Source organism: Myiozetetes cayanensis, unplaced genomic scaffold (genome assembly GCF_022539395.1).
Source record: "Myiozetetes cayanensis isolate MyiCay16 unplaced genomic scaffold, myiCay2020 scf20-37, whole genome shotgun sequence".
Taxonomy (NCBI): Eukaryota; Metazoa; Chordata; class Aves; order Passeriformes; family Tyrannidae; genus Myiozetetes; species Myiozetetes cayanensis.
In genome coordinates this window covers 5,963,931-6,036,019 of record NW_026087412.1, presented here as the reverse complement: position 1 = coordinate 6,036,019, position 72,089 = coordinate 5,963,931, and the positions used below count along the sequence as shown (strand labels likewise).

At 42.3% G+C, this 72,089-nt stretch overlaps 1 long non-coding RNA gene across 1 annotated transcript; it reads right to left on the bottom strand.

Annotated features, from left to right (window-relative positions):
• Window positions 1-41,812: 41,812 nt before the first annotated feature.
• LOC126641107 (uncharacterized) lies at window positions 41,813-49,076 on the bottom strand. The gene is made up of 3 exons (XR_007629199.1): window positions 48,774-49,076; window positions 45,123-45,188; window positions 41,813-43,082 (listed from the first exon to the last, which is right to left on the bottom strand). It is a non-coding gene; the product is annotated as an uncharacterized LOC126641107 (long non-coding RNA).
• Between the last annotated feature and the right edge of the window lie 23,013 nt (window positions 49,077-72,089).

Sequence of the window (72,089 nt, the reverse complement as noted above, 5' to 3'; positions counted from 1 at the left end):
CAGCACTTTAAGGATCTTGAAAGTGCTACAACTACACTGTAGTTTCTTTGTTACAGCCCTGTATACATTTATACAAAAGAAAGATGAAAGGGGGGAGAGAATGGTTGATATGGGTTGTGAGAAGTTGGTGGAATTAGATGGCAAGGGGTCAGGTTACAGACAATGTAAGCTAAAATGCATCAAAGGATATGAAGCAAAGGACTAGATCAAAGTCTAAGAAGCCAAGTACAAGAATAAAAGAGTGATAATTGTAGGCAGCGAGAGAAAGCACTGGAATAGAAATGTGATAATGGTATGACCTCATGACTCAGTCTCCTCTTGTTTTTTTTGCCCAAGTCACCAGTTTCCTCACACGGGCTGGAGAGGGCAGGAGTGCGTGTGGCAGGAGAGAGCAGCGAGGGGAATAAGGGAGAGGAATTCCAGGGTTGATAACCTTCCTGGGCTTAAAGGAAAAACTCACTTTGTTTTTTGCAGTGTGCTTCATTTATACGTTTTCCACAGGATCACAGGGCTGTCCTCACATGGGTAGCATTGCTTTGCTGATGAGAGCTCAGCCCTTCATCGAAACGTCTGCATCTCTCATATGGACAACCAGAATCATTCTGATATCTGTTAACTGTATTTTACTTTGTATCTCAGTGAAAGAGCTTGCATAACCTTCTAGACAAAGATCTATACTTTTTCCATGTTTGAGACAAAAATCCCTGGCTGCCCTGGGCTGGAGTCTTGGGACAGCGAAGGCCATTAGTATTTTAACTGACCTGGTTCAGAAAGGTCCTTGTTTTCCAAACTAATTCTACTTCTCTGTGTGTTTCATTTCTTATATTTTCAGCTTTTACATAACACAAAAACTAAGACACATCTGTGAAGTGTTGCTTTTGAGCTCAGAAACCCAACAATATTTCCAATGTTTAAAGGTCACTATACATTATCCACAGGAGCTGGACTGGCAGGGAAAACTCAAGAATTTAGAGGACAAGGGAGAGTGGGAGAACAGATAGGACTGTGACAGTCTCAGATGTGATGTGTTTGTCACAAAGCATATAAGAAAATTCCAGGAGAGTTGGAATTCTCAGCATTGCATCTTCTCTGGCTCCCTGCAGGTGCTGATCAGGTCAACAGGTGATGCTCCTGAAGAGCAGGTCATATTTGGAGCCTGGGTTTGCCATTGGCTGACCCCAGCTCACCTGTGGAGCAGCAGCAGCAGTTTTTTAGCCAGAATTCCAGTGAACTGGAGCTGCTGACTAGCACTGTGGCTGAATGCCAAGCTCCCTTGCAGATATGCTGGTGCTGACATGGGCCAGAGAGGCACCTGTGAAGAGTGGCGTGCCATGTGCCGCTCTCTGCCCTCACTAAACTCTCCTGACCTGTGCTGATAAAACAGCTCAGAAAACACTGCCAGGTCTGATCATGGTTCAGCTGGGCCAGGCCTGGTACAACTGTTGTGAGTCATGGAAGATAAAGAGAGTAAACAGGTGGAACTTTTACCATGAAACTCGCTTAATGTCATCAGTGTTCAAAACCGAATACAGAGAAGCTGGAACCACAAGGCCTAAAAAGTCTTCTAAAGCTTGAAAGGGACATTGGCAGCTGCTCTACCCCCTCTTGGGTAGCCACACTGGCATCATCAATACCCAGATCCACCAAAGAATCATCCCATTGTGACTGAACCGTCCAATGGTCCCACTCTGAAGCCTTGGGATCATGCAAGAGTCTGGAAGAATCCACACAGAGATTGGAAGGAAGTGTGGCCTGCATGATGATGGGATATTGTCTTGCACATCAACAGAGAACCAGCCAGTAGGAAGGACAGAGTAAAATCCATTTGCATAATTTTTGGTTTAGGTGAATTTATGCTGTGAATTCTGACCCTTATAGATGTATTAGAAACACAAAACTTCGCTACCAGTGATGATAATAAAGCATTATTTTGATAATGTGTGTGTGACAACTCCCAGGCCCAAAGGGTGTAGAAGGATTAAGGAATAGTGGTTCAATGATATTTAAAGAACTCTGAAGGTATGCACAAGAAACTTGCCTGAAAGGTTTCATTTGATTGGGCAACTATTTGTTTTTAGACACCTGTAGAGGCCCTGCACCCAAAATTGATGTCATACAGTGTCTTGTGGTTGTCTACTCCAGAAATGAGGGTAAAAGAACCTTCCCTAAAACCAGTTCCTGTTTTTCTTCTCCATGTCCATTCTTTTTAGAGTTCTGTAAAACATGTGACTTTCATTGACTCATATCTTGATGAAACAGCAAATTCAGACAATCTTTCTCCAGAATGCTGCTAATTTCAGTCACTTAGCTTGGATTTAACATATCAGTTACATTCCAACATATCAATAGTTATCAATCCCTGACCCTAAGAGACAACAGAGGAGCACAGGATGACCCAGCAGCCACTGAGCAACTGCCAGCCTCCATCTGGCCAAGGAACATAACACACAAAGACATGGACACTCCTTGTTACTCAAAAAGATAAAGCAACAAGGCTCACAGCTGTAAGAGTGGGGTCAAAAGGACGAGGAAACCTTATGGTCTCTGACACAAGAGCCATAGGCTTTCCAAAGAGGAGGAGGGGAAGGTTCCTCAGACCCAAACCACCCTGGCCAGTTTCCTGAATCAGGAAGTCCTCATATTTTGTTGCATCCCACTAGTTTTGACATAAATCTGGAAATTTTGTACTCCTTTTTGCCCAGTTTTTTCCCACTGACACATTTGGGCAAGTATAAGAAACCACAAAGGGAGGAGGGCAGTCAATTGATGGGTGTTGGGTCTGCACAGGAGTGTGAAGCATTTGCAAGATCTTCCAAAAGCACCAAAACCAAAAAGTGTGCTATACATAAATCACATCACATGTTGTGTCTTTAAAGGGTAATCACAGAAAAGTTCTAGTTTGCTCATTGTAGGCTTACTAAGCAAGTGTCTAAACTCATGGAACAGTATGGCCAAAACCTTCAGTAAAATCCCTGTTGTGAGAAAATTGTCAGGTAGTTCTGATCAATCCAGAAAGTCAAATCAGATAGTGACAGGGGAAGTTTCCTTGGCTGAATGGAGCCAGAAGGTCAAACAGCTCCTGAAATTCCTCCAAAGTTGACTTATTTTCTCTATATTTTCAGTTATTTAAGTAATAACACAACTGTTTTAGTTCAGAAGAAAAATCTGCAGCCCACAGCTAGTTCAGGTTTTCAGCTGCAAGAGGAAAGCCAAGCCAGGGAGGGCACCTGCTGTGGGGACAGTCCTCCAGGCCCCCTGCAAAGGGGCTGGCAGGTGGTGAGCAGATGAGGCAAGAATTCTTCTTAGGAAGTCTTTGGAGGAGGGATGACAGCAAACTCCTAACAGCCCCAGACATCCACCAGCAACACCTTGGGGTCTGTGACCCAGAGATTTATAGCCTTCCTTTTTACACATTCTTCCTTTCTGCTGCATCTGCTGCAGTGACACAAACCCTGTGCTTGGAGACACAGCAGCAGCTGTGTTTTCATCACACACCCTGTCAGGCTTTTCAGTTGCCACTCTTGGTTTAGGGTCTTCTCTCTCCCCACTCACTCCCCTTCGCACCTGAGCATCCCCTTCAGCGAGGAACTCCCTCACAGGAGACTGGGAACCAACAGTCATAAATTTTGCGGATTGATTCAAGGTGTTCTTCATCTCCTCCTTCCTTCTCACTTTACCTTTCAGTTTTGGGGAGATTTGCTTTCATATCCTACTTTCCCATTCAGGCTGTAATAATGGCTCATCCTTGTGACACTGAATTTTAGACCTGAGCTTAGTCCAGTGTCAGAATTTCTAGCATTTTTCTAAACAGTAGAAAGCACAAGTTCCATAATGGTTTGTGACTATGAATTAAGTTCAATATAGCTGGCAGCTTTCTTAGGCAGATCTGCAGCAGAACTGACCTCATTGACTGAATGAATCACTTGTCCCCCAGGGGCAGGAATGTTTCTCCCAGGACAGGATTGAAGCTGCTTTCTTACAAAAGCACTATCAGTCCCAAGCAAGGAGTTGGAAGCTGCCTGAGCCACACACCTGTCTTGTAGATAGTTCCTAGGCCTGCCAGGCATTTACCATTCAAAAAATATACATTCTTCATCAACTTGAGCTGAACTTTGGCAAAGGGTGTAGGGGGAAGAAAGGAGAGGAGAGGAGGAGGGGAGGGACTCAAAGGGTTCAACTGGAAGTTTTTGTTCAATCCTTGACAGAAATAAATATCCAGCTGTGTCCATTTTGGCTCTTTAGTGCATTTGTTAAGCATGCCAAGGTTAGAATTTTTACCCCATATGTTTTCCAAGGATTGGATTATAAAGTAATAATTGATTACTTGTTTACAAGAGTATCCTTGCACCTTCAAGGGGGAGGATTAAGTACCTTGAAGAGAAGCAAAATGTGACATGAATCAGTCTGGTCCCAAAAGCAGATGGTCACTGTCCTGTCCCAAATTGTCCTGTAGGTGCCACCTGCACCTGCCACCATCATCCCAGAAGTATTTGCTCACTACATCAGGTCAGGAGAAATCAGGAAGTGATTGGATGTTTAAAACTAACAGCAAAGCAAATGTTCATGAGGCACAGGATACTCAGCCTGTTAATGGTCAAGGTTACACTCCAAACTGAGGTTGTGACACACTCCCCAGACTGGCACTGGACACAGCAGAGCAGACACATGGTGGGGCCCTTGGTCTGTGCTGATCACAATATCACTGGGGCTGGGGTAGGTGAGAAGCACAGAAAGAGAGCTCAGGAGAGCTTGATACATCCCAGCACTTCAGCATGTTTGCATCTTCAGACATATAAAAGGAACTCTTCATGTATTTCTAGCTAGAAACTGGCTTTATTTAGATATTTATACCTGAATTATGGTGAATAAATACATAAATAAGAGTCACCTTTTCCTGTGGCTATGGCTAAGGGATGCTGCATCCAAGACTTAAATATTTTTGCATGCCTGATCCATACCTCCCGTGTGCTAAGAAGCCTTTAAGCTCTTTTTAGCTGATGAGACATGAGCAGGTGGTCCAATTGTGAACAAAATGTCAGAATCCCTTCCCAGGTACAAAACCCCACTTAGAGAGACAGTCAAGCTATGCTGATAAACGTCAACTAGCCCCAGGCACCACCAACCCCCAAATCTCTGCTTTCAGTGCTAACATTAAGTCTAATTATGTTCATCCTAAATCTGCTTCCAGTCTGTTTTCATTACCTTCATTCACGTTACTTTGCTATCACTTGTCCCTGCTTGCTGGCCTGATCTATGATCAGATCAATTAGCAGATCTGATGCAGTGTGTCTGTATTCCTCACCAGCTTCCATGTGGCACTTCTTGCTTTCCTTGACCTGCAATGTGGCTGATACATTGCAGATGCAAATTTCTTATACTGGACAACAGCTCCGTGACTGTTTTCCAGAGCATCACCTAAAGCCTCTTCCTCTTTCACTGAGGTCAGCAAAGGCAATAAACATAAACCTTAATGTGTCACTAGTGGGGAGCTGTTCTTTACACCCCACAAACAAATAGCATGTGTGTTAGATGAGGCATGTAAATAAGGTACTTTTGTTGGATTTCCATGGGCTCTGATGGCTCTGATTTCCTGCATAAAAGCAAGCTTGTTTTTACCAAGATGCAACCTATCCAACTGACTGATGGAACAATCTGGAGAGAGCAGTGATGTAAACATGCTGTGGAGGGCAACTCTGCTTTCCCTAGCTTGGTCACATAGAGAGTGATAGGATAGCCTGGATAAGAGAAGGCCAGGGAGACTTTATAGTATCTGCCAGTACCTAAAGGGGCTACAAGAGAGCTGGAGAGGGACCACTGAGAAGGTCATGGAGTGACAGGTCAAGGGGAAATGGCTTTAAACTAACAGAGGGCAGGGTTAGATCAGGTATTAGGAAGAAGTTCTTTACTGTGGTTGTGGTGGGGCCCTGGCACAGGCTGCCCAGAGAAGCTGTGGCTGCCCCATCCCTGGAAGTGTTCAAGACCTGGTTGGACAGGACTTGGAGCAACTTGATAGTGGAAGATATCCCTGCCCATGGCAGGGGGTGGGAATGAGATGATCTTTGGGTCACTTCCTACCCAAACCATTCTCTGATTCTGTGGTAACAAAAGGCCTTTTCCATTTCCCTGTTTCACTTATTATAAGCTGGAAGGTAAGTGATGTCTGCAGGTTACTTTAGGGAATATTACATCCCAAGGGCCTGGATTTTCAGATGTACTGAGCATCTGAAGGCTCCAGCTGTTCACAGTGGGATGTGTTTCTGAAAACAACATTTACAATTTAGATCAACATTTTATATCTGCATGAATAAAACCCCTGAAGATCATCTCAGTGTTTCTGGAAGGGGTCTAGGCTCCTACAGCTACCCTTGTGCCCACTGAGTGTGGCAGGCTCAGCTCTGAAAGCAGACAAAAGGCCAATGACATCCCTAGGATAAGTGCACTGTTCCCAGTGTAGCTGCCAAAAGGATATATCTAGATCAGAAAAATGTTCTCCCTTCTTCAGAGAGTGGTTAAGATTCTGCAAATTAATGTAATGAATTGTGAGACTTTGAATAGAAGGTGTTACTGAACAGTGGGTCATTATGTCTGGGTGGATTTTATAGGCATTCCTACAGTACTCATGCTAAAGATAAGGAAAATTATATTTTGATCACATTCTCAAATGTATGTGTCATTTCTATGTGCTTTCACCCAGCTGGCAAAAGAGACAGATTTTTAAAGGATACTCAACAGAGTGTTACTATCCCAACATTACACACAAGTCTGTTCATGGAATCTTTTAAGTAGACTATTTACTGAAACAATAATTCTCAAACCTTTTTATATTTAATAAATAAATTTCTAGAATTTACCATTCATTCTCATCCTTTTAGTGACTTTGGTCAGCAAGATCAAGGATTAACCACCCTTCACAAAGATTTCTTCCATTTCTCAATTTTGAAACTGTCATTTAAATATGACATTAATATACCCATTCAGAAGCAAGGCTACACCCACAGAGATGGGTAACAATACAGGCTTTCACACATTTTTTGCTTTATAACATCAGTAGGATTACCAGCATCACTGGAAAAAGAATATTTCAACTGACAAAAGCAGAAAAGGGGAAAGTTCCTGAAAAACTAAAGACTCAGTAGCTCTCTTCCTTTGCTTGAGAACAGACATTAATTAAATCAAGGCTCTCCTTGGTCTGTGCAGTTGAAAGAAATGGGAAAAGCACTGCACTTTGGGTTCCTTGCAGAATAATAATTCCTAATGTTCCTAGTGACAAATGTAATAATTGCAAAACACCCTCATGAGCATTTGCTGGGACAAACACATGTGAGTACCTCTGTCACAACCAAGGACATGAGACATGTGAGGAGCAGTTATTTGCAGAGGTGCATAACATAAGCAGTAGATAATATAAGCAGTAGATATGATTCAAATGATTAGCACGCCAAGGTTTCTGCAGTCTGAACCCTCTACAGAGATTAAAAACCTTTGGATATCTGAGCAGCAGGTCAAATAACTGCGTATTTTAACTCTATTTCTGTGTAGGTTATTTGTGGTGAGTATTGCCTATCCATCTAAATTATGGGATTTGGTGTTTGGGGTTTTTTTAAGCTTTTCTATAGAAATAGGAATATGTCCTTCATTAACACTAAGTCATTAACACTAAGTCAAGTCAGTGCTTGTTGGGATAAGGGAGGCAGCCTTTTAGGAGAAAGAAGTATTTTAAATTCCTGTCTTCTTCAGTCACTTTCTGAGGTTCACACAGGCATTCTGCTCCTGCTGGTTTACTATTTCACACTTGGGCAAGAAGTGAATGCAAGGAATAAGTCTCAGCCCTAACCCTGAATGGCTGCACATTGCCACTGATGTGTGGATTCCCCCATTCTGCAAAGCTTAGCACTTCTCTGGGTTGGACCCTCACAAAGTCAGCAAAGAGGAGTGTCATTTGGGCTTACTTTTGTGAGAGGATTAATGCCTTAATCAAATGACTTGCTTGGAAGGAAAATTAGCAGATGCTGCAGCGTTTCAAGTGTCCTTCGAAACACCGGTAAAAATTCCTTATGCTCCCTGAGATCAGATACGTGTGTGACCGTCCCTATTCAGCCCGTGTTTGCAGTTTGCATATTTCTGTGTAAATGTGTGTCTTACAATTAGCTTGAGGATGTGCTTACAGTTGCTTTTACAAGTCCTCATTCTTGACAGTTTTACGGATGTTTGCACTAAGTAGCTTTTAGTGGCATACTGGTGAAACTAGGCACCTTGTTTTCCTTTCTTAAAGGCCCTTGGTTCTAATACCTACAAAGACTAATCCATTTGCCTCAGCTAATCCAGTCTAAAAGTACTCCAGTGCACTTGAAAGGATGTCCTGTGAGCAAAACATCTCACCTTGAGAATGGGGAAAAACTTGTTTTGGAGGTTGCTTCCCTCTGAAGCAGCAACTCCAATTGGCTAATCTATTTAGCAAAATTAATGAGAGGGCCATGGATTGAGTTTCATGGCAGACTAAAGCCCAGCTTTCTCAAAGAAAGGAATTCATTGTTGAACCTTTGATGGTCTAAAGGAGGAGAGGTGCATTCATATGTTTTGGGTAACTCCCTCATCATTACTAAGATAAAATAAAAAGGCTTTAAGGTTTCTTTCACCAATTGCCCCACAAGTTGGCAATTATATAGGATTACTAGTATCCCATAGACCTGAGCTACCAACAGCTATTTTATTCACTTGTGTGATGCATTTTACGGTAATAACAAAAGAGCCCTTCAGGCTATTTTGTGGTCCATACAGATTTTGAAGGAGGGAGAGCTCTTATTTTTGTTTGTGTTTTGAGTGGGGGTGATGGGCAAAAAGGGGTTTCTTCTGCCAAGAGATTAGTGTGAAAGAATGAAATGAAATGTTTTGGTCTTGTTCAGTTCTAGTCTAATCAAGCCTACTCTCAAATTAATGAGCTCTTACCGGGGGGAACATCTCTCGATGCTGGAAGGCAGCAGTAAAGCTATGCACTTCTATTTCGAAAAAATGTAAAGCAATATCCTTTTTGGCTTCAGATAAAACAGTGAAAGAAGCATTTTTCATCTTTTAAGGTTTGATTTAATGCTACACTGACTTGCAGGGTTTGTGTTTATTGGAGGCATTTTTCTAGAGAGCTGAACAAATTGCCAATAATTTGAGGGTTAGTATTCTGGTCTCTTTTGGCTCATGGTGAATGAAAAGTGTGGAACAAGGAAGTCTAGCAAGGGAAAATAAACTGCATTTATTTTGCATATAGGGCTTCCTAAACCACATTCAGGTCACACCAATCCATCTTCAGTCCCATCTTCTAATAGTCCTTCCTTGTTCTTTCCTGAATCTGTTCTGCACTGCCCGCTACAGAAGAGTCCTTCACCTCTGGAGGGGTGATTCCTCCACAAAGGGAAAAAACTTTATTTAAAATCTATCATGCCTCAATGGCTCACAAGACCACAGCTGAGGGACTCTCTTGGGGCTGGAATAAAGCACAGGCACAAGCCTGTAGTGCCTGAGGGCTATAGATCCTGGTGTTGTGGAACAACATCACATGGGATTCCTCTGTGTGCCAGCAGATTCGGGTCACACTGAGGTACTCCACGGTGCTAGGAGCAAATTCCTTACAGTTTCTACAAAAACAACCCCACAGTTTTACACCACCAAAATCCAAGGCTGGCAGGTCTCGTGCTTGCAGAGTAGGAAATGCCCATTGAAGTCTCTTGTGCAATTGTTGTTTCCCCGTTTGTGTGCCCATTATAGAACTTTCATGAATTATCTCAACACATGTTATTTTCTCACTTTATTTATCACAAAGAGTGGCTGGGGCTTGCTGAAACCATGTGTGGTTATTATTCTCTTGTAACCTTGTAATTTCAACAGTGTTTCCAGGTCTTATCTACTGCTCTCTATATCCAAGCATTCTACTGAACCAAGGTGTGTTCATATATTCCTTGAGTTTCCTATCATATTGCTGCTATAGTTTAACAATATTCCACAAGCGTCAGCTGATCTTTACAACAATCCTGAGAGATAAGGCCTAGAAGGATTAAGCCCAAACTTGTCATATTTTCTAGTGTGAATAACATAGGGGCTGATTAAATATACTGTACTTTGATAGGACAAAAGTAGAAATGTACAAATGCAAACGTCATAGTTCCAGGACTTGGTGAGATCCTAGTGGTTTGTTTGGTTTGGTTTGGTTTGGTTTGGTTTGGTTTTTACAGGTTAGACCCTTCTGTGTATCAGCAGAGTTTAGTAAAGGAGGAATTTACCATGAGTGAAGTGATAAGGAAAGGTTCCTCTAAGTCATTTGTCTAGCAGCACATCAGAGCTCCCTGGTAGAGTCCAGGTAAAGTCAGTTACTCTGGTCAGGGATTCAGGTCCCTCTGTGTCCTTCACCAAGGTCCCTGCCTCATTTACTGTGTATTCCAGCTCCTAGGACATGTGAGGCAATGGTCTGGCTAACAACAGTCTCCTTCAGCACAAACCATGATTCATTTCCTCAATACCATTCTCAAATACTGCTAGAGGCTGAAATGCCAGACACTACAATTCGGTTCTTCTAAGGTCTGCTAACAAAATACCCTTGGAGGATTTTTTTTTTCAATTTTTTTTTTTTTTTAAGAAAGAAACTATAAAAAGCAGGGCCTCCTGCTGGTGGAAACCTACTGAGTTTCACCTACCCAACCAGTAAGACTGGACTTTGAGAGATACAAGGTATAGATCTACCTTTTGAGCTAAGAGAGGAACTGATGTCAGAATATATGCAGCATTTTCCTCTCTGGGTGAGTCCTGATAGGGGATGAGGCAAATGAGTTGTTGACAGTCTGCAAGGTGGAAAACAGCAGTGGGAAAGCATCTCAAAAGCCTTTTAGCTCACCAAAGCTTTATCCTCTGCTGTTCCTGCTGCACACCAGCCTGCCTCTTGCTTCTCTTGGGTACCCACCAGCATCTTCATTTGTCTTCAGTGCTGTAGGGTTTGTTGAGTGAGAGAAAGACTCCTTGTTCCTCACTCCATATTGAATGGTCTTCATCAGCCTCAAAGAGCACTTCCAAATCCATGGTCTGACTGTTGAAGTCACTGTCTTCAAAATCAGCTGTGGTGTCCTCAGGAGTTTAACAGCTTGAGAATGTGCAGGCAGCAATGTTTTCAAAATGATTGTCAAAATTATTTCAGAAGTTCTCTTTTATAAAAGCTGTAACCTGGTCCCCAGGTGAGCTACCCAACTCATCTTCAAGCTCCTACTCCAAAGCAAAACAGCACTGCAAACTTATGGGTGAAATAGCTGCAACCACTGTTTTAAAGTTGTTCGTATTGGGTTTTATTCATCATGTCTCATGCCTTCAAAATAATGAAACCATTTTTGCTAGAACATTCCCCAAAATACTGAGGCAAAGGAATACACCCAGCATGGAAAATTTCCAGTAGAGACCATTGCAAGGCCTTGTTACCAACTCCTTGTAATTTTGCCAGACACTAACAGGAAGAGACAGGCTGCTGTAGTGATTGCTGCTGGTGTCAGCTCCATGTGGAATGACACCAGGAACCGATATTGTTGAGTGGTGCCACATGTACCGTCTGCTAAAGCTCAGAAAACAGAATTTTTTCTCAGTAAATGGTAATGCAACAGGCCACAGCTGTATTTTAAATGAGTGGTTTTACACTTGTAATGAGCTGTGAAGATGGGACTAAACAAGAGGATCTGTATGACAAAGTCACAAAGGGTTATTTCCCAGAAAGGGTTGCTCTGCTCCAGCAGCCTGGCTTCCTGCAGACCAAGGTCAACAAATAAAGCCTGAAAGCTTGAGGTGAGCTGTCTTCATCTTGGGCTACAAAGCAGGGACTGATCTCAGGCAAGGCATGTTGGTGAGAATCAGAACTGAAGTTTGCAGAAAATAAATAGGAGTGCAGCCAGACACACCCTGTGTCAGAAAGGGCTGAGATCAAGAACCAGTACAGCCCAACTGCAGGCCAGCAGGGAGGCGCAAACATTTGCAGGATGTGGCAAATCGAAATGTCTGTCAGGTAAAAGCCTCACCAAAATGCAGCAAGTGTTCTTTTTCAAATAAAACCTTCCCTTATTTATCTACCTCAGCCACATAAGCTTTTAATTAGATGATATGCATGGCTTCATAGACAGCTCCCTGAAACTGGAAAGCTCCAAGAAAGCTTTTCCAAAGTGAAAGCCATATCAAGTTGCCCCTGTTCACAGACTGCCCTTCCCTAGAGAAAGCAGAAAAACTGAGAGTTCAAAGCAGATGACAACAACCAACACACCTGAAATGGCTAAAGGGATCATTATTATTATTATTATTATTATTATTATTATTATTATTACTACTACTATGTCTTACGGCAGTCAAATTCATTTCAGCTTAGAGACTCCAAAGTCCAAAAAAAGAAAATCCAGCTGGAAGTACTGTCACATCTTCCTCCTAATCTACCTTCTCTTCAGATGCCATCTGACACATTCTGGTGCTTGCTTTCACGACAAATGTGAATCATTCGTACATAACAGTGTCACTCAGGCCAGCAAAACATCCCTGGCTCAGCTCTCCCTGTAGCCTTTTTATGAGCCTGTCTGTCACTCCACATAGTTGGCAATGACATGTGGACTACCACGGATCTGTTTCTGATCATATCTTCCAGTTACTCTGCAAATGAGAACTCCTAATATGGGGCTATCAGCAGACAAATTGCTTAAGCCTAACAATGCCACAAGAAGTGTAAACAACTGGAATCTGCTCCATTTGAGCAATGCACAATGCTTGCATTGTCTGCCCAAAAACAACAACTAGAGGGATCGTTTCTGGATTTTTAAGCCAGTCTGCTGCCAAAGCAGAATGGGAAAGCACACAAAAAAGGGAATGTTTTAATGCATCCACTGACACCACTTCAAACTGGAGCAGGATCACAGAAAACTCCAGTACTTGGAAAAATCAAATGCTTCGCCCTTGAAATTCTGCCCGTGAAGTAGTTTTGGGAAGACTGGGAGGACTGAGAACAACCAGTAAACAGAAAAACAAGTCACCCTTCAGAGTCTGGGTTTGTTGGCACAACCAAAAGACGGTGCAGCTTCACCCTGTGAAGGTTACCTTTCCTCCAGCTGCCACAGCTAAGAGGGGCAGAGAGGGCAGCAGTGCAGACTGGCAGTCCCAGCCTCAGCATCTTTGCTCTTGGCTCTCTCTCACAGCACTGGTGCTTCCCTGGCCATAGCATTTTTCCTAGATTAAGTGTGTAGACTTCTCCATTTTTTTTTCTTCTGTCTCTGTTCATCTCAAAACACGGGCAAAGAAAATTGGCTGGCTCTCAGGTGACAAGCTGTGAAGTTCCATCCTCTCTCCTGTCCAAATTATTTAAGTGAGAAGAAGGGGACACGCATTGAAGGAACCAGTTGGAAGCCTCTGATATCCAGCTCTGAGGACTGAGAAAGGCATACTAATATTAAGTCACTTAGATGACACTAGCAGAAAATTCATTTGATGCAAGCTGGCCAGGATATCTGGACTTGTCTTTCACCACAGAGCCCTCATTTGTGTGCTGTCTTTCCCTGTGGTGCTGTTCTTTTCTCCACTAGAAACAAGGGGAAAACTGAAGGTGTGGAGAAGACTTGCAGGTTGAGATCCTTTCAAGATAAGTTCTCCTTTTTTTTTTTTTTTTTGCTCCATGGAGAGGCTGCCTATTTCTTTACTTTTGAGGAAGATTGATATCGTTCAGTAAGCACAGAACTCTAAAGCAGAGAGACATCCACAGTCAAAGGAGCTTGAAAGACTCACCAAGATCCAGAAGAAAAGCACCTTGAGGCTCTTTGGACATTACTGGCCACCTATTTGGGCCTTTCTTATTTTGGTTTGGTTTTTCATTTGTTTGGGTTTTTTTCTTCACTGACAAAATGATGAAAGTCTTGTCACATCAACTTACTTGTCACATCAACTTAGACACTAATCCGCATCTCCTGTTTATAAAACCTTCCTGTTGCCACGTAGTTGCTGATTAACTATAACACAGTTTTCATGCAGCAAACCTCAAGAGAAAAACATGTTGAAGAGAAGGAAATGGACTGGTGCATTCTCTGAAATTTCAGCCACCAGATTTTGAATCTGGAAAAGGAAAGCTTTCCATAAAATACCAACAGAGGCATTTGAAGTGAAACAAAGCCAGTGAAGTTAGAACCCAAAAGACTGCAGGACTCAGGGGAGGAGGTGGGGGGGAAAGGATTTTCTTAATGAATAATACATTGTTTACTTTTGGGGGATTTTTTCACCACTGATAACTTTGCTCCTGAGCAAAAAGAAACAGGAAATGTCATTGCACAGAGATTTGGGGATTCCAGAAATTATATCATTCCTTTTCAGAAGAAAATTAATTTTCTTTCACATGGAAAACTTTTGATTTCGTAGAAATTAAAAGTTGTGTTTCACTCATGGCTCTTTAATACTTAATATATAACGTAGTATCAATTTTTAAAAACAAATTACACAAGTTCAAAAGAAAATAATATATCTGAAGTTTTTTTCAAGTATGGAGCTAATTTAGGATGTTTCAACATTATTGGAACTTTTTCATCACTTTTTTTAAAATGAAATTTCCCCAAAAGCAACATGAGCTCACAAACTGCTTTTTTAGTATTATTATTATTTTAGCGCTACTGCATTTTACTGATGGGGGAAAAAAACCCTTTCCATCAAAGTTTTTTTCCAACAAACACTATTCCTGAGTCAAGTAGGAGCGTGTCTGAAAATCCCTCAGATGGAAGATTTATTATGTATCACTGGGGAAAAAAAAGCTTTTCAGGGTCAAATTCTGATACAAGCTGGTTTGTGCAAATATCCTGAGCTCCAACCAGTGAAAATGAGGCCCTTTCAATGTACTTTGTGCTCCTAAAAGGGAAGAATACCCAGTAAAAAGGATCAGAAACATTAGTGTGTGTATGTACATGTGTACATGTGTATGTGTGGGTGCACAGAAACTCTGATACTGCTCTTGGCACTCAAGAACAGCTTTCTAGATCGTTTTAGAAATATAGATGTTCATTGTGATGACCCATAACCATATGATTTTAGAGTATTTTTATTGGCTTCCAATTCTTTAATATTTTTTAAAACTTTTTTTTTTAATAGGTAATTTTATAATCTACAACCAGATACATAGACTAAATTCTGATACTACTAAGCAAGACTCCATTTGGAGCTTCCCCACAGATCTTGTTTAAGGAAAATACTCACTTTATGTGAGTTTGTCACACTTAAGTGCAACGATTTGTGGGTTGCAGAAGTGCCCAAACCAGCAAAAGGGTTAAGGAAGTTGTGGCAGAAACAAACCAGCGTGTTTCTTGAGTGTGATCAATTGTCCTCACTACAACAACTTGTATTTTTAGGAAGATGGTAAATAGAAAGATGGCTGTGTTGCCAAGCTTCAGAAACCCACTCAGCCCGAAGGTTGTCTGAGAATGTTAGTCTGAGAACACGGCTTTGCAGACAAAAACACTGCGATGTGTATCAAAATACTGCAAAGGGGTAACTGCTCTGCCAAAATGAAAGCCAGCCCAGAGAGATGTGAAGCACAACAAGCCAGGGTGATTCAGTCCATTCCTATAAACAAGATGCAATGGAAAGAGGTTGCATAATTAACCCGCTGCCCTAATGAACAGTATTTAATATGCCATCTATTTAAAATTAAACCGCTGTCAAGAGCAGCGTTTTTATTTCTCATTTTAATTCTGTTCAAAGCAAATAAAGCCGTGTCTGCGGTATTGCCCCAGGCAATGACATTAACTGTTCCAAATGTGGGGTTTTGCAGCCTGATTTACAGTGTTGTGGAATGACCAACATTATTATTGCTGTTTGAGTGACCTGGTGAGAAACACCCGGCGCTCATCTGGAGCGGGAGCGACAACGACTGAACGCTCTCCTTGGGCCACCTGGATCCTGTTAAGTGCAGGCATAAATCAAAGCAACCTTCACATGACAGAGGCTTGTCCAGGCTGAGACTGGGTCAGACCCACTCCTTCCAGCAAACTAAAACTGAACTGTAAAAAGCTGCTGTGCTGTTATGTGCTTTGTAGTAGCTCCTGGAGTCATTTCACCGTGAAAGTGCAGGGAGTCACAGTCCAGAAGAGTCAAACTTGTCTTCCTTCCTTGTGCTTTTGTCTCATCTGCACCTGCAGTCCAAATTTCATGCCCGAGTTAGGCCTTGAGCAAAGGCTTGGCTGGCACTTCAGATATAAGATTGACACTACCACAGAGGACAAACAATTTGCCCATTCTCACCCCACAGACTGGTGGCAAAGGCAAGGACAGGATTTAGGGCTCCAGAGTCATCAGTTATTAGGCTCTGCCCTGGCCCCCAGTGCCTGCAGGCAGCTCAGTGTCACCAGTTAGAGAGACCTGAGCTTTTCAGATGAGACTGATACTGAGGGGAAGATTCCTGCTGGTGGTAGAAGTTTAAAACAGCACCTCTCTATATGGACGAAAGCTTTTATTTCAAGAACCCTTTGACAACTTTTAGTCTTCCCTAAGCTATCCAAGATAGACTGCAACGAACACTCATATGGAATGCATATTTCATTTAGAATAGTAAATATTTATTCTTCTAGAGGTCCAGAGCTCAGCAGCACTGGATAATTGAAGTTATTCCTGACACCACCACAGGTTTATTTCAGCTCTGACATGCAAGACCACCCTTCCATATTTACCCTCCATTGTGGCCACTGTGAGTGCAGAATGCCAATCACTCTGGACCACGTGGAGCTTGTGGTAGCGTTTGTGTTGTGGTGACAGCTGTCCTCTGCAGTCAGGGAAAAGATTCTCTAAGGTGGTCTCTAAGAAAGGTAGACTTTGTGGTAGGTGGAAGTATGCTTGGCCTTTTTTGTATTCAAATGGACAGAAATGGGATTGAATTTGTGTATAAAAATGCAAAGTGAAAGGTAGGAGCAACAGGTGAAACTACTGAAAATAAAGAAGATGTAAATGCCCATTAACGCATTTTGTATCTTTGCTTTTGGTTGAAAAGGCTAAGAATTATCTGCAAAAATCCATTAAAAAAAAAAATCCATCTCCTGCTGTGGAATTCTGCTTTATTTTTTACTGTCTCCTATGAAGTCCTTATCACCAGAGTATAAACCATTTCACTTCTGAAACATCATAAAATTGCTGCCATTAAAACCCTGGTAATTAAAGCTTGTTTGAGACCACAGAGTTTGTAAGCTGCAAGAGAAAATTCCTAAAGCCGCCTTTTACAGAGTTTTGATTAGAAAGTCTTTCCAGATACGGGCAGATGAAATGTTCTAGACAATCTCAAGGCAATCTTAATTCATGTAACATTGATTTACTGAGGAGCTCATTGCTCAAAATAGGCTTTGATGGCAATATCTTATCTCCTCAAATCTGATAAACTCTGAGGACAGATGTATTGCTACAATTAACATAAATACACACTGCAGAAAGCAAGGAGGAAAATAACAAGACTAAGAAAACAGGCCCTCCTTAATGCCACCTCCTGTGCACTGTGCACTGCATAGCCAGGCTCCACACTAATTGTAGGATTCACAAGTAAGTTCCAAGGAAAGAAATTTATACTTGGGAGGCTCCTCAACATGTCTGAGCACTTTCCAGAGGTGATTTTTACACCCTAATTAACATCTGTCACCAGTCTTTTCCCTCATCTCTTCTTGGGGAAGAAAGCTCTGCTTGTGGCCTTGTGTTTGGCGAGGCCAGGGGCAAACTGGAATCCTAAGATTGGATTTCTGAATTGCTGGATCAGAGTGAGTTTTATATTTATACTTTAAAAGTCCAGGCATTTGGAAAAGAGATCTCTGAACTTCTTTGCTGTGCAAGTGACCGAGCACTGCAACAGGCTGCCCAGAGAGGTCATGGAGTCTCCTTTTCCCAAGGTATCCAAAAGCTTTCTGGACACAGTCCTGAGTTACTGTGGTCTAGGGATTCTTGCTTGAGCAGGGAGCTGGACTAGATGACCCCCAGTGGTCCCTTCCACTCCTACCCATTCTGTGATGACACTGCATTCCTGCAGAGGTTCATGCCACCCTGTTAGACCATCTCAAAGAAAACTCTTGTCCTGCAGAGGCAGCTTTGGTAGACAAGGTGTCCCATGGTGTGGGAATTGTCACTCTTGGTTTTCATGTGAGCATTCCAAGCACAGGATATCGGTCTAAGGTTTGGGCTCAGGGGTAAGATGAGGGAAAAGTGAGGCACTGAGAACAGTGCCAGTCAAGACTTGAGGGTTGTTTAGCAAAGCTGGTTGAAACCTGGAATTTCCCTTTGATGCCAGGGATATTGCAATCTTCTAATTTTATTTTTTTTTTCATACTTAACCAGAAAAAGAACAAGAAAGGTAGAAATTTCCTATGAAATGAAAATCCTGCATGATTTTGCCCAGATAGCACCAGAACATCCTATTTGCACAGATTTGTTTCAACGTGCCTGCAGTCCTCACAATGCTTCACGTCCATGGAATTGTTTAGAGTTTTAGAGAAACACAAATTCAACGGGAATTTTTGAGTGAAAACATGGTCTTTTGTTTTAATCGAAACGGTGGTTCTCAGTAACTTCCTCCCGGAAAAACAATCGGTTTCCTGCCCAAACATAGCTTTCCTTCATGGAATAAGTACACTTTGTTGGAAGATGTCCACAATCTCCAGTCCATTTCCAGTTAAGCCCGTGCAGAGAAGTACTGCAAGTGCTTACATGTTTGCAGGAGCCACGCGGTGGACATATCATTACAGTTCCAACTTGTTTAATCTTTTGTCTAAATATAAACAGATGAGTGAATATCAGTAATTTCCTCTGTCCCTCTCTCTGTAGGGGGTTTATCTGCGTGAGGGAAGGCTTTAGGATTAGGGCCAGTCATTGGGGCTGTTTCCAGGCTATCTGCTCGGGAAGGCTCATGAGCTGTTCGGAGATAACACCCTGTTCATACTTGGCCTGATCAGCCATGCTCCAAAGGGCATCCCACATCAAACCCAGTGCTGATTTAAGGAAACAACAACTCAGCTGTTCTGTGCCTGCTCTGCTGCTTGTGGTGCAAAATGGGAATTTTCCAATAAGGCTGAACTGACTGAAAGGGCCTTTTTCTTCCATTTGGATGTTTGGACCAACCTCCAATGTCTTTTAATTCCCTGATGATTTGGGACCTGCCAGTGAGAAGAAAGTACCTTTTTCCCATAGACATGACTACCCCAATAAAACTGGAAATTGTGGGTGGCTTCTTCAAGAGAGATCTCCTGGAATTTTGGGTCAGTTTACAGGAGCTTTCACTCTTATTGGCCATGATCACTGCCCTTATCTTTTTCTATAAGTGTTAGCAATGTTTTGCTTTTCATCAGAAATGTCTTCTTTTACTCCCTCTTGATCTCTGGTGGGTCACTCGCCTACCAAATATTCAGCAAAAGGGGTGAGCATTCACCCTGATGAACTCGGAACCACATTTCTTCCCAGTCCTAACACTCTCCTCATATGACCCCAGTTTCTTCTTTCGCTGTCCAAGTCCTATAGCTAAAAAAAACAACTCCATCACAGTGGCTGGCTGACACAACCAGATAAAGACGACACAGCTCAGAAGGGAAACTTGGAAGGGAAGTCCTGAAGTTTGATTGCACTACCCAGGGAACTAAACTTTATCCAAATAAAAGGCACCCTTCAAAAAAAAATGGTTTCTATGGGATCCTGTTACCCCATAGGGATTAAGACCTGTGCTTAAGAGGTGCAGGTCTCCGGTTAGGTAATGCCATAATTTAGGAGTTTGCTGAGCTACAGCTATTTGCAGTTGTTAGACTGAAATGTCCTTTTCATCTCTGCAATCTCATTCAGTCCCTTAGCATTGTGGGGATGCAGGCAAATCCCTATAAATAACTGAAACTTTCCGTGTCAGCTGGTACAAATAGCAGTCACTTCGAACAATCTGACCTTTCTTGGAGATTCTGACCAATCTGCAGTGGAATCTGGCTGATATCTTTCAGGATTTTCCACAGTTAAGGTATATTTAAAAATTGCTGGCTGCTTGTGTGCACTCCAAATGCTTTCTGGCTTGTTTAATCTGGCTGTGACACTTTGTTCTGTGGTTAAAAAATGAAAGTAACGTCCCAGCTAATGATTTTTGATGAAACCCATTATTCTCACAGCTATTTTTAAACACCTTGCAAGGCAAATCAATCTAGCACACCTACAAGACTAATATTTTAATAAACTAACAGAGACAGTGGGCTAAAGCCATGGTATTTTTTCCTCTGAGCTCTTGCTTTTAAATGAAACCCTGTGAGGTTACCTTGCAAAACCTAGCAAATAAATAGCTGTTGCTGTCTCCTGAAGTTTGTCTTCAGCTTTAAATGGAAAACAAAATAGAAAATGGCTTCAGCTTCATAATTAGCAAAAGCTGATGAAGGATGTTCCTGCCAAAGGTATTAAATGATTATGAGATTTCCCCTTCTTCCACACACCTGTTAAATGGAAACTGATAATGCCTCTGTCTTATTAATATCTTATGAGGAAAGTCAGAGGAGATGTATCCTTGATCAAGAGATATCCATTTAATGCTTACTGCTGTAGTTCATTCCGGAACAGAGAATGAATCTTGCCTCTGTGAGAAACTGAAGATATTGACATAGTCATTGTAACCAGAAAAATAATCAGAAAAGGCTTTAAAACACAGAAAATAATCTAGACCGTGGCTTGCTTCCTAGCTTTGCTAGAAGCTGCACTGAAATTTCCAGCAGATTTTTCGTATCTGGCATCCTCCCATTCATTCACGCTGTGTCTGAGAGCTTTACCCCAGCTGCCCCACTTGTCAGAAGCAGAGCAAAAAGGATCACGGTTTTCACCCAGTGGAAGAAACAGCTCAGAGAGGTAAATGTTGGGAAAAAATCAGACTGTTTCCAGAGTGCGGCCCTACCTGACAGAAGCAGGAGTGGCTCTACTGAGCTCACCAGGGTTGTGAGGTTTCTTAAGCCACTTTGCTCTCCCTTGTGAGCACAGTGCACTGCAGCTATGTACATGAGAGAAGATGCTCAAGAGCACAAATCCCCATTCTGTAGGATCTGGGGATTTTGTATCTTTATATATTTTATATCTGATTTTATATCTGGTCTGAGACTGCAAGATGAATTTCGTATCATGTCCTTGTATCAAATCTTAAGTTGCCCACAAGTAAGCAAAGCACTGTGAGGGTGAAAGGGTATTTTGCCTATTTACTGTTGCAGAGTAAAGCTGGAGCTGATGAAATTATTGCCATACTATAAAGTCTGCAAAAGCATATTTTCTTCAAACTATGAGATGCTGATGTGAAATTTGAGAGGCCTTTCACCAGTTTAAAAATGCAATAGATTTGAAGGACATCAATGAGGAGGGACTGAAGGGAAAACAAATCAGCTGGAATACTTTAACACCTCCCTGCATTTGTTTCACTTCTTCCCAAAATGAGCTGGCAAACTCTCCCACATCTTCTGGGAAAAACTCAGAGTATCCCCATGGACAGTCCACAGCCACCATGGACATTTATTTCATAACCTGGTTCTTCTCATTGAAGCTGCACTTGCTCACAGCCATGTGTTGTGTTGAGCAAGTGCCTCTGTTCTTACATTTGCCTCTTTGCAGTGAAAAGGTGAAATTTTCAGGCACATTTCTCAGGGACTGCTCTGTCCCTGCAGCTCAATCCAGGAGCTGTAGCAGCGAGCACAGAACGACCCCATGACTGGCATTAGCCGTGCTCTCTCTATTAGAGGCAGCTGTCAGAAAAGGAGAGAGTTACTGAATGTCAATTAAAATGCTTCAGTGATTTAAGTGGGCAACTTCCATGCACTGCTTTGTAACGCTACACTCCCCCGTGTCCAGTTAACAGCACTGCTCTTACAGAAGCCCCTAGTAGGTCAATTTATGCAACAGCATTGACAGTGACCTTAAGGAGGGATCATTAAACTATTCTCCTCGCCTGAAATTCGTAACTCTATCTGCTTTCCCTGCAGGAGAGGATGAGACAAGGAGGGGAGGGAAGGAGCAGTCCATTGACCACCCAGAACGAAGGAAGAATTTGAAATTACTTTGTTAGCCCTGATTCCTCTTGGTGCACACCCTAAGGGAAAAGTGAGGAAAAAAACCCAGGCAGTGTGGTACCTGCAGTGGGCAAAGAGCTCACTGGTGTCTGACAGCAGAGTCAGAGTGGGAGCACTCTGAGGGCTGGTGAGGGTCTGGGGGCAAAGGGTGCTGCTCTGCTGCCACTGCCAGGGAGGACAGCAGGGCCCTGTTGTCCCAGGGCTTGATGAGCCACTGCTCCACTTGCCCCAGCAGCCAGAGGCACCACCAGCACCCATCACAGACTGAAACACAGCAGAAGTCTGGGAGAGGACGTACCAGCAGCCAGCAGAGGTTTCAGCAGCTGTGCCTGTTAACTTACAGGAAAGGATGACTTTTGTCACTTATCTCAGGCACACTGCAAAGTTTAGCTGAAAGCTTTTAATGGTCCCTTGACTCTGAGCCTGCAGATACAGAGAGATAGAGAGCATAATAAACTCTCAAAATATGATCTAACTGCGTAACGCACCAAATGTGTATCTTAACTGTATCCAGTGGAGCTGAATGGAAACAAACACACCATTTCAAACCAGGCCACACACAGCAAGATAGTGCACATGACTCATTTTGATAACTGATTTCACATAAATAATGTACCAAGATTAGTAGATGCACTGTAACATCTCTTCATTCCACTCCCTTAATTAACTTTTCATTGAGAAGCCAATTGGAAGTGGCTAATAAAATGTTTGCTTTTCGCTACTTAGATTAAAAATGCATCCTGTCCTTACCAAAAATAGGAGGAAATTGTGAGGAACTTAGGAAATGGCCTGCTTGATGCCATTCAAAATAGTGCCAGTGTTACAGCTCTTAGCTGAGTGGCAAAGGAAGAAATAATAGGTGCAGATAAGGAGTGGGAAGAGTACAGTATTATGGTCGTACATGTTGTAAATTGCTATGGGAACCAAACAGTTTTGTTCTAGATCAGTTTTACCACCTACACAAAAGGGGAATAAGACACAGATAACCCTACAGCTGAGTTCTGTTCTTCTGGTGCCTGGCAATGCTTAAATGAACTCATGAAGGAAGTGTTGAGTAGTGAAAGACAAATGACCTTTTCCATCTGGGAAAGGTCTTAAAATCTTAAAGCTGCAATGCCTGTGTTTATCAGAAGGGAAAGGAGGGAAAATGCAGGTGAGGAAGAGAGAAGCCAAATCCCCACTGTCTGAATTCAAAGACAATGGCAGGATTTAAAAGACCTAGTGACCTTCAGGAAATTGATCCTGGTGTTGATGGATCACTATATATAGGATGCAAACTAATAGGTCAACTGCTGCCTTTTCACTGTATAAAAGGTAAGATTTACTACCCCTGCAAAGACAGAAACTTTAAATGGCTTTCAATGAGGCAATTTTAACACTTATTACACCATCTCCAGGGATTTTCAAGATATTTTGCAAATAAGGTAGGCAGGTAGGGTAGATAAATCTTCCCATCCTGTCATTACTGATGATAAACCTGATACAGAAAGATGTGACATGACTTGTCCCAAAAAACCTCTCTAAGAGGGACCCTCATTGCTTGTGCCTCAGGTATGTGCTTAACCATCAACCACCTTTCCCTTTCAACAAGTTTCATCAGCTTTCATACTGGAACTCTGCAGAACCACAGATTTCACATATTTTTTTAATACTAAGGCATCAGTTAATCCAGGTTAACTCAAAACAGTGGCCAGGGTCTCTTTGTAAGTCTATAAACCTGAGAGTACCTATTTGTGATCTTGGACTGAGATTCAAGTTTTAAAGGAAGAGTGAAACTGAGGCATTTTTTCTCGTATTCTACACTTGAATGTGCCTGAAGGGCTTGTGTGGAAGGCAGCTTGCACTTCCAAGTGCTTTTTCTGTTTCAGCCTCGATCCCAAATTTTGATGCTACTAAGGCTAACAGCCCCTCCATACAGCATTTGCAATACTAAAATCTCAGGTATTATTTGAATTGGACCTTCCAAGACACATTAGCAACCAAAGTCACATTTACAAGCTCCATCTGTAACAGGTAGTGCTCCACTGTCACACCATGGTGTGGGAGAGCGAAGTACTACAACAGCAGTGTCAAAGCTGGGTGGAGAAAGTTAATAACAGTAAAGAGGACGAAGAAAAAAAAAAATAAAAGGATTACCCACTGAATGGAAAGCTTTCCAAGGTACAGCATGACATGGGAAAGAATTCAGAATCCCAGGTTTCATTCAGACCATTTCTGAGAACAAAGGCACCTGTATTAAACTCACTGGTGTTGACTTTGGCAAACCGTGATCAAACAGAATAGAAAAGAATAGAAAAATGGTGCAAATCTGATTATCCCTGGGCACATAATTCTTGGTGCTTCACACATTCTCTCTACCCTTCCCACATATTTCTTGGCATGACCTGGTGTCTTTTGTTTTGCACCACATCTTTTCTGATTGAGTGAAATATCTCTAAGATGGTAATTGGCAATAGGGTGAGAGCACTCTGTAGCTGGAGTGAGGAGGCTTCACAGGGGCAGCCCTCCTACCTGCCAAGTCTCACCACAGTCTCCTACCCCCTGGATTCTTCTGGAACCCACCCTGAGAAAAATTCAGTCATATGTTCAGTTAATTTTAAACTAAAAGTCAACCAGAAGACAAACAGAGTTAATAGCACTCATTTAAATTAGAAATTATCCCATATATGGAAAAAGTCCCTGGCTGGGTTTCCCAGGAGCTGGAAATGCACACAACTCTGAGGTCTTGGACCATGGGCTGTTTCACAGCAGCTGAGCACCTTCCCCAGCACTTCTTTCTAAAGGCATCAAGAAAAGAAAGATGGGAAACAGAAAAAATGCTGGAATCATTCCATAAAATGTTATCAAGATAAGAACAGCTAGAGATAATAATAGCTAGTAGGGAGAAAACGGGGACAGAATCCTTCCAGAGCAAGGTGTGAAAAAACTGGGGACCGCCTCTGAAAATCAAACTGTGCAACTCATCATTGCCCCGAAACCCAAAGCATTTTACAAGCAGAAAGAAGTGCTACCAGCTTGAAGTGCCATTCACTGTTGAACTGTAGCACAGAGTGAAAAATAGCATGTATTCAATAGCTATTTGGGACAGAAAGTGAAAAACAACATGGTCATTGAAAGGGCAGGAGGCATTTCTGGTAGGCAGAGCATAATTAGCCAAGTTGGCTCTTGGCCAGCACATGGAGGTTAGTCATCTCCTTTTGTGAAAAGTGCCATCAGCTCTTCAGTGACTCAGAGCATTCAGGACCTTGGGTTTATGTCTAATCCAGAAGATGGATAACAATGCTAAAAGGGAAACATCAGAGGCGAGTATGATCATAAACAGGGAGGATATGCAAGATAACTTCCAGATAGAGGGGGAAAAAATGGAGCTCTAGGCACCGGCCAAAACAAACAGGAGTCACCATGAGCGGATGGGGGTCATTCCAGGCTACTCTGTGAATTACATCAGAACCAGCATTGCCCTTCATATGGCTTCACAAAGAGTGGCTTTAACACTTGAATGTAGCTGGAAGAATGAGACAAAAATGCTGCACCCACAGTCAAAAAAGCCAAGAAGGAAACTCAAGGAGATAGAAGTTAGCAGTCCCAATTTCACCTGAGGGAACAATTAAGAATTATTTATCACAGTTGAACTAATGGATCTTTATTTTTAGAGGAGAGCATTGGGGAGTTCTAAGAGTTTCCCGCTCTTAGCTTGTATTTAAATATTAAATAACTATCTGAGTTCTGGGGAATGTTCAAGACAGCAGTTCATGCATTTGCAGACAGGCCACAAGAAATTGTTTTCAAAATCAAAACAATAACCAGTATTCCTTGAACCAATTCTGTTGTTTTGCCACCTCTTCATAAAACACACAAGTAAATGATTTCACCTAGTGTTGTTATTGGGGTCTGTCCTGTTAAGTTAGAGGACATTTATGAAACTGCAGGATTGATCTGTGAAAAATAAATCCTGTAAAAATAATCCTGATGGATTTTCAGCCATCGACAGGCTGAACAAGCCTAGATATAAATGCACCTGTATTGAAGTTTCTCTGAGTCTGAAAGAAGGGCTGAAAATCAAATCTGATGCTTTTCAACTGCTTCAAACTCTGAGTAAAGTGCAGACCCACAAAGCTATCCCTAATTACTTACTTTAAAAGCATCATGCACTTTGTATTGAGCACAGCCTTTAACTCTGTCTGCAAGCTATTTCTAGGGACTGTGTCTTTCTCTATCCATTTCACACACCCACCACAGCAAAAGGTCACTCATAAGTGTACATCAGGAGTGGAAGACAGTGAAGAACTCTGCTAATCAGACCTGCTCCTAAACACTTACTGTTCAAAGAGCTGAGTGGGGCTACACACTAATGTATTTGACCCTTCAATAGCTTAGTAGCTAATTAGCTTTCTAAAGGCTATGATGAACTGCACTCATTTGCTGGGCATCCACACACTCCACTGTTGTGTTTAACAAGCAGTGGGACCACTGACAGCTGCCCAGCAAGGCCCTCTGCACCCTTAGTGCTGAGTCTGCTCCTCCCTCTGTCCTGTCCTGACACTGTACAGGAAAAATGATGTGAAAAGCACAGCTTTTGATGACTTCCACAAAGAAAAAAATGTCATTCACAAAACTATAAGGTTCCAGTCAGCTCCATAATTTGCCAAGTTTCCCCTAGAATTCACAGGAATGGCTCCAGAACATCAGCTCACTCTGCTGCATCAAAGGCAGGTCTTATGTTCTCTTCCAAGTACCAAAACATCAAAGTCATAAACACCTGGAAAACCCAAGGTGATCCTTGACATCTTCATTGGAAAGATGATCATGAAATGCCAGACCCCATCTCAAAATGTTCACACCTTTGTTTGACAGGTCTAGCTCGTGTTTCTCTCTGCCTCACCACAGCATTCTTGGCCAGCACTGGAGCCCATCGTGGCAGAACACTTCGTTCCCACCCGTAACTCACAAACTCGCAGCTTTGCTGATCTTCTTAGATATCAAAGCAAGTTTGCCACTGCTCACAAGGATGTGTCTAGATACACAGATGCAGTGACACATTATCAGAGACTCCTTCTATCCCTCAGTGTCCTTCAGTCAATGCAGCACTTGAAGATCAGCAGGGCTGATAGCACAGCAACCAAACTGTGCAGCTGTGAACACGGTTTACCTGAGAAATAACTGCACATATGTAGTCAGCTGCTTGTGAAGGGCATTTATTGGTCTGGTACCAAAGCACTGAAACACTTAACATATTCCTAAGTCATATATGTCCCACAAGTGAAGTGTGTCCTTGGCAGGAAGCTGAATCAGAACAGGCTTAAACACATGCTTAAATATAAGCACACACCTAAGTGTCTCACTGAATTGTGGCTGTGTTGACATTTGTATCACTAGCCAAGGTGTCCAGAAGAATCATTTATTAGTTCCTTCTCTCTCTCCCTTTACCTTTTCTTTTGTACTGGTGCCTTCAAAGAGAAGTTGTGCTTCATATCAAGTAGGCACCACTAATCAGTCTATTTTAATGATGAGAAAAATTAGGTGAGAAGAACAACGGTGACTGTGAAATTGGAGAGAGGTTGATGTGTTATTTTCAAAGCCCCTAATTTTTTTTTTTAAAAGTGCTGTATTTTAGCACTTGGCACCAGTGATTATGCAAAAACAAGGCACTGGGCTCAGCAACTTTGAGTTAGAATTTTCTTTAAAAATTTCCAGTAAGTTAAACTCAATGGCAAGTCAGGGATGTTTGTTTCACAAATTAAAAGGAAATTTTCCCCTTTTAAGTAGCAAAACCAGAGACTGGGAATGTACTCTTTTTTCCTTCATATATGCCAGTTATGCTGTTGTACTCTCAAAACTTCATGTGCTTTCTGTGCCACTCACCACAGTCTGCCTACCAACAGTTCAGTCCTGTGTCTGTTTGAGAGCTACATCTAAGACTCAGCCACAATTCATCAGGATCAGATGGCAGGCAGTCCTGAATGCATCTCCTGAGAGCTGGACACTGCTCACCCGTCATGGAGCAAAAACAATTATCTGAAGCTCCCCACCTGCTCCAGGGCCACTTCGTCAAATACGATACCTCAGGGGGTGATGCCTCCCTGTCACGCTGATTTTTTGGATGTTGACATAGTGGTTGGAGTGAACATCTGTTGCTGCTACTCCACTGTGATCTCATTTAGACTCTCCAGAAGCAAAGATGAAAACTTTGTTTTGGTGTCTCCCTCCTGCCTGCTCCACCTGAGAAACCCTCTGCATTTCATCTGAGCAGCTGAACAGCTGTGACCAGACGACACTTTATCCCCTTCTCTCTTTAAAACATCAGTTTAATTCCCAGCTACTTGCTCACTGAATCCTCACCACCGGTGGCAGGCTTTGGGGCATCTAACTATGCATATGGCCATTTTCTCATCCTTTTATATAAATATCTCAGAACCCAAACCAAGGGGAAATCAGGTCATTTGCTTTTGCAGCCAATGGAAACTGTGAAGAAGTGAACAAACAAAAAAAATGTCTGCAAAATCTGGCTGCAAATCACAGAAAGAAACTCCAAGGTTGGGTGTCCCACTGAATGGGAGTGTGCTGAGACACTTGGACTGAACAAGGGACTGACCAGCTAGAGAACATGTTGGAATCAGGTGGGCTGCAGCCTGCTGTGCTCCCTTCTGTGGCTGTGTGCATCCTGCAAACCACTCAGAGCAATGCATCCTGTTCCATATCTCTAACGTTTGCTCATTATTCTGGTTTTGGAGCTTTGAGATGAGTTTTGTAGTCCTCCTACCTTGTTCCAGTTGTGCTAGTGGAAACATAATTCCTTTTCTAAACAGCTTCAGTGTACCTGGGTGAGTTGAAAACTGGCACAGAAGACCAGGCTCCACCACCATGTGATGCTACTGAAAAAGAGACATAGGCATGGTCAGGGAGGAGAGTTAGGCTGGGTAGTGTAGAAAGAACAGTCTGTTTGTGTACCTGCTCACAATTAGCCTGTGGGAAGCTACCAGTTCTCATCCTGCACCTCAGCCTAAATGGTTTTTTTTTAGGTTGCAAAGTGAAAACTCAAACCAAAACTGCAATCCTGTAGGGTTTCAGGCTTAGATATGGTATCAGCCCCTCTTTTCCAAAGGTGACAGCACTAAGAGATGATGGCTGATACTTTCTCCCAACAGCCTCTTGCTTTAATGAGCGTTTTCTCTGCATTTAAGATGTAGCTGCCTCTCTAGACTGGTGACACTCTGTCTCATGCACAAAGCTTACACACAGTGCCAGTAAATAATGACAGCAATGTAATCATAGCTACCTACAGGAGAGACATTTCCTCAGTACGACAGCTTCCAGAAGTTCAAAGCTTTGCATGAGCAGAATACATGAAGGCTCTCTGTGTTAACTAATCAGTGTTTCAATCTCTATGTGATAATTTTCTAAATTGCCATAAAAGTGGCACCAAGAGCACTGAAGATGACACTCTTCTGTCTGGGTGCTGTAATCACACTGAATGTGTCTGAGCAGACTGCATAGCAAATGGGCACTGGAGATTTTAAATATCTCAGTTTTCAAGATCAAACATCATGAGCTAGTTCCTGTTTCCTTCTCAGTCACCTCTCCTGACTCCATCAGGCTATTGCTACAATGCTGAGTGATATGTGGCAGCATGTTACTCTCAGTAGAGATTAATTATTTCTTTTCTAAGACTCCTACACCCCCCATCCCCTCTGGGTCCCTCAGTTGGTAAAGCAGCATGTCAAAAACTAATGGGAAGGTGTGAGACGTGACATGGCTTTACAAGAAAATAAAATTTGGGACAAGGGAGATAGAATTTGGATTTTGACAATGAACTTTGTTTTTCTGTTTGTTTCTTCCCCTTAAGAATATGTTTCTATTTTAAAACCTGAATTAATTGCTGTGATTCATACTGTAATTACTACAGGAAATCGGGAGGGACTGCACCTGTGTTGGACCATGAGAGAGCCCAAAGTGACGCTGGTTCCTCCCCACACTGACTAATCCCCTTTGTCTGCTGTGCACAGGTACCTGCCCAAAACTCCTTCAGCCCCCAGGTTTCCATTTACAGCTGTCTCCAGAGTGTCACAAGGAAAGATGATGGATGGGCAGAATTTTATTTCTGTTAGAATGAAGCCAACTGAATATTTCCAACCACTTTATTAAAAATGCTAGTTCTTGCTTTGCTTAATCTTGAAAAATGTGACATGTTCCTGCAGCTGAGTTTGCATTTTGTCTAGGAAATAAATGCCTGGGGTGGAATGATCTTCTAGGGGAACTGAGTAAGATGCAATTTAATGCCTCCCCTCTCAGAGGCAGAGAGCACCCAGCATGGGAGAGAGAAGCTGATAGCCCACAATTGCCATCATCCCACAGAGGTTGTACTTCAGATTCTTGAGAATGTGACCTGTGAAGTCCAACAACAAAGGCAGTCAGGCTGGTAACTCAAACTGGAGACCTCCCAATCATCTCAGCCTCACTGCTGCACTCCCTGACTACCTCCAAGCCCTGCAGAGCGTTGCTCTCCCTCCTCAGTGGGATTCTGTAATCCCTGCTGATGCCACACTGCTCATGATCTGTAGCTGGCATCAGTTACAGAAGATTTCTGGAAGAGAGCACAGAAGTGTTTGGGTTTGGTGGGATGGGGTGGCAGGAAAGAAAATAAATTAGAAGCACGGGAGCTTGGCATCTAACACAGGGGCCTGAGGGTGTCAGGTTTGGGTGAACAACTGCTCTCTCACAGTGTCTGTGTAACTAAAACTCTGTCCAAAGAACAGAGTTTGTTCAAGGTTTTTCTCTTCTTGCACTGCTTTTCCTATTTCCCTCTTGTTTTCCCAGAAATAGAACATGACATTTATTTTTATGGACAGCATGATCTTATGGCTATTCCCCTGCCACGGAGTAATCTGAACACAATTATGTTCTGTTGACAAAAAGTGATAAAAGCGTATTGTGTCAACACTCAGAACTAACAGATTTGTCATCTGCTCTACTCTCAGATAATAGAAACAGATTTAGAAAATGCTCTGCCAGACTCTACCCTTTCCTATGGTTAGGTAAGCCCCAGCTCTCTGCTTGGTTACTGTACTCCAGCATTCTCCCTCTTCCGGAAAGATCTGCCTGGTTTTAAATTCAAGTGTAAATTTTGCTTTGATGGACTCTTTTTGGCAGCTTATGGCTTATATTCTCTAAAGTAATTTGACCTACGTTCTCCATTTCACTTCAGTTCTACTATTACCATTTCTTTCCATGGCTTGGAAAAATCCAGGTTTTTTGTGTATCCTTTTTTTTTTTCCCCCATGCAAACTTCTTTCTAGATAATGTATTTGACAATATTATCTCTGTTATATCTTCTCTCCAGCTGACTTCCCCTTGAGTTCATGGAGAGAAATCTACCTGCACTCTTGTTTTCCTGAGACAGGCACCCACATTTTGCCCAACATGTAGGGCCAGCTCCAAACACATGAAAATTTTAAGTGAAAAGTTATGCACACATCATAACATAAAACAATATTCCCTGCTAGGTCTGAAGACAAGTTTGCACTTCAAACTGTTGGTTATTTGGATGACACTTACTGTTTAAGAACTAAAAGAATGATGAAATCATTCAAGCAAAACAGAAGAAGCTTTTTCATGGCCAAAAAAAAAAGCAATTTCCAAAATTTCTGTAAAACATTTTGTTTTCCAGCTGTGATTCTTTCACTGTTAAATGCCATTAAACAGCATTTCCATTCAAAAGGGCCATGTGCAATGTATATTAAGGCAAGTGTTTGGAATGAGCCAAGCATGATAGATTTGGTCTCCTGGCTAATGCCTGTCTGAAAAGACCATGAGCATTGACCTCCTCATCAGAACACAAGAGTTGATAGGTGCCAGGAAGATGCTCTTATTTTACATGACTGGTCCTGCCTCAGCTCATTCCCCCAGTTTCCAGGTTAATTATTATGTCACACTGCAACTCCTGAAAATCAGCTCTTTTAGGACCACAAACATCAGAGTAACCCAAAGTCTACTCTAATTTGAGGTAAATGCTGGACTTGCTCTTCCTCCAGTCTATGAACTACAGCCCAGTTTGCTCCTCAGCTCCTGCAATGCCTCAGCTCATCCAACCACAAGGAACTTGTCCCTGTGCAAGCAGCATTTTTCACAGGTTTTTCCTTTGGTTTCGTACATTTGTTGTTTGAACAGAAAAATGCAATCAATTTTGACAGCGGAGTGAAATGAACTGAGTGTGTGCACATGAAAAACGATTGTTTATTCCCCTGATCCAGCTTCTGCCAGTGGGATTTTTAGTGTGGGGGTGGAATCAAAGCATTTGCATCATGAAATAAGAATAATTGGAATAGGGGCTTAAGGTATTTTGGCACCATATTCTGATATCCATAGCAACCTTTACAGAAAATTGAACTGGACATTGCAGTGGAAACTTAACACCATCTACAACTTAATTCACAACCCAAATTTCCCAGAAGAAGCCACAGCTCACTACCACACCTACAGAACCACTTGTGAAAGAAAGCACAGATCTGACTCTTGCTCTTCCTCCTCCTCTCTGACTGACAGCCAGACTTAGTGCTCAACAAAAGGATGCTGCTGTGAGAAAACAGCTAAGAAAAATAAAAAAAAGGTGCTAAAGTTCTTTGCAGAATTGACTAAAAGCAGTGAATACATTGTGTAATGAACAAGTTTGGATAAAATTAAGCAATATCCCTGCAAACAAGATTTTTGCTTCCCCACCAGGTTGATGCTTTTCATGTTACTGCACTTGAAGCTTATCAAGTCAATCTCCTTGAATAACTGAACATTTATCTTGTTTTATTAATAACTCTCTTTCTATCCTAATGTATCAGACCATACCAAAATAAGACACATACACCTAATGTGACTTATTTTACCAAAACCACTTTGTCCTAACTATAATAATTTCGTAAGGTTACGCTCAAGATTATTTTTTGGTACAATTTGCTCATGATTTTAACACTAATCCAAAGTATCTTAGAATCCAACATACTCAGCTTGTAGCACTTGAGTTTTCCACTGGAGTCAACGAGGCCATTCTTCACATGCTTAAAATTAGGCATATGCTTAAGTGCTTCGCCTTTGGGATAAAGAGCCCATTTGGGACTCTTTGGTACTTAGCTCTGATAAAATCCATCAGTCTTGCTTAGATGATTAAAACAAAAGCATCTTTCTCAGAACTTCCAACAGATGTTTTCATAAATTTTAACATACTTCTTTTCCCTGTCTCATTCGTTTCCAGTACAAGTATTCCCTTAAAAGCTGCATGAGGAAATCTGTAAACTTAATGGAGGAAATTTATTTGGATAGAAAGACATCTAAAGAAGTAGAACAGCACTTGCAATGATCTCTGGCCAAATTCTGCACCCGTTAACTTTCTTTATGCCTTTTCTCCGCTGCCAGATGTATCTGTGCAAATGAGATTTTCCAAAGTAACTATTGTCTTATCTGAATCCCAGACAATTCTTTTAATAGACTCTGAGCAGAGTTTTTAACAAACCAAGCGAGTGTGTAACTGCTCGCTCCATATGTCTGAAGTGTATTCTTTCCTCCACCCGCCCCATCTCATTCTGTCGACAGCGTGCATTTTGTCAAACCCCTTACTGCAAATCATTCAGTCAATGAAACCGAAAGACATTTCAGCACATTTTTATCAACGGAATGTAATTTTGTGCAAATCATGCTGTCAACAGGAAGGAATGCCAAAAGGAAAGTGAAAGAACCCAAATTCATTTTGTCCGCAAAAAAAATAAATTACCATTTGCTCTTATTTTGTGCGTGGAGACGAAATGGAAATACCAAAATTTCCCCATCTGTGAACAAATTGAGATTGATCTCTTAATTTAGGAGACCGAGTGTTATTTGATAGAAAAACACCGGTTCTATTAAGGACCACTGAGATGCTGAGTCAGAAGAATTTCTCCAGCACTGCACACCTTTCTCTGTTTTTTTTGTATCAGTGAAATGCCACCTGAGATATTTAATCCATTGCAGCAAAATACTCAGTGGCAGACTTGAATACAAGCCTGAGCTAAAGAAAAACACAGATGCTGTTTCATTTTCCATTTGATGAATGGCTTGGGTTGCTCTGCAGGTGCATATCCAATGCTACGTGGTCACTGATGCTCCTCATGGCTTTGTACCATAGCTGTGGCCACTTTCTATTTATTTTTCTCCATTGTGATGTTTCACCCCCTTGTTGCTTAGAGTTTTGGTCTTGTTATTATAAAACTTGTTCTTTCAGCGATTGTCTCTACACCTCAGGTCCCAGACTGCCTGGCACAGCACAGTGGTCACTAAAACTCTGAAAGACAAAGCAAGACTGATTTCACCAGCTGCCTTGCAATCCTTCTCCATCACAGGACTGGAACCAGTTTTTACTTTTCAACAACTAAAGGGCCCTTTTTTGCTGGTCCACACTGGATTCCTGCCTAGGCTTCTGTTAATGCCCAGGAAAACCCAGCTAGGCAAAATGCCTGGCTGCTCTAAAGGTGAAGTGAAAATTGGCCCCTGGGAGAAGAAGGTTACAGGAGGACATTAAAACATTTGCTTTCCTACACCTACTCAGGTTTTACTTCAAGGTGTGCTCCACTGATTGTGATTATAAGGTTATTTTTTATAAGGATGGCTGTTTGATTCTCTTCAGTGCTTTGATACTATTTTTCTATGAACTGGAGTTATTTCTTAATACAGTAAAAACCAACAGTAATCTTCCTGAGTTTTTTGGAGAATTTCACTGTGTTTTTAGATCACCTTATCCCTTCCAGTTCTTCAGTGAATTGTTCAAATAAGGCCTTGGAGAACTGACAGTCCCGAAGGCTTTGTATGGGGCTGGAGGAGCAGGGATGCTGGCTCTTATCCAGCATTTCAGAAATCAGAATGAGACTTCGCACATGCCATTTTGGTACACACTGTGGGGGACCACAGATCATTTTCTCCATCAGTCCCCAGTCTTTACTGGGGAAAACGATGGCCCAGCCAAATTCTCCAAGTCCTGCTCATCCACAGGAGAGGGATGCACAGAGAGAAGGTACACATTGTGCAGCATTAAAAATGTAACTGCTTTGAGACACAGGCCAACACACTGACACCAAAAGCTGGCAGCAAATATGTCAGAGGGATCACGAAGTTGGCATGAGAGGGTTTCAGCTAATACAAGAGATTATTTTCAGGGCCTTATTGCGTGCCAAGCACAACACAAAGCTGGCCTCAGAGAGCAGCACTTCTGCTGGAGCCGTGGGGGGTGGCAGCGGAGCAGAGCAGGCACTCAGGGAGAAACCTGGCCCGGGTTTTTATGTGGGACAGCACTAGGGCTCTGCAGGGACCAGCTACTTTTTGGCTCTGTGTCACTGCTATGTGTCCAAGCTAGTCTCTGTTTGCAGCAGTCTGCCTGAAGTTCCTCGGGGGTGGATCACCTTTCTGAGCTTCATGCTTGCCTTGACATAGCCTCAGGAGGGAGACCTGGTGAATCCCTTTGGCTGGCACCAGGATGCTTGAGTGGATTTCAGATTTGAAAGCCATCATTTTTTTCAACATCAGGGACCTCCTCTTTAAACCTTACCTGCCTTTCTACCCAGAATAGCCCCAAAGGCAGGAAAGTATTCATTGAAATCATAGTGTCACTTTAGAAGCTGTGGATAGATTCAGTTGGAAGAAATGTCCTGAGGAATAAAAAAAAGGTTTCATACCATTTTGCTGTGCACTTCTCATGGTATCTTTTTGCCATTTTGGTTGTGCTGACAGGGCTGCATATTGAAGGAAGGATTCTTACCTGTGAGGCATAGACAGCAAGCACTGCAAAGCATTTGCTTGGTCTGGATAGACAGAAGTTTTCCTCCTTTTAAAAGCTATTATGTCAAAGCCTTTCTGAATAAGTGGATGAGGGCAATGGCTCTGCCTTCAGCATGGCCATCTTTGCTCACTGGCATGAAATGCCCTCAGTCTGATCAGTTCTGCTGGTGTGTGGCACGGGGCATTTGCATAAGCACAGTGAACAGAGAGAGACTGAAATTTGTGCATCCTTCTTCCCCCAACACTTTGTACTGTGACACTCAGAATCAAGGTCTTGTTAACTGACCTTTTTTTAATTTATGTGTTGGCTTCAAAAGCCCTTGATCCTGTCCCAGCTGTGTCCGCCCAACCCCATCTTTTCAACAGAATTTTGAACAATAGAGAGGAAATGAAGACCTGGGAATTTCCATGTTTTCGTGGCTGATTTCTTGTTTGCATGTTACACAATTAAATCTCAAGGAAAGATGGAAACTTTATATCAATGTGAAACTACAGTACTCAGCTGTAGGACACCTGGAAATCAAATCACTAATTACTAACACAGAGGTAGATTGTAAATTCCCTGCTGGAATTCACCCACATCTTCATTCAACAGCAATAAAATGATGGCAGAATCAAATATTTAGGTTGCAGCCTGTGTTGCTTGCCTATTATTCTGCCAAATGCAGCCCATCCGCACTTTTAATTTAAAGTGATAAATTGGGCAGAGAAGAGGAAAAAAATAGGGAGAGGATTTGAGTGGTTACTTCATGGCTCAGCAGCCTCACAACCTTCTCACAGAAGGATAGAGTAGTTCAGATTTGAAGGGACATCAGGAGATTTCTGGTGCAGTCTCCTACTCAGAGAGGGAACACACTGAATTCAGCCCAGCTTGCCCAAGGCTTTGTCTATCTCAGCACTCCAAATGCAACCTCTCTGGGAAACTTCTTCTGATGTGGACAGGTCTCTCATGGTGAATTATTATCTTTTTTCAACTCTTTTGTTAGTTGGAACCTTCCCTCTCTCAATTTATCACTGTTATCTCTCATGCTCCCCCATTAACCTCTCTCTCACTTAGGGCTGATTTTCTTGCATATATGTTACGTGATAGAAGCTTTCAGTAAAGGAAATCACTCAACATGTCCCAGTAATTCTAAGTGCATTACAGGGAAGCAAAAATACAACTTTCAGGCAGAGGTATTGCTTATGCAGCCAATTAATGTATAGTGGCATTATGTGGGAGTGTGGCCCCATGAATCCAAAGCAATTCACTGTGTTCTGCTCTACATCAGGAATCTGCAAAACCTTTAAATGTCTAACATTTAGAAATATATATATAACTTCCAACATGCAAACATAGAAAATGTTCACAGGCTTTGATGTTGGCACTTCCCATCGCTGTTTTTTAGGGTTTTTTGTCACAATAAAATCAGTTGCGCTAATCACCATTCGTGACACATAACTTAGTTCATTTGAACTGCAGTTCAGAAGAAAATGGTTCTTGGGTTTATTCCTGTCCCAAAATACCTGCCACTGAATTCAGAGATGGACTTCAAACTGCATCCTTTGCTAAAACTGGAATTCAATTCCCTGATGAAAGCAGTTGGATCTGAACCTGATGTCATATGAGTCTTGGCAATCTACAAAAAAACCAGTGGCTTTCAACCCCAAAACCACCTGTATGTTAAATTATTTCTTAAAAACCAAAAACTAAACAAAACAAAAAAAAATCTGGAGCAGGTATCTGCAAGGTTAGGGAAATCAGCAGAGCCTGGCCTCTGCTTCGCTGGAACAGCTGGCATTCCAGGAAAGGTGCCAGCAAAGGACTCTGGGGTCGACTTTTGCCAAGTCGAGTTTTTAATTTGTGTAGTTACATGACTGAATGCAATGCAGATCTTTAAGGTTCAAAAATTAGTAAAGAAAACTAAATTTTACCAGTATCCCACAAGATTTATCCAGGGTGCTTTGGCTCCTCCTTCCCCTTGCTTGAACACTTTTAAGCCAAGTTGGAGGGCAGTGGAAATGAATCAGGAACAAAAGCATTTTGCCCTGAAGAGTATTAACAGGGGCTAGTAATGTTCCCACATCATTTGTAGCCAAGATAAAATCCTGGGACTCTGCTCTCCCATGTGAGAAGATAAGTCCTGCAAAACTAAGGTGAGTGAAGACAGTGGAAAGGGATGGGGTCTTCCAGCTCAGCAGCCACGATGGGTTATTTGTTAGAACAGAGCTGGTGAAAGATATTTTGACAACAATCAGCTACCCAATTTTCTCATCACCTCCATTTTATGCTTTCCTCATAGTCCTTTTATTCCATGAAATTAATTACTGCCAATGGCCAGGATACCTTGTGCATATTTGGGGTGTGCCTCTGAGCATTATATCTGCCTTCAGAAGACAGTGCCCAACCGGTGCCCTGCAGGAAGCACTGCCAGTACTCCTACAGAGCAGGTGTAGCCAACAAGCTCCCAGGCACAGCTATTTTAATGAGCAGGAGCCAGGCTTTCCTCTATTCCAGGCTGTCTCTTCTAGGACTACTCAAAGGCTCTCGCTTTGCATCTGAATTGCCCTGGCTTCTAATGCATCCAGCAGATTTACACCTGCTTGTGGAGCCAGCCAAGAACATTCTGAAAGTACCTGGCCTGTAATTTTGGCCACTCTTTGCCTGCTGTGCATTTCCCTGATATATAGAATGAACTCATTCACTCCAGCTATTTGGACACACTCCTCTCTTTTCCAAAACTGCCTGGTCTATGTTAGCATAACTTTCAAGAGCATCCCTTAGCACAGAGAGTCATTGAGAGCACAGCACCAGTAAAGCACCTGACAAACAGCTGCATTGCTCCAAAACTGATTTATTGAAAGGGATTTGTGGAAAAGGGGATTTAATATGCCTACTCTTCCAATATAAATGACAGTGCAAAGCTGATCTGCTTTCCGGTTTGCTTGACTTACACATTTTATATGGCACGTGTCCCTGGAGGAATTTATTAAAACACACCAACAATTACAGTATGGAAAGGGATATTGTGGCCTGTTGCCTTCAGCCAGGCATTGGTTGAGCTCCAGGGATGGCAGTGCCCAGCACTTGATGTGTGGCCTCTGGAAGTCACTCGGCCTCCAGGAATGGAACTGCCCAGGCAAAAGGCAACCTCTCCCCAGCACCCCTTCCTCTCCCCAGCAGCCCCAGACTGCCAACACACAGCTAGGTCAGCCGCCTCCAGCACTGCCATTGCTGACAATCCACGTCTCAGGGGCACAGGATTCATTAATTTGCATGGACAATGGCATTTTGGAGATGCTGCACTCTGCCTAATTGCTAGTGACCATAACAGGTCCCAAGTGCATCTTATTCTCTACAAAAGTGATGCTGCACAGACAAAACCATCTCTGGGCCCTCAGACTGCTGCATTATTACTGTGGCAAAAACTTGTCTGACGGTGAAAGCCCTTTGAAGGGGACAGCTGAATCAGCCTCCAGGTATCAAAGGTTTGCTCTGGTTGCAAAGTGCAAAATTTTCTGCTGCAGCATCTCTGGGTTAAGCTCTGCTTTACATTAAAGGTGGGAGCAGAAATGTCAGAGCCCTAAAAGTGACAGGGAATTTTTGAGAAACTCATCACCATGTGTCCAGAAATACTCCAGGCAGGATCCTGATCCTCGGGAAAATGTTGAGGACAGAGATGTGAGAGTGATTCTTTCTGTGGTTGTTCCTCTGGCTCAGCCTGCACTATGATTTAAGAAACTGTACGAAAGAGACTGAGAGAGGCTGGAGAGGAGACAGCTCAGAGCAAAACTGAAATTCAAATGTGAGGTCAGAAAGAGCCAAGGGGAGCGTTCAGTGTTTCTTTGGGGAGCAGACAGGAAGGTGTTTTGAGACATGGGGTTGTGCACCCACATCCCGCAGTGAGATTCAAACAGACGTGAAAAAATCCACCTGTCTTATTCAAATCTCTGTGAGTGTCACTGTCACATTTTCAGTGCTCCAGCCACCCAATCCACACCCTCTGTGCAGAAGTCCAAGAGTGGAAAACACGATAACCCCCCCACCCCCCACCCCAAAAACAGCATCATGATGGAAAGAGCAAGGGGTTTTTGAAATCAACAGGGAATACTCCTGTTGTAGGAAGGAAAAGATTAAAAGATGGGGGAAAAGGGAATTGCAGTAGCATATGGAGAGCTGTGACAGTGTGGGAAATGGGGCTTAGGAAATGCTGCTGAAGTAGCACTGTGGTGGAAGGATGTGCAGAGGGAGGTGTTTCGGGACAGGCTGTTGAGAAGCAGAGCCATGCTGGTCTGTAAGAGAAGGCAGCCACAGCAATGAAAAGTGTCACCTGAGTCCTTCTGCAGCACCCAAGGACCAGAGCAAAGCCCAGAGCAGCACATGAGCATGCCTGGAGATAGCAACACCCCCTCCACACAGTCAGGGTGGTTAGTCATGTGCAAGCAGATTTTCTGTGCACCCTGATGGGCTTTCAGTCACACTGGTGACATTTTTGCTGCCTGACAGTGCTGTGTAGGTGTTTGTTCAATCATTACCCAAAGATGCCCCACTTCTCTGGCAAGCACCTCATGACTTTCAGGCACCTCAGCTGGGGACCTACGCAAAGCTCCACATGTATGTCTGGCGTCCCTGGTCCCCACCCTACTGTCCCCATGCACCAGGCTCATCCTACCGCTCCTAAATTATGCATAAGCCATGGGCTTTTGCACAAAAGAAGTCCCTGGAGAAACACAGGTGTGGGACTGGAGTCTTAGATGCAAGGTAGAGATATGAAATAAAGAAATAAAGCAAAGTCTGCAGTGCTTTCTCCATTCTTTCTGCTGCTCTCATTTCCTGTTGCTATGCCATTCCCCAGGCAAGTACAAAAGAAACAGCTTCCTCAGCCGCAAAAATGAGATTATTCAAAGAGCCCCTCTGTCTTCTTATATTTATTGTGATAGGCAGTGTTAGAAGTGTTTGACAACAACTCAATTATTTGCAATGAATGGAAGCAGGATAGGCAGGCAATTATCCACTTTACCCGTGTGAGAGACACCCATATTCAAAATCCACATTCAGAGAGATCCACATTATTTCCAAGCCATTTTGCATATTTTTAATTACCAGCTTCCATTTAGCCGGATGGTTATGACTCCAATCAGTGTGCTTTGGAAGGGCTGAGCACTTGGGTTGAAGCCAGGCTTGCTTTGTCTCATTCACATCAGCACACTAATGTGAATATTTTGGACTGTTTGGGTTACATTTTGAGAAACAGCCTCCAGAATGATGCACATCGTTATAAAACCTGATTGAATTTTTTACTCAAAATGCAAGAAATGAGAAAATTTCCACAAATGCAGTTTTCGACAGGGTGGAAAGATTATATAAAAAATTAAATTAAATGGAAATTTTGTATCATATGGAGTCTCCTTGAATATTTAGATTTTTTTAGAACTTATTTTCAAAATAAAATAATTGCTTTTTAAGGCAAATGTTTTTACCTAGTATTTGAAATATTTCTACTTAATATTTTAACTATTTGGAGAAACCTAGACTTCTCTTTCTGAAGGAAATATTTCTATGGATTTGATTTTATTTAGTGGGTGGGAGCAATTCAAAACTGTATTGTGGGAAGCTGAAAATCTAGTATCTACCTCTTTGAAGTAAATATATGTCCTCCTGTATCATTTGCTCCCAAACATGATGGGAGTAAAAGATGGTAAAATGCAGCTTAGGTCATGTAACTGTTCATTTTTAAAATTTGAAATTGGACTTTTACATCCACTGTTGTGGGGATTGTCAGAGTACTCTGGCTACAGGAATCCATATTTCCTGGAGTGAAGGTTTCTAAGTTTCACAGTATCAGGATTATTCTTAACTCTTCAGCTGCTGGAAGCACAGGATTAGACAGGATTCACACCTTCTATTCTTTTGAAGAAAACCTTAAAACATTGACTTAAGCAAAAATTATTACCAAGCATAATTTAGACTATTATTTTAAGTGCTCTTGTAACTTCACTCATTATTTTTAATGTACAACTTTGCAATGCCAGTGCCATAATTTTAACAGCTATTCCTAATTTGCTGAGAAATAACAGGGATCAGAAGTTGGCCCAGGGTATTTTTACAGCTTCTTTAGGTTTCTATTGTATCCAGTTCAAACTCAAAGCACTTCCAAGTGCTCACACCTCACAGAGCAGCCAGGCCTCAAGCACACAGCACACACAAACCCAACTGCAGCTTCTGCCAGCTGTGAAGATCGGGACAAACGGAGATCAAAGGATCAAGGGCAAAGGCTTCCCATGGCTGCCCTCCACAATAGCATTTGAGGCTGTATACAAACTGATCAATTCAATGAACTCTCAGTTTCCATCCTTGCTATGTAGTTCTCCTCCTTTTCAATTTTAGTGCATGCTTTTCATCAATACTCCTTAAAACGTTGACAGTGAGCTGGACAAAGAGTACATCTTGCCTGGACCTCACCAAGGTCCCTGACCTAAGACATCTCACACATTCTTGTAGGATCTCCCACACTTCCCATCATCACCAGCAAAAACTGGGAGCCTGTAGTGAAATTATGCAGGAGATGCCAGTAAAAAACAAACAGATCCACTCCACGTTTTTCTTTTTAATTCCTACTGCAGTGTGTCCCTACAGACACATCTACTGTCAAATGTGACATTGCCTTGTCTGTGTGGCACCACGTTGTGATTTCCCTGAGTGTGTTTCAGGTTCTGCAGCACTGCAGCTCTTAAAGGTACTAGAGGCAAAGCTCCCTTGAGTCAATGAGCCTTGGATCAGCTCTTAAAAGTTTCAGTGCTGTGACTATTATTTAATTTTTATGTTTTCCTTCTCATTCTCCCATAACGTCAATAAGAAAACTTGTTCAGGGAAATCGGGGTCTGTATTTGCATATTTATGCAGCAACATTGTGGGTAACATTGGCTCATGTTTTACAGTGTGTTTGTTTTCATTGTGCAGATTTCATCTGCTCAGGGGGATCAGTTATTTGACCTATATTAATATTTAATGGTACAAATACTTAAAATAAAAGTCCAGGCACAGCCAAGGCTTTTGGCAACTCTGCTTTAAACAGCCACCATTCGTTAAAATCTGGCTCTGCTTGAAAGGTTTTGATTTCTTGCAGGGATTGAAACAAGGAGCAGCACTTTTGATGACTGTTTCATGGCTGTTTGAATATTTTCTTGCTTAATATTATTGTACATCAAGTCTGCATTGTAAAGGACTTTTGTACAGTTCCTGATTCACTGAGCAGAGGAGATCTGCAGAAAAATGAAAGAGAAAAATCTCAGCTGGAATAATAAAATCGATCATCATATCAAAGCAATGTCTGTTTTTGCTTTGCAGTCAGGCTAGACCAGTATTTCAGCATGGGCAGTTACTGACAATGTAATAAAATGTCTTTCTCTTCCTTGTTTCCCCACACTAGTAACTTCTTAAGTTTTTCACTAAAGACTGCAAAAAAATATATTATTCCACCAACTCTGTTCTCTTCCAACACAAGGTTCACCTGGGTTACCATAATCTCCTCAATTTCAACCAAAAAGCAATCTTTCCTGGCACTCCTGTAAAAGAAAACTTTGCCTGTGAAAAGGGTGGTAGGCTTCTTGGCATTAGGATAAATTATCTGTACAGTACAATTCAGTCTATAGATTATTTTTTTCTTGCTATTAACCAGCATGAAAGCAAGTGAATGGCTCACTCTGAATCAACCAGCTGCTTTTCAGTACCTTCTCCATTAATCCAGCATATCTCAGCTTGCCTTTCACTCCATGTACAGGGAAGAATATCCCTGTGCCTACCTTTCTTGAACTAAATGTACACTTTTGCCTCAGGCTAGGGATGTGTCAAGAAGGGGAGGAAAAAACATAAACTAAGCCTCTAAAGAAAGAAAATCAATCTCTAGAAACACACACAGCATAACTATATAAGAATCCTGAAAGCTGACGACACAAAGAAAGAAAACAAAACAACCAACTTAGAGCAAATGTGCAATCAACTTGGATAGGATGCAGTTAAAAAGCAGACAAAAGCTTTATACAAACTAATTAATTGGTTTAAGGCTCCACTGGGTGATATACAATGACATATTATTTATGTAACCTGTAGTTTACTGCTCACACAGTAATTTCCACCTCCCACCCTGTCAAATAGAAGAAACTTTTTCACCTTAAATCTTAGATGATGATGAGACCAAATAGCAGGAGAGGATGTAGAAATGAAAGTAATTTAGTGAAGAAGGCTTAACTGACATGAAAACACAATAAAAGTTATGATAATGTTAGGGATATCAAAGTGAAAGCCAGGTGGGCAGACGAGAATAGGCAAGTTCCCAAGTCAATTTGAAAGGCGTTCTTCAACACTGGGGAAAATCCAGCCAATTATTTTCCAGCTTATCACTCTATGGGTCAAAAACTAGGTATTAAATTTGGAGCACAAAGACCTGCCTTGTCTAAAAATTGTACTTATTGTAGAGATGGGAAAGGAGGAGGGGGAAGTGGAAGACTTTCAAAAGTTCAGCACATACTTTAGAGAAGATTTTGGATTTTTCTCTCTAAAAAGCAGCCAGTTCAATCTCACCTCTCCTACTTTTCAGGGAGTGATATATTAATATGTTTTTCTCCAATGTCTGTGACTACTTTTTATTGGGGCATGGTTTACTCTGTTTCTCAGTTCTCTGTGTGACAGACACCATTTCCCTTGAGGAAACAACCTGGCTCCCTGAAAGCATTCTCACATGGGATTACAAAACCAGTATTTTCAGAATAGCTGAAAAAATGAAGCTCTGAAAATTATCTGAAGCTGTGAAAATCATCTCTGATATTGTTAGACTGCCCACCCAACGCTGAGAGAGTGCATGGCTTAGCCCAGCAACCCAGCCTTGTCTTCAGCTGAAGAGATGCAGTTTGGATAAGGCCCTTACAGACAGCAAGTGGCTAAAATCCAGCAGATCAGTTCCCAAAATCAGAATGCTGCCAGCTTGTAGAGGAGCCAGGCTGCACGAGTGATGGTGCCAGGAACAGAAGGGCTGACAGGTTGGGGTCCCACTGCCGATGTTGTTCCCTGAGGACTCCCTTGCAGCCCAACAGGAATTGGGTTGGTACAGGGAACACCAGCAGCTGCCAACCCACAGAGATTTGGCTACTGGATTTGTAAAGCACTGACAACACAGTTATACATAGAAGGGTCTTGCTCTTTCTCAGATGGGCTTGACAGATGTTTAGGCATTTTATAAATAACAACAGAAAGTAATCAAACACTCCAAAAACCCATGGGCACTTCAGTTGTGTGAGGGATCTTACGCTTCATGAATATTCTTTTTCCTTCTTGTATTCATTGTTGGTCCTGTCTGGGTCCTTAAAACTGCCCTGCAAAAAGATAAAAAAACAGGCTGTGAAGAGAAGTCTTTGCTTGAATCTCTTTCTGTTTTAAGTTCCCATGTCCTCCCAGAAAAATCAGAAAGCCCTGATCAGAATGAACTAAATAACATCCCTGCTGAGAATGAGAGAACACGAGTCCCGCTGACTGACTCCTCTCCTCAAGAGCACAGTCAGGTGCTCTGAGCACTGGACCAAGCCCCTCCAGCTTAACACTGCCAAGTTGGAAGCAAAAAGGGGATTTATTTCATACTCAGAGAGAAAAAAAGTGTGAGGCATTGTTCTCCAGGACAGAAAGGGCTCGAAGGTTTCTATTCTGAACCTGCTATTTTTGGGACCAGTCCATGAGTCAGCGGAGAGCCCCTCTGTGTGCTGACACGGAGGAAATCCCAGCTCTGGGTGTTGCTTCCGAACGTGCTCTGAGCTCAGCTGAGAACAATACAACACACAGGGCTGGCTCAGCTCACACTGCTGCAGTGGGTGGGTGGATGGATGGATGGACAGGCAGCAAGGCAATGCAGCTGATGGAGCAGCAAGGCACATGGCAGGGCCAGGGGGACATCATCCTGTGAATCATCCTGACAGTACAACCAGTGTGTTAATCCATCAGGTTTCCTTCCGGGTATTAGTAAGAAGGGGAAATATCATCGTGACAGGGAAAGTGGTTTCATTTTCCAGCATCTGCATCTTCAAGAGGGTTCTGGGTAACTAAAGATAAGGTCAAGTTTGCCAAGAGGTTGGCAGCATTCAAAGTCTCCAGCTTTGGACATTTAATTTTGTTGCTGGGGTTTTGCTCCTTAAGCAACCACCTTTGAGAATGTTCATTTAGTTATTCTAAATCACCCCCACAACGACACAGAAAAGCACCCCAAAAATACTCTAACATACACTAACATACCTGTGCCTCTTTTCACATTTATTTATGTTAGTGTCTTCAGTTCTATTTTGAATATTTTTAATGCCTTCTGGTTGTTGGGTAATATTCTACACCGTGCTGATGAATGGGTCAATTTTGTCATGTGGTTTATTTTCAGCACCTTGATCAGCTGATCTTCATCTTAAAGAAAGAAAGACAAGATCTGGGGACCAGACTGGTCTGTGGAACCAATTCACAAATCTCTTTATGGGCGAGCGCTTATACTGAGAAAAAGAGCCTTGACATGTAAACACAAGTGATTCCTCTGTCCCATGAAAGGAGGCACAGACCCAACTCCTTCTGATGTTTGCATTCTGCAAACCCTTGTGTCAATACAAAAATATTGGCCCAATGTCCATGGAAAGCAAAGGCACAGGAAGTGCAAAATTGGAAGTGTGCAAATAAATACTTCCAGGGGGAAAAAACCCCAACATTAGTCATCCACCTAGCTCAGCTTGAATCCCTAAAATCAAAGTAGGGTTACTGGGAGCATTGAGGGCAAATAGGAAGAAGTAAAATGGACATAAGTTGTTGAGGCTATTTCACTGATAAGTAGATTCCACCTGCATCTTTATAGCTAAAATGAGTTTATTCCTGCTTCCTCACCAACTGATGGAGCTCTTTACTGAGTGGTGTCTAGCAGTGATCAAGGTGATACTATATCTCTTTAGAGAGGCAGCACTCTCCAAGGATCTGTTAGTGTCATGACTTGCCAATGATGTATTGCTCTAAAAATGGTGCTTCTACAAAGGAACAGGTCCTGGAGCAGATTTACCCCTAATTACAGGAAGGAAGGAACAGGAGAGGTATGCAGATACCAGAAGATTCATCTTGCCAAAATAGAAAGTGCGTTGCTGCAAGCTGGAGAATTTAAGTGGTGGTGCTTTGGGAAGAGTCCCATGCTAAACAAATACCTCCTCTGCAATAATCAAGAATTAGGCTAGAAAAATGCAGATATCTGAAACCATAATGTATGTGGGGTTTTTAGATAAGAGTTTTACTTCTGGCCAGAGAGACTCAAAATACCTTTTTACTTCATCTTCTAATATAGCACAGCGTCTCACGTTGAATCTATGACTCAGTATCACACAATCACATCCTGGGTTTATTAGGTAATTAGTTCAAAGAAGCAACTGAAGAAGTCCCAGTCTGCTCTCGGTACTTCTTAGGTTTCCTGCATTTGTCACCTGAAGATGATTATTTGCCATCCTGTGTTACTGCTAATTATCATTACTTTTTATACTAGACATTGGCATTAGATTATTATGTTAGTCTAATAATGATGACGCCCCCATGCAGCGATACACAAGGGTGCACATCTGAGAGGGGTTTATGAATTTTCTCCATTTTATAGCACAATACTTATAAAATGGTTGAAATTATCCTACAGCCTTAGACAAGTCATTTAAACTAGTTCCAAGCCCAGGAAAAAAAAAAAAAAAACAACAATCCAAGTCTCAGCTCCCACTCTAACCAGAGAACAACACAAATGTACCTCTGTATCAGTTCATTATTCTGTATCACATAACCACTAGTACATTGTCTTTGAGAGCTGAGCGTAGTAGGGATTAAGTTACTAAATGCTCTTATCATAAAACAGATATTGCAGTCCTCAGGTTTCCTCTGTTAATCTGTTTGCTTTGCTGTATCTGGAGGATAAAAAATGTGGGAGTACGAAACATTTATCTGTTAATTAGCAATTATAAAACAGTAATGGAGCTTGTGTGTTTTAAAATATGTGAGACAATGCTCGATTTTATACTTCACTTAGAAATATTATAAGGATCGAGGCATCCTATATAAATAATTTAAAACTCTCTATATGAGGAGATAGGTGTAATCAAGTGAAAGAGAGACAAAGTCCATGCTGAAAGTTATGACCTTTTTAGCAAAGGTGGTTGTATTTGTATAAATACAAATGTTTGGGTGACAGCTTTGGCATTAGGACTTGTCTAATTCATTTAAACGTATGCAAATGAATACAAGGTGTCAGGCTATGCCAGTTAATTGCACAATGAGTTGAGTTTGTCAGCAAGATATCCTTGCACTACCCTTCCCCTGCTCCACTGATAACAGAAATATTTGTTCTTTCTGTACCCACAGGGCTGGAGCATTTGGGGTTTCTCTGTGCTTATTTGACAGGGCCCAACTATCATCATCACTGGGGAAGAGGAGAAGAAATCAGCAGAACTATTTTCACTGGTACATGGTGGGATCACGCATCAAAAGTTTAACCTGGCAGAGTTTCTGTCCCTCCTGAGCCATTAACCCCTGCTAGCTTCGTGCTGCAAAGCAACACCAGACAGAAGTCCCCACACTGAAAAATTTGCACCGAGCCAGCAGGAAACTGAGCCATCTGCAAGTTGTGTTCGCCAGGGAGAAGCTGAAAGGAAAGGTCTGCTGTGAGGTTCCTGTTATCTCCATGCTTGTAATCTCATTTATTGTGAGATAGGACTGCTGCAATGCTTTCTTTGTCACTACTCTGCATTTGGAGGCTTTGGGTCTCAGAAGGGCTCCCTGGCAGTCCAGTGAATTGTGTCATATCACAATAAAACTGCCTCATGGAAGGGTAGGAAAGATGTGAGTGATCTCTGACATGATGAGCTTTCTCTGGAGCTTAAAGAGTACGGTCAAGGTGCTGAGCTGGCACTAGCACTGACCTTGGGAGGGAGCAGAAAGACACTGAGGAAGTGAGGTGTCAACCTCCATTATTTCTGAAACTTCCCTCTTAGACACTGTCTTCATTCCCATATCCAGGTAGTTATCAGGGTACAGGGTAGCTTTGATGAGTTTTCCAAGCTTGTTTTCAGATACTCACCTGAAGAGAAATGGCACATTTTAAGGGTAAGCCAGAAGGAGCTGCCTTCCTTGCCATTAATGCCACCTGAGGACTGAAAACCATAGGAATGAGTCTAGTAGGATGCCAGCCAAAGCATCCTGTTGTTTCAGAAACAACGTGTCTGTCATTAAAGTATGACAGGGCAATGCTTGGTGCTACTTGTATTCATCACAATATTAATTATCACTATTGGTCCCAGGGGAGCTGGAAGGGCGGTTATCGAGCTGAGTGCCAAAACAATTGCCAATGACATCTCATTTCCACAGGGAGTTTCAATTCCATCCTTCAAAAACAATGCAAAGAGAAAGATTTTTAGGAGGTCAGATGTTGAAAAACCATAAAAATCTTATGGATTGCTTATGGAGTGCTTCCCTGGAGCACTCTGAATCCTATTCACCTCCTTACTCTGCACCTTCTCTGGCAACCACCCTGTATCGTGGCAACCAGCTATTGTTGGGACTGCACATTAATAGAAATAAGCTCTACAAACAGAAATAAGTGAATATTACATATTTTCCCTCATTTGTGACTTTCACAAGGCCTTGTGGTTTTTTTGTTGTTTTTTTCCTTTTTCTACTGCCTTTCTCCTGGGGCTCTCCCAGGGCTTCAGACCCAGCAAGGTGGACACAATTTTCAAATAAAAATAGCCAGCTTATTCATCAAACACATTCAAAGGTATTTTTTTGTCCTAAATTGGAGGCTTGGGGAAGTTCTGTGCATGTTGGACCTGAAGTTCAGATTTCCAGTCTCACAAACCACGTCTCATGATGACATCCCAAGTGTCCTAGGTCTTTCACCTTGGAAGAGTTTCCAAAGGTAAGTATGTCTGCTTGCTCATTTGAGAGACTTAGCAGGGCACATGGGGCACCACAATTCTCTGCTGTCAACAAAACTGTGTGCTGCTAGAAACAAAACAAAAAGAGAGAGGAAAAAAATTAAAGTTAGTTTTGTGGAAGGATAAGCATGTGGTTGCTGGAAACAGGTGTTAATCTTTACTGACTTGGTCCCTGCAAGAGTCACACAGGGTGCCAAGATGTCCCTCTGCTTCTTGTAACATCACTGCCAGCTGCACCAAGAGTGAGGTGATTCCTCCCCCCTTCCCTGCCCTGAGAAGAAATAAAGGTGGAATATATTCATCCTGGAAGTCCTGACTTGGTAAGTGCCATGCTGGCTCTATTTCTCATTGCCCATTGAAACACTAACAGGAGGGGTTGCAGCTCAGCTCTCAGACTAACCAAACAACAGACCACTCGTACAAATTTTAACCAATGCATGATTTTCTAAGTTCTGACCATGCTGCTTGTCTTAAAGAAGTGCCTTCTCCTTCCACTGCTCCAACACACCTTGTGATTTTGTCAGCGCTGCTGCAGAGTCCTACAATCCCGTGGGAGGTTGTACTGGGCTTACTCCCACTCTTTCTATGCAGGTATTCATAATAATGGCAAGGATCACATTTGCTTCCCTGTTCCCCCACTGTACCATGCAGGTCTGATTTTTTAGGCAATATGACACCGTTCCTGTTACCTTGTGAACAGACGCCGTTTGCAGCTGTAACACAGCAGGTTTAGCATGCAGCACACGCAGCTGTAACATAACAGGTAGACCAGCCATGTGTTATTGTGCTTCTGGTCTTGGGTAATTAAACATCTGCTTTCACCAGGGAAATAATCCTTTCTTTATAAGCCTAAGGGGAAAAAAAGCTGGTTTATTTCATTTTTCACACTACGTGTTTACTCTTCATTGAGATAATCTACAATTCAGGCAGCCCAGTGTCACTCAACCCATTCCTTTCCACCAACAAGGGGGCAACTTCTGATCACTGGCCACTTCGATTGCTAAACCATCAATCTTTTTGCAGTTACTGTCTGTTTATTCAAAGGGCCTTTTGGGAGCTACCAGCTAATGTGCAAGCTCCAAACACTCCCATGGTACAATTCACATCCCTGCCTCTTCGACCCACTTCTAATCACTACATTCAAATCAGGTTTTTTAGATTATGCACCTATCAAAAATAACCTTTGTGTAAGGCAGAAAAGCCAACCTGAAGACAGCTTGGAAATTCAAACCACTCACAATACTGCAATGTCCAAATCTCAGAATTTGCAATGGAATTTCAAAACTGAAATGTTTCCTGACATGTGCACTTAGCTACAGACTTTCAGAAAATCAGGGGTATTTACTCCTTGTAATAATTTGTCCATACAATTTATTTTGTTGGGTATCCACACATGAGCCTCCAGGCAGGCAGTCAGGACGTAGGAGCCAAGTGCACACAGCTCCTAATGTCCAATCCTTATTCTCTGTTTAGTGCTGCAACAAACTGCATGTAATTGCTCCTGTGTTTACCCCCACATGAACACAAATATGGCCCCTAAATTTACCTGGTCCATTTTGACACTTGTCTAAACTGCAGCCCTCAGAGAGGCTCCCCCCCTTTTCCCCACGTTTTCCACTTTTTGCACATTTAGCACATTTTCCATTTGCAATTTTGCACATTTTCCAGTGCAATCGGGTGTGCTCTCAGGCAGCTGGGGGCTCACTGATACACACGTGCATTTTACACACTGTGAGACTTCTAAGCCAAGTGAAGAGAAGCAGCAGTTTGGCTCCCCCTAAGCCATCACGCGGGTCTGGAGCTGACCCAAGAGGGTGTGTGTGAATGTGTGAAGGGAAGAGAGAGCACTAATGAGCTCAGGTTGCATCCAAGACAAAACAGTTACTCATTGCCAGAAGCCAGTGGCTTTGCCTACTTGAGGAATTCCCGTCTCTAACCTTTTCAGATTAAAAAAAAAAAACACCCTCGCATTTAGCCAGTGCCTCATCATCCTCTCGTTTATCAAACACAAACAACAATCTCTAACAAGTCAACTAAAGCATAGAGGGAAATGCAGCGTTCCCAGCTCTTAAACCTATCGGTTACAACCAAAGAGCCAGTGGCTAAACAAATAGAGGAGTAATCTTTCAGAGCCCAATTGGCTTCCTATCTATTCTGAGAGTGCCTGCAAATTCAACGGTGATTTATTAACCTCTACTGAAGGACAGAGCTGTTAATAAAAGCTCACCTACAAATACCTCAGAAAATGTCAATATCCACAACTGACAAGTTTCTGAGATTCCCATTTAGCCCAAATCAGCACAGCACAGTTACAAGGAATTGCTTCCATTTAAATAATGTGCTTAAGTCCAATTGGTTTATTTGGAATAAATACATAGACCCGGGAAAACAAACAAACAACAACAAAAAAACCCAACACCACAAACCAAAACATAGCACTTTTTCTGACCTAAGTTCTTAGAGCTGGCAGCTCCATACAGTTAAAGTCATGTTCAACTTTACTGAATTAGGAACAAAACCAAAAAGAAGAGGTCAAGAAGTAGTGCCCACACTTGCAAAGATCTCTCACATATTATGACTTATTTTCATTAGCATGAAAACTGCAGGTTTGGGGTATTTCTCATGTCCACTGGCCTAAATATTGGGTAGTTCAAATGAGAGCAAAATTTGGCTTTGTATCAGTGAGAGTGTTAAGTGTATGATCTCTTAGGGCTTAATATTCTGTGTGACTTTGCTTTTGTAGAGAGCAGGATGTTGCACTAAGGGCCCTCTTCATTAGTTTATAGGCTTCTTTTTTAATGCTTGAAACATTTTAGAAGTGTTGAGGACCATAAAACTGTTGTGGTAATTTAAAAAAGAAATTATTACATTTTTAAGTAAGGTACCAAAAATCATACTGTTCCTGCCTGCCAAAAATAGCAGCTTTGGATTTCTCATAAGAATTTCAGTACTGAAAGGAGGGAAAAAATGTCAGAGCAATCATTCCTCACTCTGGGAATCAGTGAAAAAGCTTAGTGGTCCAGACTGTGCAGATCCACAGTCCAGATTCCCACCACTGCGTCCCTCCTGTGCTCATTTAGACATGTGCAAAGTAGATATAAATTTCTATTGCAGTAGAGAAATATTCCTGCTTTCCCAGTTTCCAGAAGTTTAAATGACAAAACCTATTATAGGCCAGGGGAGAAATGGCCCCATAATAGCTGTTGTTCAGCTGAAACTCCTCAGATCTTTTTGCTTTTTCCCAGGAAGAAAAATTCCCTGAGATTAACTCTTTTTTTGTATTATTTCTAATAAATTCTGGTCACAACCCAATGAAAATATGTTGGAAAAAGGTCTGACAGACTTTTCCATGAAATAAGAAAAAGGATCCAAGTAGAAAAATCAAAGGAAATTGTAATAAGAACTTATTATCAAAAATTCTTTCATTCAGGTGAATGAAGGAGCTGAAATTGGGAGTAAAGCCTTGGTAAAGGTTTATATAGTTAGTTTTTCTCATTGTGACATACAGATCTACCAATATACTCATTGTATTTGACCCATGTGAGAGTTCATTAGACTGTTAAGTCCATTTTCAATAAAACACGAGGCTTAAACTGTGAATAGACTAATGAATGCCTATGTAATTGTGATATGAACTCTATCCATTAAATGTGCTGTTCACAATATATTAGTAAATATCAGGCAGAATATAAGTCATTTGTCATAAAGGAGCCCATAATTTAAGACACCTAAGGAATTCCAGTGCTTTGCAAGGCAGTACATGAAGTAACATGCAACTCATGCTGTCATTAGGGCTTATTTGAGAGGTTTAGATAAAGGGGAAAAATGCCAAAAGCAAACTAACACTTCAGAGGCACAGTTAAGAAATGACATGCTTTGGGGGGAGGAGAAAGGGGGGGTAACTCTTCCCATGCTGATTTTTTTTTCCCCCCTCAAATCTGAGTAATTATGACATTCCATTTCTTGCACAGCTTAATGCCTCGATGTATTGCCCAGACTGTGCTGCTCAAATACATTGTCAGGACACAAACTTTTCTTTCCTAGGGCACAGACCGAGTGATCTGATCCTCCACTGTCGAATTACCCTGCCTGTGTCTGGGGCAGGTCCCAGTGGGGAACACACAGGAATCCTGCAGATCAGCCAGGAAGCACTGCAGCCCAGGAGAGACTTTCCTAATTCCCTTCTGATGCGTCAGTGCCAACACAATGTTCTTGGCTTCAAGAAGTGTGAGTTTCTGATTCATTTTTTTTTTTTATTTTTAAATGCACCATTTCACGGTGGAAACCCCAAGTCTTTCCATTCCAAGGATTGCCATTATTATTAGTGACATTTAGTTAGGGAACACTGACTATCACGTAAGAAGAGCAACATTTATTGGAAGTCAAAACGCTGTCTCAGATCCAGGCTGATTGTGCTGTTCTGCTCTGCTGTGGGGAACCAGTGGGAGAAGATTGTAGGGAGGTCCTTCTGCCCAGGATGAGCAGGGCAAAGATCATCATCTCTAGATTCGTGATGCCAACTTTGCCCACAGAAGAAAGGCTCCTGTTTGGAGGACTGATGTGGAAAGGGAATACAAAGCAACAGAGGCATACAGAAGGGAGGGAATGAGTGAAGGGAAGGGGGAAAAAGGAAAAAAAGTCTGGTGAACTCCCAGTGACAGAGTCTTTCTACACAGTACACACCGAGGACTGAAGCTGCCATGCAGCAAGGGCAGGCTCCTCTGCACCTTGCAGACATGTCCCCAGATTAGATGGGTTTGTTTTGCGGTTTGGCCCTCTGTGCAAGGCTGCAAAGCCCTGGTTTTGGTTGTGTGCCTGGCCACAGACCACAGATCAATCGTCCTGCCCAAAAGCAGGTTGGTGAGAAGTCCCGGATGAAGGAACTGACCTAAAGGTATGACACAGCATTGGAAGCCTAATGAGATATGTCACTCCTAATAGAGTAACTCAGGAAAAATGGGAACATCTTCAGAAATTTCCTTTCTTTACACCAGAATTAATCTCTTCTGTTCATGGTCAAACAGAGCATGCTAGGCAGTCAGGACTTGGTACTCAATGCTTGGGCTACAATAAATCTCCCAAGGCAATTGATAATCAGCCAAAATGAAGAAGCCAGGTAGGGAGTCACATACCATATCTTGGTTGCTACACTTTGCAGTGTATCATCCTATAGCCAGGGAGGGCAAATCCGGGTGCATCCCTTCCGTCAGCTGCTCTGGACCCTCAGTCTGGGTTTTGAGGTGCAAACCTTGGTCATTGCAAAACCATGCTGTTTCACATAGGCACTGTTTTAGTATGCAGCTGACAGCTCTCACTTACTTTTTACATTATAGAGAAGGCAACCCTGCAGACACATCAGCATTTACAACACTCTTGAGTTACTGTGTACGTAATGGCTCATGTGTTCGTGCCACTGGCAGGTCTGGCAGAAACCCAATATCACTCCTGACTATGTGGCAACCCTGAGTTTAATGATCAAAACTGAAACAAAAACCTTAGATAACATTAAAGTCACGTTTCAGCGCAATCTCTGTAACTTTGAACCACGAGGTCAAGGCTGAAGGTTTTCTGAGGAATTTTTCAGCGGGACAGCCACGTAGCTCACTTCAAAGCACACGGACTTCAAAACCTCATCTTTGCCAAGGCATCGTTTAAAAACTGCCCAGTGTTGTTGCAGGGCAGAATTCAGGTCTGAGAATTAAATAAACCATTAACTTTGTGACCTACTGCACCTGGTTGCTGTTCTGCTGGAGGAAGGGAGCCAGAAATTCCCTCCTCACCACTCTCGAGCCCATCACCATTTTTGGTTCTCATTAATGGCCTCACAGGAATACAGAGGGCCCCCAACAGAGATCAGTGCCTGACACCATTGATAGATACAGAGGATGGGATTCCTCTCACCTAATTTTAGCTGTCTAAAGATTAGCTATCTAGTTTAAACTAATCATCTAGACTCCCTTTATAGTCAATGGAGAGAGATAGGCACCTTTGTGGTAAAATTTGCCAAGGGTCCTAGCTGATGAATCTAATGTGTGTGTTTAGGCCTGAATTCAGCAAAGTACTTAAGCAAATACTTATCTTTAAGCACATGAATGATCTGATCTCTGTTAAGTGGAGCCCTTCAGTATGTTCTGAGTTCAAAGATTACCATGGGCCTAAAGTGCTTTGCTGAGCTGCTGAGTGTGGAGTTGGGCTTGACACAACCAAGCATGGCAGAGCAGAAACTAATGCAGAGCACTGAACTTGGAAGAAAGAGGGATTTGGGGAAGGGTGGAGGGAGGGAAGACAATGTTCAAGGGATAGCTGAAACTCCCAGGTGAATGACAAAGATTGGAAGGATTAGAAACAGCCCTGCATAGGTATGTCTGATATCTGTGAAATTCCCAGAGGTCAGAGCAGGTGTTCTGACCTCTGTGCTGCTGCCACAGAAGAACAAGGTGACATTCAGTGCAAAGGAAAAGCAACAAATCCAAAACCAGTAAAAGGGAACATAGCTTAAATCCAGGTGCATTGACCACAGGAAGTCACAGAGGGCTTAACAGTATCAAAAAAGAGGCTGAATATTTCTGAGGATATCCAGACAGTGACAAAAATAATACCAAGAGGGAAAATTATGATGTGGTTACTCAGCATCCTTCTTTAGGGCTTGAGCCAGTTTCTAATGGCTAGAAATCAAGATGCAACCCACAAGGAAATGATGAGGGAGTGCAGGTAACCTCACAGCAGCCTCTGTTTGTATCCCTCTGATCACTGTGAAGCTTTTTGTACCAACCACTGTCATATTCACACTGAACTGGTGTGTGTGTCCATCCCTATGGCTGTTCTTTTGAACTCTGGTGTGTAAAATATCCTGTAACAGTTTCAGCACTTAAATAAACCACATGAATTTAAATTTAAAACTCAAGCTTCTCCTGCAATAAATGGGTGTTGGTTGCACTGCATCAGAAAAGGTTGTCTTGATGTTGTAAAGTTAGCCCAGCCACACAACATCCATGTCTATAAAACACTCTGAATTATATCCCACAGTTTCTAAATACCCTGTTCCTCTTCATGCTGATAAAAGTGAGATCTTAACTATGTCCTGAAATATGGGGCAAAAACATCAGCTCAGGATGGGTCTGTATTTTTATGTGTGGTTCAGGTTTTTATACATCTGTACTTAAACCTGTCCTGGGTCTGTTAAGCTGAGAAGTCTTTCCTAGCAGTTATTTTTTTAATCTTGGCATCATTCTGCCTACAAATTGCTGACAGACAGATGTCATGCAGGTCACATGGAAGAGGCTTGGGGAAAGGAGGCTGCAGATACCAAACTCAGTGTAGGGAGAAAAAAGGGCAACAAGGCAAGCAGAAACCCCAAATTAAATGCAGAAATTGAAATGCCACAGCAAAAAAAAATCACTTTCAGTTGCACTAGACATATAACCATGTTCTCCACAACAAAACAGTGCTGAGAGAGACATCTCTCTCTCTCATAGGAAGGACAAGTGATGCAAACATCTGGCAGGTCACCTTGCCTACAGCCCACATTACAAAACATCCCAACAGAAGCACAAAAAATTACCACTGCACTTCAAATCAGGCGTCTCTGGTGCCGCTGGTTGGGACAACACAAAGGCTGGAGAAATCTGAACTCTGAGGAATAAATTCCTCTATCTGTATGACAGAGTAGTTTGCCCACGAGGCTGCAAATGGGAAACAAGCCTGAAAAACATCAGTATCTGGGGATTTTAGCTGTCTTGGTCCAAGAGGCAGAACAGGCAGGGAGACCAAGATGATTTACTATTTTTTGTGGGGAAAAAAATAAAGGACACTCAAGCAGAAGGTCAGAGGAATCTTTGCACAGTCTGATACAGAACCACTTTCACAATCATTTTCTTTCTCTGTTTATACTATATGCCTTTTCTTTTCTTATGTTTGTGATAGTTACAGGAACCTGATTGAAGATGTTTTATAGTGCATGTCAGGAAATATTAATATCACCTTTTAATTACCATACAACACCCTGAGTGCTTTTACAGGATGTGGTAAGGCTTTAAAGATAAAATGAGTAATAGAGCACCTTTCAGTACCTAAGGCCGTTGGAGTGCTGAGCAGAAAATTAAATTCCAAAGAAGCCAATCAATATTTCTAACACTAATACATTGCTTCTAACTCTTTTGAATTGTCCCTCATCTCTTGGTATTTTGTTTTTCTCGAATGGTCTCCCTGGAGACAAGTGTCTGCATGAGCTTCAGAGCTTTTCCTTAAAATAGAAGAAATTGTAAGTTTTTAACTTACCTATGTTTTTAACATTAGGGTTAGGGTTAGGGTTAGGGTTAGGGTTACTTTAACTTTTCCTATGAAGGAAAACCTGAACAATGTTTTTAACAAGCCAGAAGCTGAATGAAAGAAGTCCCATATTTTACACCCTGTATTTATTTTCTCCATTTTCTAAGCTCATCTCATGTATTTGGACACCTGCCAGACAATATATGAATATTCATTTTAAATTATCAAAATGCAAGGTAAAATAAATGTTTAGGCATTAGACTGGCAGAATTTGGATAAGTATTCCTGGGTTTTGTTGGGCACCCAAGCAAAAATCCAGGTGCTGGAGCTGCACCGAGCAGCCACACACAGCAACATGTAGGTCAACCTGTGGTCAGTGATTTCAAAGGACTTGGGGTCAGGTACAGCTAGCAAGCTCCATGATGTCTCCTGTTCCTTTAAACTTCATTCCTTCTGTAGAAGATATTTCCATTGATTGATTAAAATCCTGGATCTCTGGCCCAGGCTTACTGCACTGCTGCATTGCAATGGCTAAAATAATTACTGCTTCAGCTCTCCACAATGAAACGTGGATTTGTCTCTGTGTGGAGGGAAAAAATAACGTATTTTCCCCAGTGATCAGCAATCCATATGGATTTCTAATAATCAAAGGGCTTCCTCTGGTTCAGCAGCATGTTGTAAAGCAAAGTTTAGAATGTTGAAACAGAGATTGCTGGCGGCTCTCTTCCTAATTTCTTGCCTAAGTGAAGTGCAGAGACCAATTTCTCATTTTACTGTTAGCTTCAATAAAAATTTGCATTTGACTTGTCAGAAGGAGCTATCTCTCATGGCAAGCAGTGTCACAGTGTTGAACACTCTGCACTAGTACAGTTCTGTTAGATTTTTTTCCAGCAACAGGGCAGTTCCCAGAATAAAAGAGCCAAGACTCAATTCCTTGTGATTATTGACAGGTGAAACACATGTGCTTAACCAAAAGGCAGGAATAGAAGTACAGCTCAGAGCCAAGTTTAATGGTCTATCTGTGATAGTCTGTAACAAATGGACATTTGAGAGGTCTGGGCACTGCCTGTGAAATGAATGAAAATGGCTTTTTAATTATGCATCAGCTGTAGAACCTGTTTGCAGTCAAACCACTTAGAAGCTGGTGTTGGGAAGATCAAGACAAGAGTTTTCGTCCTGGGAGTTCTTGGGTGTGGTTGCAAATGTCCTGACACTCAGGCAAAGCCAAAGTCTTTTCTGGTGGGTCCAGTAGAGGGATTTGGAACTGCTGCCACTTCCACCTCCACGTACATGGGTTTTTTGCTCCTTCCCTCACCCTTTGCTGTCCTGCTCCCCTGTGGAGCCCCACAGCTCCACAGGCTGCACAGCTCATGGTGACGTGGTCATGTTGACTTTGAGGAAGGTCAGTTGGACATTCCCAGTGTGGTCTACAACAACATCTGCTCAATTCAGACCAGGTCCCAAAACCTACCTCCCACGTCCCGTTGCCCACCCTGTGCCTGAGCTGCCTCTTTTAAATATACATATCTTTAAGTACATGCAAGATCTTTTGACACTGCAATTAGCAATGTGTGAGCAACCTGGGTGGGATCCATCTCATCCAATTTCAGTTTCTTAACACAGAGTTGCCTACCCATCTGGGCTTTCTCTGTCATCAATTGAGAGAGGTAAGAACAGCCGGAGGGTGATTCATCACACCTCAGTTATGGGTTGGATACGGTGAGTTGGCTTCTGGAAGCAGGTATAACTCCACAGGTTACAGTGGGAGTCTAGACACCTACCTGCAGCCAGACAGCCAATTCTGAGACAGCAAAGAGAGAGGAAACCCATCCCATCTACCTGCTACAGTGGCAGGTACATTGATCTCAGTGAGGGGCCTTCAGAGCTGCTGGAATGCAATTAGCAAGATTCATAAATGTTGATAGGCACAATTGTCTGCGGGAAATTAATTATTTTGGCTCCTCAACTTCTCAGAATTCCATCCCCTTGCATCACTTCCACTGCTGACTCCATAGCACTTCAACCAAATAGAACCAAGGGAAAGAAACACTTGAATTGGTAGGTGGTGTGTTTCTGGACATTGCCTGACCATGTCATAAGGTTGGGCTTGCTAAGATACGGAATTTGACAACACTGATGACAGGTTGGTGGGCCAAGACTTTCTTCCTTCATTTTCAACCTTTTCCTTTTGGACAATCCTTAACATTGAAGAGTTCTGAAGTATGATTTTATTTACCTTCCATAGGAAGATCAGGAATCTGTGATTGGCCATATCCTGGTGCCCTTACTCTGGAAAAAGCTTTCCTTGACCTGACCAAATGCTGAGTTAAGGACCTCAAGATTTGGTCCTTGTGAATAAGCTATAATGAAAACAACTGTGGTTGAACTAATGAGATAAAGATCTCCCTCTCAGAGGTCTTTTAATCAAAAAGATTGTCTTAGGTTCTGTACAAGTGGGGCTTCTTTGTATAAGCCCATTGACTTTTTGAGTCTGGATTCTCTAAGGATTCTCTAGATATCTGACAGATTTTTCTCATCTAAAAAACCCAAATCTCTGATAGCAGACTACACTGAAGCTTAATTACTTTTCATCCCAAATGTTCACTAAGCCTCTATTTTAGGGGAAAAAAACAAAACACCAACCAAGCAGGGATAACTACAGTTCATTCTAAATGACAGCTTGTGTAGACTTTTTGTCTTAGGTTGTTTGACAAATTTGCAAAACTATAAGGTTTTGAGAAGTGCTCATATTTTACCAAAATCCACACTGCAGAAAGAAGGGTAAAACTCCAACTGACTTTGAGAGGAAAAGGATTAGGCCAAAAGCAAGTACTTCTGAAAATCCCACACCAACCTTTTTATCACTAATGTCTGAAGGGAATGTGGCAGACACTCACAATTCAGATTCACTTCAGATGTAGATCCCAAACTAAACATAATGAACTTGATTAATTCCAAGAAAATATAATTAGAACATGTTTATAGGCATTAAGCCATTCTGATGAAAGAAATATTTTTCAGCCTCATGAAGAACAAGTCGTAACAGACTAGTGCAGGTTTAAAAATCTCAATATGATTAATGAATTGGATTGTACTTCTATCCGAAAGCAGAACAGTAATTTAATTTGCTGATGAATAGTAAGAGGACAAAAATTAACCAAACATCTAGTACCTTCGAGTGCAGTAAAACTCAGTAGCCCTACAGCACTTGAAGCAGTTCTCCATTTAAACCATGTTTAAATGTATATAACTTAAAAACGGAAAACATCCCTTTAAGCTAAATTAATTACACTTACAGAACTATATTTATAGCCTTAAAACCTCAAGGATGAACGTAGTATTTCTATATTAGAGAATGATCTGGGCTTTCCAGATGTTATTTTGCAAGGTTTAGCCTTACCTCTGATAGTCTTAAGAAACAGACGGGCTGATTAAGGCATTCTTCCTTGAAATCAGAGACAGCACAGCAGTCCATCCAACACTGCCAGTTAAAAGCTCTGTAAAGTCATTCCTAGGTTTAAAGTGTTGCTTTGCCATTCAAAGGAAGCAGTGGGACTTAGGGATTTTAAAACTGGTGACTACAAAACCCGGTGAACGCAGCTTTCTGCAGTTGGCAGCAGGGAACAAAAGAAGAGCTACACTCCAACTGGTTTCAGGAATTCAGCCCAGACTTTGACAGACTTTCAGGACTTAAAAGGAGGGAATGGGAAGGGAGAGCAGTTGGATATGAGATTTCCAAAGGACTTTCTGACCCGGAAGGATTTCTGCAAGCTAAAATAACCATTCTGCGGTAGGCTTTGACAAATGGGCTTAAATAAACAAGATGGGTAAAAGAAGTTACACTTTTTACCATTTTCTGGAGACAAAAGGACAGCCCAGCTGGAAGAAAGACTATCTGTTAGCTTGCCATGGCTGATTCTCTTCAACTCACAAAATCTTTGGTAATTGGGAGGGATTCACAGAAGTTCAGCACATTCCTGATTTTTGTATAACAGTGATAATGATGCTTGTGATATGCTCGGAAACTCTCATCACTTTACATGTTCAAAGCATTGTATAAACATCATTTAATTAATAGTTGCTAAACAGTGAGTTATTCCAGTGGTTCAGATATGCCTTTGAAGGGTACATGAGTACTTAGATTGTATACTGTGGAACAATTTGATACATTTGTTCATTTTAATTAAGTTTTTTCATGTTTACATACATGATACAAGGTCACAAGACGTGACTGCACAGGTGCTAGAATGGAGAGGAACCACGGCGGCCCAAGGGGATACAGGAGCTGTAATGGGATGAAGCTGGAAAGGAAAATTAGACAGACTATCAGACAGTGTTTGCTACTGACTGAAAACTGGAGAACTCTTAACTGTGCACCAGGCTGTATTTATGGCAGTGAATGTGCTGGCCAGAATGATGCATGAGAAAGCTTGAGGAAAGCAAGTGAATTTCAGACACACATCCCAGAAATACCGTGGAAATATAAGGTCTAGTCCAAAGGACATCAAAGTCAGTGGAAAGATTCCTACTGAATGCAAAGAGCTCTGGATCCCAGGTTTCCCTAGGGAAACTGTGAAGGTGTCATTTCTGGCTCATTTTAAAGTAAAAAAAAATTACTAGAGGAGTAGTCTGCACTCTTGTGATAGCCCAATGATCAAGTAGCTGGTCCATCTCAGCCTTTCTCCCTTGTTTTTTGTATTGTTTTTCATTAAAACTGAGTTAGATGCATTTAAGTCCAACCAGAGCTACTCACCTAGTAACAACCTAGTAACAATCACTTTCCAAAAATTGGTCATAAAAAGGTATTACAGCAGACAGAGCAAATGGCCTGAGAACAATGAGTATTGCCTGTAAGTGTAGTCCTTAAATAATGACACCAAGGTCACATCTGTCACAAAAAGAACAATTCTACTGCTGTCCTTTGTCTGTTGTCATCTTCTGCATTTGGTTCACTGAACAAGAGAAGGAAGTCTACCTGGTTGCAAGAAATTACTGGAAATGTCCAGGGACTGTGGTCTTTAGTCTAGATTTTAATTCCTCCCATAATATACTTATCAGAGATAATCTGATTTAGGGAAGAAACACAGTTTGTCTCCAGTGTTTCTCCAGAGATTTTGATCTCTTCAGCTCCTGGATTCCACCCTTCTGACCATTGCTACATATGAAGTCTATCCATATAGTACAGTGGTGTATTTAGCCACACTCATTTACAAAGCTTTTTTCCACTCCCTTCCCAGCTTCCAGTGTTCCCTCTGATCTTTTTCCTACACTGAAATATCTTCCTGAGTTATTTTTTTCCTCCTGTCTGTCCAGCAAAGCCCTAAAGTCTGCCCTCACACACTTACCACTGGAGTTTCTGCAGGACACTCAACTTAACTAAAATGTGTGGAATTTCTTGGTCCTACTAGTTAGAACATGATTTGGTCTTCATTCAAAGTGAAAGGCAAATATTTGTCTGGCAAGGTGACTCTAAGCATTTACTACGTGTTACTTATCCAGTTGAGTCTTGGCAGTTCTCCCTACCTTCGCACAGACTGACTCTCCTCTCCTTCACTTTTTTTATGCTCAGATACGCTCCAGTAAAGCTCCTCCTGACTTGCTCTGCTGCTGAGACAAGCAGTGCTAATTTCCATTCTCTCAGTGTGGGGTGTAACACTGCATTCCCATTCATGCCTTCACCAGCTGAAGCACAAATATCAGCCCTTCCTACCCACAAAAATAAATGTGTTCAAGACCTGCTCAGGCAGGACAGTATGGGGCCCATATAAGTACTCTGCTGGGTAGACAAGACCGAGTCCTAAAATGGGATAAACTTTCATCTCGCTCTTCATGAGGGTAGTACAGCCATTTTTCTCTGTGAGATCTCACATGAAGAAATTAGTTCTTGTTTGAGCGTCTCATTCCCTCCACCCTCGTGAAGGACACTTGTTGGCACGTTTCCAACCATGCTAGGAGACTGCTGAAGCCTCCTGGAGGTGAGCCAAGCCATGTCACATCCAGGGGGCCCACTTTGCGTTTTTGGCTTGTATGTGATTTTTGTTTTCAGCTACACTGGATAAAGTTTTCAAGTATATGATTCATTGGTGCTCTATGTCAAGCCTACAAGTCTTTGCTTCTTCCCTTGTTCCTAGATTATATGCCAGCCAAGGCCAGAAAGGCAGGATTGTCATTCAGAAGCTTGCATATGGCTCTAGTGAAAATTGCTTAGTAGGGGGTGATGTGACTTTATGATACCTATGCTGTCAGCTGAGGAGGGCTTTTTATAGTTAAATGTGATGACAACTGCACCCTATTTATACCAATGAACTTAGGCATATCAAAATAGTAACATCAAGAGGAATATCCTGGGCAAAAAAAAAAAAATCACACTGCTCAGTTTACACTTTAAAATAAATATTTCTTTAGCTTAGGACTGATCACTGGCTACAAACATTGGAGAAGTGCTTCAGGGCTTTGACTCCACCCTGAAAACAAGAGTTTGGGTTTTGGCCCTTTCAGGGCGCACATGGATATAGGTTGCCATCCCTACAACTAAACATACACAGTACCATCGGACATTTCACTCTATCTCCAGGGCAATTTGAGCAGAAAACAACCATTAAGAGAGGAAAACTTGTAATTTTGTGGTTTGTATCGCTCTTAACATTATCATTATTACCATGAAGGGGGTGCAGTGCCTCTGTCCTCCAAAATTTTTGGAGCACCCTTTCTGAGCCAGGATGAGTGCATTTTCACCAGCTGAGTGCAGGGTGGAAGGAGAGTATGTGGAGGCCCGGCATCCCTTTGTACTGTGGAATTTTTGGGGGTGTCGTTAGGCCATGCTGAAGCGAGAAGCAGAATTCCCCACCTCTCAGCTTTCACCCTCCTCCCGAGAGGCTCCCGAGCAGCTGAGCTCAGTCAAGTGGCAGGGCTTTTAGACACATTTCATGTAATGGAGTGGGCAGGCTGGCAGGACCAGCACGCTGTTCCTTGTGGTCCCAGAAGTGTTACCCACTGCTCAGCCCACTTACTTACCTCCACGCTTTGGGAAGATTCACCTTCTTCCCACAAGGCTTGCCTGCGTTGCTGAAACCAAGTTCAACTATTAATAGTCACATTTTCTCTTTTGTACCCTGTGGTATGATTACCAGAATTCAGTCTGCTCCCAAATCCCCCTTCCCACCAGTTCCCACAACTTTGGAACAGTTTAGAGGTCACTCTGCATTTTGCTGTGTTGCCCTAATTACTACTCAGCACTATAATTGATACGTTAAAGCCTATTAAAGTATGGAGCCGAGCCACTGCTTTACAGTCACTGCACTTGTAATGCCAAAAATCACTTACAGTTTGTTTCTGTGCTTCATTTCAGCTACTTTTAAATAAATGTCTCTCCCCAGGACCTGGACGATGCGAAAGGGATTTAGTCTCAGAGTGTGAAAGTTGCAGCCTGCAGCACCAGCAAAAGAAAGTGTTCTTACAAAGCTATTCAAATGGATTTCCCTCACTGATTGCTTCAGCCAAAAGTAAATTATAAACCAGACATTATCAAAGAAAATCACTGTAGCACATTCCAGCTCATTTCACTGTGCAGCGAGGATTTGAATGCAGAGGTGCAGGCCCTTGGTCACATTTTCGTATTGCTGGGCAAACTCACACACCAGAGCAAACTTTATTTATATATGTATACTTTAACTATCACTTCTGTTATTTATTATGGCAGAGGATGCCTTCAGGACATTCTTGAGGGGATGAGCTGTCTGGCATGTGTATAAAAACGAAGCAGCAAAATCGAGTACAATTAAACTTAGCAGAACTATTAAAAGACTTAGACACCCAGCAGTCAGGCAAGGCTACTGCAGGACATTTCTAAAAGCTCATGAATGCAAGATAAGAGGGGAAGGTGCTGCCAAATGCCAAGGTGAAATGTGTGTTCTTGTATAACATATCAAAAGAAATACTGGAAAACAGAGGGAAAGCAAAAGAGCTCAAAGGGCCAATCCAGCCCAAAGCAATTTATGTCAGGGCAAAGGATAACAAGGAGAAAACACAAATGATGAGATAAATATAGTTCAAATCTATTAGAGAATAATGTTCTCAAAACCTAGGAAATAAAGGGGTTTCTCCAGGACATGCAAAATTCCACAAATACAGAAGGACTAAACAAAGTCTACCTATTTCAAGACAATTAAATGCTCTGCAGCTGAGACCATGCTAGGAAAACCAAATCAAACTGAGTCCTCTATAAGGAAAGAGTTTGGCCAAAGTTTTCAAAGGCATCTCAAAAGTCACTGGGCACTTATATTCAGGCACATAAATGGGCACACACAGATCAACAGGGTTTGTTCTGCCTTTCTGTTTGTTTCTTCCACCTCAGTCTTTTAAGGAGGCATTATATACATGGAAATAAATCTTCATCTGTGTGGCATTTGCCCCACAACAAGACTGTCAGGTGCACCAGGTGACATGTGGGCTTGTCTTCCCAGCCTCAGGACAAATCTGGACTGACACCTCACAAGACACAGAGTTTCAGAGGGGCTCAGCTCCCTGCCTTGTAACAGCATCTGTGTGTATTTCTCTGGTGCCACCCTCCAGAGAGACAGAGGGAGAAGGGACAGAGAGAAATCAATTTCTCAAATCAGTGGGGGACTATTGGGTCTGATACCTGAGACAGCAGGAGGCTGGACTTCCCAGCACTGTGCTTCTCAATTCCTGTAGCTCTGTAGTTCTCACAGGGCTCAGCAAATGTGGATCTGCTTCATCTTTCAGCTATGACCTGGATTTGGCCTCCATGGAGGAGAACCTGGGGCATGCAAAAGCTCTACCTCAGCTGCATCTTGTACAGGGAACTGCGCCCCTTAGAGGACCTAAGTGACAGCCACGAAGGAAAGAGCACTTTTAAAAAGAGAAAGCCCCATGGTAGAGGCCACATGAGGGATGTGTGGAGCCAGAGTGTCCATGTCCTGTCTGGTGGGCCACTTGAAGGAGGACACTGCCCTGCAGTTGGGCAACCACCCTCCTCTTTGCCCATCCCTCAGCAGACTTTCTCCTCTTTCCCATTTCACTCCTCAGTTCTTGCAGATGCAGTGTGGACCACAGGTCTGGATTTAACCTGACAGGACATTCCCAGAGACAAAATGATGCCAAACAACCTCAGTCTCTTTAGATCGGATTCCATTCCAGATGTGATCTCTACAGCTGTATTGCATATCCAAACTCTGCATATCACACTCAAGTCTCTGATAAGGAAACAGCTGCTTCTGCAACTCTTGCCTTTGGCTGTAACCAGGACATTATGACAGTTTGGCTCCCACTAAATTCTCCCTGCCCTTAGCACACTTGAGACAGCATCCTATTCCTCTCCCATCTCCTGAAAGAAGGAGGATTTTATTCTGGATCCATGAGAAGAGGAGGTAAGTCTCTGCTGGTGGGGTACAGATCAGCTTTCTGAAGATCACAGTGCTTGAATACCCAGCTCTCAGCTTACTGGGAGGTGCCATCGTAGCTTCAGGAGTGCACGGGACTGACAACCTGCAGTATGTGCCTTATCCATCATCCTGCTGCACAGGAGCTCTGAGCCAGCCTCAGCCAAAGTCAATAAAGTGCCATGAAGGCTCAGGATAAATTTCAACTGGAACAGCAGTAATTGTGTCTGTCACCCTCTGGAGATGTAGAGAAAGCAAAACCCTCTGACACTGCCCAAGGACTTTTAAACTCCGGGGCAGACTGGCCATGGAAAATCCTCGAACTGAATGAGATTGTCCCAAGGAGCTTCTGCAGAGCCAGTGGGCAGGAGATCCAAACAATTTGTTCCTTTTGAGATATACTCAGAGACTTTTCCATGATTACTTCCAAACCGGACAAGAACAAATCTTTCCCTGCCCTCTGAAATACATTCTACCAGTGTAATACTGGTTTAAGGGAAGAAAGGGAAAAAAAGAAGAAAGCTATTAAAAACTTACCCTGCGGTTAAGCAGTGCCCAGGAAACATTGTGGAAAACAAATTTTGTCATGTGAGCGTTGGAGCACAGACTGCTGCTTTTACCCAACAAGATGATTGTTGTTCTAAGCTGCCTCTCTTTGTGCCCTTCAAATGGGCTATGGATTGCAAAATTAGTAGTTAATAATAAAATGTCAAAGGGTGAAGGAAGTGCAGGTTCCTCCACATAGCTGGGTCCCTGTTTGGGAGTTTCTGAGCAGTTTTCCACATCCATTTGCTATTCAGCCATGCTGCCAAAACAGCCAATAAATGGAGCAGTCATAGTTGTGCTTTTTGTGCTATTCATCCCCGGCCACTCCACGTCGGGCAGACGCAACTCATTCATTTCATAAGGCCACCAAACAGGGGCCGGGTGGTGAAGGCATCCGGTCCCTGCTGAGTTGGCTCAGGTCTTCCTCACCATGAGGGTCTCCACACACCATTCTTGGCCCCTGGAGCTGCTCGGCCGACGAAATTTGTGTTCCTCTCTTCCAGTTAATGAAACAGAACCACATTGTCAAGGAAATGCTCGCAGTGATCTAATAGGTCATTCCTATCTTTAACTTCTATCATTCAAAATAGAAGGAAATTATTTTCCAATCGTTTGAAAGTTCGCATTGTGAGCAAAATAAAGCAAAGTTCACTAACCTTCCATTTGCTTTGTGAGTTTTTCCTCTTATGGGTATTTAAAGAAATCAGATGTGACAATCCTGGACAATTAAAGTCTTTAGGAAAGGTCAAAACTCTCCCCAAAATAGAGGAAATGTAATGTTTCCAAAAGGCTGCTAAATCCTTTCCAGTAGATTTTGAAATAATAATTTAAAAAAAAAAAACCTCTCTGTTTCTCTGCCAAGTGCCACCAAACAAATCCATATTAAAGCCAGAATCCTCTCACACAGGCTAGTGCTGCACACTAGAAAGATAAGTTTCCTGATCTGAAAATTAATCTGAGTCATGTCTGCATTTTAGCATTTGTAAGGAGCATTTCTGTAATACTGCTAATTCTCTGATTAGTCTGACAGGACTTTTTTTTCCCGGATAAAGAGATTCTGTAAAACAGCAGACATTACCACATTGTCTTTGTGCTGTTGTAACTGCAGTGGGGAGGAACTGCAGGCTGGGATTTTCAAGGGCACATCAGCCATTCGGTTCCAGCTGAAACTCCACAGAACTGGGCACCTACCCCATGCTGTAACCATCACACTCCAGCTCTCCAAAACGTACAGCAGGGATTTCAGCCTCTTCTGGCACAGATTCTTGAGTTAACCTCACCTCTTACGTTAATAATATCAAGTTTTTCCTTCTCCAGCAGAGAATGGGACTGGATGAAATTCAGCTCTGGCTTGCTAAAGTCCTATTTTGAGAGCTCACATGAGACTCTCCTCCTAGAAGAATGAAGAGAGCCTTTTCAGCATCCAGCTATTGTGCATATCACAGCAGGTGAAAGTAGTGTCTACAGCTCCTTCCTTGTTTTCCATGCAAACTTTCACTGTATCATTTCTCTGGAGGCTTAAGGAATGGTGATGGCTGGGAGAAGGGAGGAGAACAAAAGGATGGTCCATGTACAGATGCTTGGGAAAAATTTCAGTGTTGGCATCTCAGAACTTAATGGTCCTGTGTGTGAGCACCTCCATGAGGAATTGACAAAGCCCAGGACTTACTGAGAATGCAGTGAACCAGTGACATGACTTTGCTTAATGTTGCTTTCTTACAGCATGACTCCTGGATTACATAGAATAAAAGCAGAAATGCTCAGCCCTGGGTCAGAAGCAACTCTGTCCTTAGGGCTACACCATTATGTTGTGTCCTGGCAACCCAAGTGTAGCTGACATTACCGGAGAAAAATGGAAATTTAGAACAAAAGACACAGGCAGACCTATCCCCACACATGGGAAGGGTAAATCAGAGCTCAGTCCAGCTGTGAGCCCAGGCCTCCAAACAGATTGTTGCTCCACCTCTCTAAAAGCCAGCAGTCACTGAGGACATTGAGCAACGTGGTATCCCCTTTGCAACAGAGGGTCTGTGATGCAAGGGTTGTATTTTGGGCTGCAACCATTTGAAGTCTGCTCACTGCTCTCGCTGTTAACTACTTGTGTCAGGGCAGCTCGCAGAGATCAGGCACAAAAGGCAGGGACCCACCGTGCCTTGGAGGTGACAGCTCTTCACCCCAGTAACAAGCCTGAATGACAAGTAAAGTGGGAGAGAGGAAGAATTTATGATAGTGTCCTAACTAATTATTCTGTAATGGAAAATTGATACTTATTCCCCTTCTAGACATTTTCCAAAGTTGCTATGTTTGTTTTTATTTAACTACCTCTAATCCTGCTCTGGTTACCAGGTAGCAAACCAGCAGGCTACACCTACAGCCACACAGTTAATGTCTGACACAGTCACTGAAGCCAAAACTTGTCCCTGAGTGCCCTTCCACTGAGAACTCATTTATGGCAATCTGCTTAATGGCAGACTGGTTCAGACCAACATCTGCATGGCAGAGATCGGCTCCCGTTGGCCCTGATGAGGCCAAAGGGGACGTATTCCCACAGTGACTCAGCAATAATTCCATCATGGATATTTATTAACCGCGTGCTTGGGAGCGACTGGTGATGTCAGAGGTCCTCGCAGCGATTGTCATTATCGGCACAGCACAGCGTTGCTGCTCTTTGGATTCCTGCTCCTCCACGTGCCTCTCCCACGAGGTTTCTACAACATGTGATTTGCACTCCCTGCCCCAGATATTGCAGGAGAACAATTACATAGGTTGCAGCATCTTTTTTTTTTCCCAAACGTTGCTAACCTTCCTGCTGTGACTGGATCACAAAAATATAGGCATGCTACCATTTAGTAGGACAGCCATGAATTCACCCCCTGCCTAAGTATTTTTGGAAATATTATTGGCTCAGCAGGGAATTAGAAATGTATAAAGGAAATGTATAGAAACATTGACAATACCTGATAATAAATAGGCCATGCAAACACAGTTCAATTGGTTAATTACTGCTTGCACAAAAAGCTTATGCAATAATCCATTCTTTTCATAATCCTATAAATATATTTTTTCTTTATAGAACTTGCTTTTATTGGGTCAACAGGAGTTTAGCCATGGATTTTAAATAAAGAGTAATTAGACCTAAATACAATAAAGTCCTAGGAAATGTAGCAATATCTTTCTTCAAAAAGGCCAGTGCTACATAAAACGAAATAAAAAGGTTTACTTTCAATCAGATGATCTCAGTACAAAAATGCAGAGAATAAAAAAAAAACCAACAACAAGAAAATATTTCAAAGGAACTAGACCCCTGGGAAGATTGAAAGTGCAGTATAGTAGGAGAACGATAACAGGATTGGCACAAAATAGGAAATTATAAATATAGACCAGTGGTTCTCAGCCTCTTCTGTGACATGATCCCATACTTCAAGAGAGAAAAATTTGGGACCTTTTCCATGTAGCCATCAAGAAAAGATGGGTGGTTGCCTGTTCCCTGGGGATAGAGAACCACAGATCCCACACAGAAGATACAGAAGCAGAACGTCTTGGAAACCCAGAAGTAGCTGCACAGCCTTTTGGAGGACTTACCTAGGTAATTTCTTAATTATTAAAAATAATCTATCATCCAGGCTACAACTATTGTTACTTAAAAATATTAATACCAGATAATAGGCCCCTAAGTTATTTAGATATCTTGGGAAATGTTAATCTCAGATCTCAAGACCTATTTTCAAAAGAGGGCTGGAAATCAGGACTGCCTTGCTGAAAAGACAATCAGCAGCTGAGAACAGCCCAACTCTTTGTGCCATGGCTCAGATTTCAAAGTCCATGAGAACCAGGCTGATGACTACCTGTGCCACTCCAAACCATGTCACCAGTCCCCTAAAGCAATTAGGACCCCACATGCCAGTTATCACCAAAGCAACCTCATCATCCAAGTTTTGCCTCAGCAGCATCTCTTATTTCCTTGCCTTGGTCTCATCCTGCCTCATTGGCAGAGGTAGCTATCGACCTGCACCCTCTGGGGAACCCTCTCCTTCCGTTCCAGAAGGTGGCTCTGAAAACATCTCAGGTTGGCTGTTCTGTTGTTATT